Source organism: Poromitra crassiceps, assembly GCF_964638095.1.
Source record: "Poromitra crassiceps genome assembly, chromosome: 13".
In the NCBI taxonomy this organism is placed as follows: Eukaryota; Metazoa; Chordata; class Actinopteri; order Beryciformes; family Melamphaidae; genus Poromitra; species Poromitra crassiceps.
This window is the reverse complement of record NC_139644.1, coordinates 31,166,812-31,238,900: the sequence shown is the minus strand read 5'-3', so window position 1 is coordinate 31,238,900 and position 72,089 is coordinate 31,166,812. Positions and strand designations below refer to the sequence as shown.

The window sequence follows — 72,089 nt, the reverse complement described above, 5'->3', positions numbered from 1 at the left end:
GGGGGTCCCCAGCAAATTGTGAATTTAAACTTCACCATTGTTACATTTACAAGAAGTTAACAATTAGAGAATCTAGAATAACTACTATTTTGGTCATAGTTTCACTGTTATCTGATGATGATGAAATCCCTTGGTGCGTATGCCGAACCTGGAAGAGGGTGTGACTTTGGCACTCTATTCTGGACAAACTCATATCCACTGTAAAGATATTCTCCGATTTGGGGTTGCGAGACAACATCTAATCAAATGGGGCTCAGTGGCCCTATGTGGACTAAATTAGGTTTGAGAATCGCTGCGCTAACACACACACACACACACACACACACACACACACACACACACACACACACACACACACACACACACACACACACACACACACACACCACACACACACACGTACATTCACTTTCTCTGTTTATCTGTGTGTGTGTGTGTGTGTGTGTGTGTGTGTGTGTGTGTGTGTGTGTGTGTGTGTGTGTGTGTGTGTGTGTGTGCACATGTGTGTGCGCACGGTGTGTGTGTGTGTGTGTGTGTGTGTGTGTGTGTGTGTATATGTGTGTGGGGGGTGTGTGTATTTATCATTGGCTGGGATTGTTTCAAGATAAGCAGTTACTGCTTTGCTCACAAGGCTCAAGTTGCTGTGTGTAATATATTTTTGTCAGTCTATCCAATCCAAACAAAAGATAAGAGCAGTATTATTTTGACCTCATCACTCAAAAGTAGATTTTGTGGTGAACAATATTCTCTACAGTAGAACAGTGATTCTCAAGCTTTTTCCAAATCAAGGACCCCTAACTTAGTCCACATTAGGGCCACGGACCCCCATTAGGTGAGATTTTATTTCTTGGACAGGACACAAATCTGAGAATATTTTTTATTGTTACATAAGATTTTGTCTCTATTATTTCATGGCTGTCTGTATTGTATAGGCGCAGAGATAACTATGATCAAAACAGTCATTCCTGTGTTCAATTCATCAATTTGCTGGGGACCCGCTGGAACCCCCTCAAGGACCCCTGGCTGGTGGTCCCTGGACTGCATGTTGAGAAGCACTGCTCTAGAACCTGGTGAAAGACAAACGATGATAAAGAGTAGCTATAGGCTACTCACGGCCACGGGCTGATCCTGTTAGAGAGCATCTGCCGCAGAACCAGGCCGATGGTGGTGAGGACCACCATCGTGGTACACATGGTCCTATCCCACGCCTTACGGATCCCTCGCCTTGGGGCCGCTGCTGGTTAGAGCACTGACAGCTCTCCTCCCATTGAATGCATTGAACGGGAAAGGCAGAGTTTGTGGTGTAGCAATCTCGACTATTCCCGTCTTCCCTCTCCGCTCTCATGACCGCGGAGATTAGCTCAGAGGATTAGCTGGGATCATGGAGGGGTTAGATCTTGCTGGTAGGCCTAGGAGGCAAACAGAGCCTGCTGTGTGTTTCTATTCTGAAAGCAGTGCTCAGCCACCACCATGCAGTTTGTCCACACAGAGTATGGCGAGTCAAGCGAACTTGTACTGTATATTGTTGTTTTTGCAAGGGCAGCATGTTGGCAACAGGACCTGTTCAAACTGGCATTGGCATCTGTGATTTATACTGCTTTTATTGCGTAATGCTGTACTCTGATCCAGCTTTTAGGTCAGCAAACATTTTCACGTCAAGGACCCCTAAACTGACACAAATTAGACAACGGACCCCCATATGATAAGATTTGAGCTTTTGTGATGACCCTCCCACTCTCCTGGCCCAACTGTGTGTATTGTAGCACCATATTGGTAGGAACATGCTTGTGGCATGATGGGAATACTATGAATAGATGCACCAAACCCTCTAACAGCATTCCTGCAGCCCCAATACAATATTTGATGAAAAGAGGCATCCTGGGGTCATTGCTAGAGATGAATGGGGCTATAAATAGTTTCCCAGCAGCTGAGCCACCTTTACTTAGCACTGCTGACAATAGACCCTTCTCACGGGGGCCATTTTGTGTCGAAAAGGCAGGGTAAACACAGGTGCAAGCAAAACACTAATGAGGGTTTCAAACTTCCATGATTGGAATTTGGAACTCCTCATTAGTGTTTTGCTTGCACCTGTGTTTACCCTGCCTTTTCGACACAAAATGGCCCCTGTGAAAAGGGTTTATAAGGAAGCAGTATGCCTGTGGCAAGGGAAAGTTCTGTTAACTTCTAATAAGGAGAAATAGGCAAATCAGATTATGGCATGTGTAAATTGAATACGATTGGGAAGCATAGGATTGAGATAGCAGGATTTTAATATTTTCTATGTCCCCCCCCCCCCTTTAAAATATTGTTTAATACAGATACTGTGTGGAGTATAATGAAAAACATGTATACAATGTTCACAACAAACTGTTAAAAATGTAAAAAAAATAATAAAAAAAATCCTCCGTATTGAATGAATACATGATAATCCTTAGAATTCAGGTCCATGGTGAGGGGATAACGTCGGACTGTTTCAGCTATGGAAACATCAACAAAACATCAGATGAAATGCAGTTTCCAGATGTACACATCCTGTAGAAGGCACAACCATGTGACCTCTTCTCCGGTGTTGGGTTTATAATGTTTGCATCTTCTTTGCGTTTGTCCGTCTCCTTTTATACAGTTTGGTCTTTTACAAGGGAACAAAAAACAAGGAGGAGTGAATACCACAGTTGGCTTTTTGTTTTTTTGTCACGTGAATTGGTCCATCCTCTGTATAATATTTTTTTTTTGCAAAGTCAAACACAGACTGGCTAGCTATCTGCTGAAAGGGCACAGGACAGGTTCTTAGTGTATAGCCTCTGTAAAGATACATTTCTTTCAATAGTCAGCACAGTTTACCCGTCTCCAAGGAGGCCGAGGCCCACAAAGTATCAGTGTGTCTGGATGTCCACCGGGCTCAATGCTTCATGTCCGTTAGACCCAGAGTTCACCCGGTTGAGCTCGACAGCTTCGTCCAGCCCACTTCCTCATAGACGGCTGTGATATTCCAATAGAGTACTGCCAGGAGATTGGTCCACGCCACGCCAACCTCTGGGGTCACGACCTCTGGGAACTCCTCTCCCAGGACTTCCAGTATCACACCACTCAGGATCTGGGCAGGAGAGAGACGAGACACGGAGAGAACAACACAGTAGTCTGGATCTGTTAACTGTTTTAGAGGTTTTACTGGCATTTCTTTGGCAATAACCCAAAATGACGAGTAAAATTTGTTGCATTTTTTCTTTCTTCTTCTAGCTTGTGGAACGAGTGTTTCTTATTTCCTCCCTCACTATGTAGCCGCGCCCACTTGACCCATTGTGCCACAACTTCCTGTCCAAAACGTGGGCTGTTTTACCTGCTCAAACTAGTCTGACATCACGTGGTTAAACCTAGTTTGACTCACATATGAGTCAGACTAGGTTTATGAGTCACAGGAAGTGTAAACACAATCAGAACTTCCGATTGTGTTTACACTTCCTGTTAGTCTCTCAAGCCAGACTGTCTCTTCTACAGTACATAAGGCGAACACCTTACCTTGAAGTACACAGGCTCCACCTTGTGTTTGAGTGCGTGAGCCTTGCCCACCAGCTTCAGCACGGAGGCCATCTTGTCTGCGTTGTCCAGGCTCTCCACCAGGGTGTTGATGGCGTTCATGACCCTGCGCGCGTGCTTCCTGAGCTGGGCGCTCCCCTCCAGCTCCTCCGGCTCCTCCACGTGCCGGAACTGGCTGAAGTACTGCTTGGACGTGGGGAAGTTGACAAACAGCCTGCGGAGGAGGAGAGCAAAGTGGGCGAGGTGAGCGTAAGCAGCGGCGCTAATATCATCGCCCTCCAGCCTCCAGCAGCTCCATCATATAGACCCAGGTGCATTTATTGGGCTGACGAGATATCATAAGTCAACATTAAGCATCCACATGGGGATGTGGCATATTTTCCTTTTTAATGTTTAACTGTTATCTAGATGCTCTATGGGGTGTATCTCTTTTATTTCCCATAGCATTACAGCATATATTTGAAAATATGTAATTTTGCTTTTCAGTGCAGCTCCATATGAATGGAAAGAACATTCAGCCGCTGAGAGATCATTTCAAAATTAGTTTAAAATGCAATGGCCAGTCGACACATTTGTTGTTGTAACCGTGATGATGATGATCAGAATGCACTAACAGATTATTTCCTATTCCTTTGCATGCATTGGCTACTCAAAAAATACAATGGCAAGCATGTGAATCACTCCGCTGGTATTTTTTCACCAGCCACGACAGGTATTGTTTTGAGGTAATGTGTGTGTGTGTATGTGTGTGTGTGTGTGTGTGTGTGTGTGTGTGTGTGTGTGTGTGTGTGTGTGTGTGTGTGTGTGTCATCAGGTCAAAATACCACAATCACGGAAGCGGGTTTGAGTACTTCGCCAGGTGTTTATGTCTGTCTGTCTGTCTGTGGACAGATTGTATCACCGCAATAGCCATGCAAGATGCAGCCACAAAACTTTTGACATCAACGTGAAGGCCAAGTTTGAAAATGGGTGTGATCCAAGCCTCCCTCGACACACGCACATATGCACGCACACACACACACACACACACACACACACACACACACACACACACACACAGAAACACACACACACACACACACACACACACACACACACACACACACACACACACACACACACACACACACACACACACACACACACACACACACAGAAACACACACACACACACACACACACACACACACACACACACACACACACGCACGCACAGGCCCCCCAACTTTACACTCCTGGCCACGGCTCGTGTGATCCCATTGCAAGATGGTCTCTTTGTTATTTTAATATCAAAATATTTCATCATCACACAATTTGTCATGTAAGGAATGATGCAACAGGACAAATAGTACAAATACACAGTTATAAATGTTTCCCATATTTACTCTACAAAAATCATTAAACTTTTGTGCACCCCCTGCAGAAATAAGTCTTGCAGTAAATTCCTTAGAGTTAGGATCAGATAAAATAACCTTTCTGATAAGACATTTCTCTTGAAGGTTAATCTGGTTCTGATAGCGCTGGGAGGAATTCTGTTTGATAACGCTGGGCCCCCCACTGAGTTACTGTAGCTGTAGTTCGCAGTAGGGCATTCACAGACTAGTCGACTAGTAAAACCACTAGTCGACACTGTGCTTAGTAGTCGACTAGTCGTTAAAAAAAAAATATATATATATCTTTAAGAAAGAACATGAGGTATTTACACGACATACATGGACTATCATATCCCAAACAAGACTATTGGACAAACAACCAAACAAAAACAATGCATTCAAAGTAAATACATAGATCTTGCCCTGTTGGCAGATAGGAAATGCATAGCTTTAAATTGGAAAGCATCAATCCCCCAGCTGTAGTTCACTGGTGGAATAAACTCTCAAGCTACCATACGTTGGATAACATTTACTACAAGAGCAAAGGCAGATTCTTAGACATCCCCAAAATATGGCAACCACATACAGAGTTTGACTTTAAGAACTTTTTACCCCAGTGTCATTAGGCTTTTCAGGATAGGAGCTGAATGCATTGTTTTTGTTTGGTTGTTTGTCCAATAGTCTTGTTTGTTCTTGGATTATTGTGTATCTTATGCAGTTTTCTTGTTTTGTTTTGTTGTGTTTTGATGTTCTTTGTGGGGGATATGGGATATGGGATATGATAGTCCATGTATGTTGTGTATATACCTGATGTTCTTTCTTAAAGATTATTATTAAAAAAGAAAAAAAAAAAAAAAAAAAAAAACTAGTCGACTAGTCAACTACCTTTAGGGACGACTAGTCGACTAGTAAAATTCACTAGTCGTGAATGCCCTAGTTTGCAGTGGTTCTCAAATGGGGGTCCGGGGACCCCCAGGGGTCCTTGAGGGGGTTCCAGGGGGTCCCCAGCCAAAAAAAGGGGCATTATTATTTTCGCTATAATTCCATTCATAAGTAACGCAATGACTATTTTGGTCATAGGTTTTATACACTTTGTGTAATAAAACATCTAAAGCATAAATCATTATCAGCATGGGACAAAATCCTATGAAATGGGGGTCCGTGGTCTAATTTTTGTCAGTTTAGGGGTCCTTCATGTGAAAAAAATTGAGAAGCACTGGTTTAGAGGACATTGTTAGCAGACTGCCTGTTTCCAACTCCAAGGCCTTCATCATCAAGTAGGTAGAAGAATAACACTCTTTGCCACTCTGCATTCTTTTGGAAACTGGTCCTTATTGAGCTGGGGACGATCATTAACACCTAGTGTTGTAAGGTGGCAGGAGGGTGACAATTGTGCCTGTTTGTGGTCATCACCATACAGCCCTATGTCTCTCAATGGGTAGAACATGGTACTTGCTCTATGCTTGGTTATTAAGTCAATCACTGTTGCATCCAATGGGCCTCACACCCAGCCTGCCCCTCAGCTCTGCCTGTGCTCTCCCTTGGGAACCTGTTGGTGTTGGCCCAGCTGTCTGACCCTGGGGCAGATCCCATCCGGACCTGGAGCCTTGTTCTGGCGTAGCTTCTCCAACTGCCTCTTGACCTGGCTGCTGGTGCCAGATCGGGTGGTGGGGGGTAGAGGGGGGCTCAGTGGGAGGGGGATGTAGGTGGTATTGTTCTGAAGTCCATAGTGGGGGTTTGGGGAGGAAGGCAGAGTGCGAGCCTGTGATCTTGTCTTGGCCCCCGGGGAGGTGAGAAAGGGAGCCAGCTGTGCGGGCAAGGGGGGTCAGTGTGGCTGTGGGCAGGGGGAGGGGCAGCTGAGGATCCTGTGCTGAACCTGTTGAAGAAGTTGTCCATCTCATCATCATTGGCTCTGTCCAGGCTTCCCTCAGCCTGCTCACCCTTTGCCTTGAAGCCCGTGATCTTTTTCATTCCAGACCACACTTCCCTCACGTTGTCTTGCTGGAGCTTGCTTTCCAGCTTGGTCCTGTACGCCTCCCTGCCCTCCCTCACTGTCTCACTTTCAGCTCTCTCTGTACGCCCCTCAATCATTCCCTGTCCCCCTCCCTGAAGGCTCTCTTCTTTTTGTTCCCGAGCTCCTTCAGGTCACTGGTGATCCAGGGCTTATTATTGGGGAAGCATCGCACTGTCTTGGTGGGGATGGTGTTATCCACACAGAATTGGATGTACTCTGTTACACAGGCAGTGATGGAGTTGATGTCATCTCCATGGGGTTCACGGAGCACCTCCCATTGTGTGGCCTTGAAGCACCCCTGTAGAGCCTCATTTGTCTCTTGTGACCTCTTTAGTCTTATAATCTTGTATATTATTCTTATAGTCTTATAATTTAAATGGAGGGTAGACAGTGCTTTTATTCTGTTAGGTTTGGGTGGAGGGTCTGACGTTCTCGTCTGGAGCGCAGGATTCCTACTCTCACTGCAAAGTAATGAGGAAGCACCATGTTTGATCCTTCCCTCCTGTAATTGCATGACCCGTGGTTGCATATAAATAGCCTCATTAGTATTTTATATGGCCATTGGACACTTAATCCTCCCTTATCTATTCAGAGAAAGTGTCCAATTCCTGGGCCGGTACTGCATGTGATCATGTGATCAGCTGTGTGGTACTGCATGTGCTTAGCTGTTTTGGTTGTTATCTTGTCAGTTGGCTGGGAGGGTTGAAGTTCAACACTGGAGTTCACATGAAGACCGCCTTCACGAGAAGGATAGGATCTGACTCTGGGTCAAAGGGGGGATTTGCCATAGTCCTGCTGCCAGGGATGTATTACCAAACGGGCCTACCGGGCCCAGGCCCCGGGGCCCCGGGGCCCCGGGGCCCCAGAGCTCAGGGGGCCCATAACCCAGAGCCTCTTCACAGGAGCACCGCATATCTTGCCGGGGTGAGATACCTGTGCTGTAAATCCAGTTTTACTGAGACAGGGTCCAAATTAGCACAGCCAGCAGCCAAATGCTGGTAAAAGTGGCTGGTAGATTTGCTTCACTCACCATCCAAAAGAACAATGGTAATCTATTGAGTGGCTGGTCAAATGTGAACATTCACTAGCCATTTGACTGGTGGACAAAACAGTTAATGTTGTTGCCTTTATGGAGATACAGGTGAATGTATTTATTGTTATTGTGCTGTTGGCTTTGTGATGTAAATCCTGTTGAGAGTCAGGTGAATGTATGGCCTTCTGGCCTTAATTCTGTGTTTGTGCGCTGTGAGGGGGGCCCTTCATGTGTCCAGGCCCAGGGGCCCCATCATGTCATAATCCGCCTATGCAGCTGCTGCCTATCGATTGACCCCCATTCCTCAGATTCTTGAGGGTCTTAATGTCATTGTGAAGGAATGTGAATGTAGAAAATAACTGGAAATTCATTGCAGCCCATTTAGTCCTTACATGTTTTATCAAAGCGGAACTTTTTGTCTTTTTGTCTTTTTTGTCTGTCAATCTGCATTCAAATCTTTTGCCTTTTCTTTTTTTAAACAGCGGCTATAGTACAAGTGTCTTTGCCCTGTGGCTGGTGACCTTAACCTCAACCTTGACCTCCTACAGTCCTAAAGCAGGTACCTACATGTATGGCACTAGCAGAAGCCAGTCGAGTTGAGTGCGGTTAATTGGAGGAGGTACCATGCTAGGTGGACGGGCACGCTGCGCCATGCCGTGAAGCTTCAAAGGCCCTTTCACACCGCCGTCTGCTGATTTGCCTATCAAGCTTTTCAACAGAGGATTTGTTCACAGGTTTCAGCATAAATGTTCATATCACAAGAGATACAAGAAGAAGTGAATCCAACAGCTGTACAAATCCTGAATGCTTCCTCAAGTAGCATTCTGTGTTCACCTTAATTAGATGAGGCGGTGCGTCCTGGTAGCACGCGTACTCAGTCCTTTGCGCGTCCGATGCGGGTTCCAATCTGACCCGAGGCCCTTTGCCGCCTGTCATCCCCAGATCCCCTTTCTCTCTCCCCTCCTTTCCTGTCTGCCTACTGTCCTGTCTAAATAAAGGCAAAAATGCCCCAAAAATAATCGTATAAATACATTTGATGAGGTGGATGCTGAAATAAATGATGGGAGATTCTCCAAAACACTATAATTGTGACAGGAAAAGCTCCAATGCAGAGGTTTTCAAAGTGGGAGGCGGGCCTCCCCACGGGGGCTCCAAGCAGTTTCAGGGGAGGCTCAGTGAATGGAAGTGAAAAAATCTTACATTCGTTAATAAAAGGAGATCTCATAGAATAGCAATGTGTGTGATTTGGTTAATGAGATAGTTCAGAGATACAGGGGAATTTAACTGTTTTTCACACTTTACTAGAGTCAGAACAAATAAATGCCTTCAGACAGACCTTTTTATGTATTTGGTGTAGTTTGATGTATGTCAAACTAATAAAGAAAAAAAACATCGCATGGATGCATAATATAATAATATAATATAATATCAGGCTATCTTGGCTCACTCGTCGAGTGTCTATGGGATCAAATAACATAATCATGATCCCATAGGCATCCAGGAATTGAGCGAGGGGGGGCTCCTTTTTCCAAGCTTTATCTGGGGGGAGGCCCACACTCTCAGACTTTGAACCCCCCTGCTCTAATGCCTTTCAAATGGCCCAGAGTCCTGGATGGAGGCGAGGTTTGACTGGTACTGATGGAGACATTCCTGCAGCTGGATTAGCTTATTTAGCCCTCTATATTGTAGGTATGCAAAACATGACCTGCCCTTCAAGGGAGGGAGCACTTTCAGAGCCAAAGATGTCTGGCTGCAGGAAGATGGATTAAAATGCTTATGGTGTTCCTGTGCTGTTGGATAAATAGGAGGCTTATGGTGTTCCTCTGCTGTTGGATAAATAGGAGGCTGGAAAGGGAGGAAAGTGAGAAGATCACTAGATAAGAATGATTGTGTTCGTATGGACAGAGCAGGAACTTATAAACTCAAGAAGATCGTTAAAGTTTATTGCTTTGGTTGCGTTCTGAGATAGGATGATCCCACTCTTGGAGTTCAAAGACTTAGATACATTTTAATAGACATTTTTACAGTTTACTGAGAAAAAGAAAGGTCCTGACTGACATAAATACACAGCCCGGTCGTTTTTGTTGTTGTTTTCTTTTGAATGTTTCTGCAATCCACCGATACGTAGAATATCAACGTTTCTGAACCAAAAATAAGTTATCACGTTTCTAGATATGTGTATATCAACGATAGAGTCTGCTATTGAAATAGCACGGTGGCCACTAAGGGCGTAGACACTTGCCTAACCAGAGAGGCGTGTTCACATCCCGGCGTGTTGAAAGTTAAACTGTGAGTCACATGTATTGTTTTTGTTATTTAAGCCTAACCAAACCAAAAACTATAAGCCTAACCTTAAGCAAAGTAGTTTTTTTAGTCTGTGTGTGTGTGTGTGTGTGTGTGTGTGTGTGTGTGTGTGTGTGTGTGTGTGTGTGTGTGTGTGTGTGTGTGCGCGCGCGCGCGCGTGTGTGTGTGTGTGTGTGTGTGTGTGTGTGTGTGTGTGTGTGTGTGTGTGTGTGTGTGTGTGTGTGTGTGTGTGTGTGTGTGTGTGTGCGCGCGTGTGTGTGTGTGTGTGTGTGAGGCACCTAGCGGGAACTACCACAGAAGTGGTTTTGAGTAGGCTACTTTGTCAGGTGTTTTTGTCTGTCTGCGAACGCAATAGCGTCAAAACTTTGCAAAAGGCACCCATGAAACTTTACAGGTGTATAATTTTTTTTTCTTTTTTTCTGAACAATACACATATAAGACAAACAAACACACTTAGACACAGGAAAAGAAACAAACAACAACAACAACAACAAAAACATACATATATTATCAACATTCAATATTACAATGTGATTACCAGCCGCATAAGGTGCTTAAGTGCTTGTGAGAGACATTGTGCCCGGGATCCCACGCAAGTTGTCCATGAGAAACCAGCCAGGCGAGTCACCCATCACCCCTAACCTTGTCGAGGTAGGCTAGAAACGGCTCCCAAATGGTGGAAAACTTTTTTAGTGAGTTGGTCCTCAGGAACCTAAGTCTTTTTTTTTGCTACAATTGTCCCCTGTGTCAGAGACCGTTGCACAGCCGTGGGGAAGTTCAGAGAGGACTCCGAGCAGCCGAAGATGGCGAGTTCTTCCTCCGGCTGAAGGGTTACTTTGTAGGCCTTATACCTACGAGTCAAATATTTTGGCCCAGAACCCCGTTAGTGAAGGGCAGAACCAGAAGGCTACAGGTGTACACAATTTACGGCCCTGGTCCACATGCGTTTAAGTCGTGGGCATTGCGGCTGGTGTGATCCCATCGCAAGATGGTCTCTAGTTTCAAATTTACGTTGAGATTGTAGGTTTGCAGAAACATAAAATGCTGACGTTTTGTTTCAGATGTAAATTGTTGTGTATTGATGAAATTGTTTGTATACCTGGTTTGCAGACATGTACAATGCAAATGTTTTATTCTGGCGACTGGGTTGGAAAAACATCAGTAGGCCTCGTGGATCTAGCAGGTGCAATGACATCACTGAGGGGCAGGGGCACTGCCAGGGATTTTGGGCCCCATGAAAATATATCACATTGGACCCCACCTCCCCATCACCACAGTCCACGCCAACCCTGCACAACTGATTTAACCATGCACCTCCACATCCCAAAATACCCATTCAAAGATTTAAATAACTCTACCTTTGCAGGCTTGCAACTCTTGTGTTACTTATGCGATATTTACTGACAGTGAGCTGTCAGTTGGAACCCCTAAAAAGAAACCATGCATTCAGGCAGTGTCTCATCATAGACGTGTGGTCAATGGGTTAGCAGGGGAAATCCTCCCGTTCTCCCCAGTCAGCATAGTTAGCATTTAGCTGCTATCCCAGCCCAGGCAAACAGGATCAGAGATTCAAACGCCGCAGTAAACGCACATCTGAACATGTCTACGTACCTGCTTTTGAATCCCCAATCCTGTAGTATAGAGCCGCAGCACCTTCCGCGGCTGGTGAGTCAGCCCATTGAGATATATGGGGGGGTTTCCCGGACTGTTCTACACCAGAAGTAACATTTTGTGGGTGTTCCTACACCGACGACTGTATCTGTTCCTTTTAGCTTATTGTAAATAAAATATGGTAATGATGATAGAATAATATAATTTAATATAGAAAAATGTACCTAATGTTCTAATCATTTTTTTAGGGCTCTTGTCCTAACCTTTCTCCCCATGTGGCACCCCTACTGAGGGGGAAAAGAGACAAAAGGCAAATTTGACCTTCATCATCAGCTATAGACTAATTGAAGTTGCAACGGTGAAGGCGAAAATCATGAACAGACCCAAAATAGGAATTAGGTGTTATGCATGCAGATTTGTGTATCATGTTGCAGACAGTTGCAGATCTCAACAGAACATGCAATCACCAGCTGCATATAAATGAGTACACAAGTGCGATAAATTGTGATAAATATAAAAGTAGGCTAAATCAAATGTTCTCCCCTTTTAAATCTACACAGTATCCCCTTGTCACCTCTGTAGCACATTTCCTGGTCCCTGGGGTCAAAGTCAAGTGAACAAATATGCGTGATAAGCCTGGCTTCCTGACTCATATTCAAAATTCAAACTTAAAGCAGGAAAGGCAAATGAAGGAAAGAAATACCTGATTAGTATGGCCACTCCGACATCGTCACAATTCTGGTAGACTTTGGTCCAGGAGTCCTGGATCATCACTTTCTCCCTGTCAGTCAGCGGGCTGGGGAGCTCCAGGCGGTCCACCTCTCCCTCTCCCTGCACCCGCTCCATCTAGGAATACAGTTGTGCAGATCTGAGCACGTGCAGAAGGCAGGGGTAATAAGAGTACCCCACCCCCCCCCGACCCCACAACCCCCCCCCCACAACCGCCCCCACCCCACAACCCCCCTCTGTACATTCTACCTTTTCTCTATATGCTATATGTTCCACTTCTTTTCCAGTGTGTGAATCTCTGCTCTCGCCACCACTGAATCTCTGCTGAGTGAGAGTGTGAGTGGAGAGAACAGATTGTAAAACACGAGAGAAGCACACAGCGAGTGAGGAGGAGCCTCTACTCTCTCTTTCACACACACTCTCTCTCTTCCTGCCTCTCTCACTCACTCTCAACGCAACTCAATTTTGTAGGCAGTGTATGATGAACAGATGATAAAAAAAACAATTTCTAATAAGATATGATATAAACAATGTGTGAGCATGAATGTAAGATAAAGGTAAAAATAAGATAAAGAAGCAGGGCATTCTGACCTTTTCCAGACTAACCAGGCTAACCTGTAATATGTTATATTGAACTCCTCACAAAGCCCTGATAACATGAATGGAAAAACAATTTGCTGATTGAAAATGAAAGCTCCTGAAGCCCATCGGAAATAGGGCAAGCTTTTATTTGTTTTGGTTTAGTCTGTGCTCTTATCAGCCTGCTTTCCTTCTATTCTACACACATCTAGTTCACACGCCCTTTACATACAGTAGGTCTCATTGCACTTATTCAAACATGGATTTCCCTGCTATTTGTTATGGCAGATGTATCTGAGGAAAATCATATCTCACAATCTCCAGTCCTTTATAAGAAAGTGTGTGTTGTCACAGTTGAAGACTTGACAATGCTCTTGTTCAAGCATTTTATCTCCTCAGGCCCTTTTCTAATTAATGTGTTTGTTAGTGGGTATCATAATCAAGCTAATGCTCTGGGTGATATTCACAGCTTTACTTAGGAGGTGCAATAGGCTACCGATGTTACACATTAACAGAGTCCTTCCAAGTACAGGCTATGAAGTTGGCGATGAAAAACAAATATTATGTTTGTGTTCAAGGTGGACATGCCTCTCTGCTTTGCTTTGGGTGTGGAGGAGTATCTCAATGAGACAAAAACAACCAGAAGAACCATGTAGCCTAGAACAAGCTGGTACAGGAAGTTGAGTCCTTAAATTCTATTGGGAATGTTGGTAGGACAGGGGTGTAGCTAATTTAATTTCTGTCTGTCTCGGTCACTGCCAAGTGCCAAGGAAAAACACTCAGGGCTCGATCATGTGCTATTAAGTGTATCAAAGGCTTATCAATATCAGTATCAATGTGGTCATTGATAATTAGTTAGGCTAGGTTATAGGCCTAGTCAGGGCCGTAGCCAGGGATTTCGGGCCCCATGAAAGGATATCACATCGGGCCCACGGATGCCGCCGTCCGAAGGACGGTGGCGGAAAATTTCGGCCATTTGGGGCCCCTGTCAGTCAAGGGCCCTTGGAATCGTCCACACTGCCCCCCCCCGCCCCCCCTGGCTACGGCCCTGGGCCTAGTCAATGAGACGTATACGTCAATGATTGTAGATCAACACTGCTACTCTGATGGGTTTATGTTTCTACATAAAAAGATAGATAGCTATATAAATCTTATTTTGATATAGGCTACTTACTTTATGAACGTTCTGCTGCACCAATACTGAGGAATTCAGACCACAAGTCCACACATGAGTGATTTATACAATAGCCACTCCACCCAAAACTCACAGAGAATTGCTTCATTATCTTCAATAGCCAAATAATTAATCTCCGCTCATTCGGTATACGGTAGGTAGACTAAAGGAGTAGCCTAATGTTGACATCTAGTGGACAACTGGGGTAATACTGGAAGACGTGTCAGCAAACTGGTCAAAAATGATAGGCTCATTAGGCCACAACTACTAGCCTGGGTAAACCCATCCCCCACGTGACCTGCTCTCAGACCTGTTCTCAGTCACTATATAGTATATAGTATATAGTATATAGTATATAGTATATAGTATATAGTATATATATAGATAGTGACTGGGAACTGAGAGAGCAGGTCACGTGGGGGCTGGGTTTACCTAGGCTACACAACTACTACATCAATGATGTGCATCCCCCCATCATCCTACGAGATTCATTCAGTCAACTATGAGAGTAGTCTAATTCACCCATTATGTTAGGCTTCCTATTTTTTATTAATGTCATAGAGGATAGGCTTCTGTGGTTATACAGTAAGTAGCCTAATGTGGAGAAACTGTAATATTAGTCATACAATTAGAGGGTAATTTGTATATGGATAGTTATCAATCAATTACTATGGACAAAATAGCCTAATCAAATGTATTAGTAAAAGAAAAAAATGTTTGACGCTTGACCTGCCCTTTCTGCCTCCACTCCTGCCTGTTTTGGATGGTTTGCAGTTGTCTCTCTCCACTGTTTGATGCCGCCAGGACCGTTTCTTTGGATCTTCTCTGGTGTCCAGACAGTGCAGGGCAGTTCTTATGTCACCCTGTTATTTTCGCATGATGTTTCTCGCCGAAGAGCCTGGTGACGCGAGGTTACGCATGAGATGTCCAATCCATCTCCACCGTCTCCTCAAGTATAGTTGTTTATTGGAGATGGTGAGGCCAGAAGATAGCCTGTATGCAGGAGTTTTCTAGGCTCTAATGTCTAATGAACTCTAAATCAATACACATGCGTAGCAATGATGAAAGTGAGAAAGCACCTTTTCTGCCAATTACTGGTTAAAGTCAATTAAAAGTAAAACACACTACTTACAAAATGTGTAACCTCGGGCTTCCGTAGGTCTGCGGCTCCGCGCAGCAGTGCGCGCAGACTCAGTTGAGCAGCTGTTACCTTGTACTGTATCGTAGCAGGTGTCCTGCAGCGTTTTTCAACAAACAGTTGGACATAATTGTTGATAGACTTTAAAGGAAAAATACTCCAAAGTTTTGTTTTGTCGTTTGCAGCTAGCGTCACGTCGCACATTGAGGAGTATCCGTATGAATAGCCCACTTAGCAGGGCAGCGTGCGTTAGCTAACGTTAGCTGAAGTGGCTAACAAACGCGACCGTCTTCCTGCAGTTTGCATAGAGCCACCAGGAGTGCCAGGATGAATGTCGCTAAAACTGGTTATCGTGTCTTCTCTGCTAACTCTACAGTAGCCTGCACAGAACTGGCCAAGAAGATAACAGAGTAAAGTGCTTGTTTGTTTGGGTGGGTGGGTGTCTTGGTGTTGTGATTTAGAGTGAGCAACTTACAACTAGGGGGCGAGATATTCAATGACCAACAATACTGTCATTATAGCACGTTGTGACCGTCATGTGAAGGTGAACAGTTGCTGAGGATAATGAATGTTGTGTAAAATGGGATTATCCACTGTTGTGTGACCAGCAATAGCTGACTTTTTCCTGTGACATTGAGCACAGATGGGAATGCCTGGAGCCTCAGCACTTATGTGGCGTATAGTGTGAGACTGTTTCAGTCTGGTAATAACTGACTTACTAAATGTATCATGTTGGTTGGTTTACTTGAGTCACTGCACTTGACATAATCGTAATCAGTACATCTCAACATCTACCCAGTTATTGAAATCACTGCTTTCTTGTATAGCTACTAAATTTCGATATGTTTTTCACAGGCGGCTGGGAGTGGAGTTGGGGAAGTCTGTAGTCTATCAGGAATCTAACAGAGGTGAGGACCATATTTCTTAAGTTTGTATTAGTCCTCTCTGAAAGTGTTCATGTTACCAGGGGAGGCATGTGGATTTGTTGTTAGGCCTATTTCCGCAGGACCCCACAAATTGTATGCTGTCCGAAATGAACGCCAGTGTATTTTTAGCAGGGAAAAACAGCAGTTACAGTAACTTACCCTGACATTAATTGCTGTATTTGAGTTCTCTGGCATTTTAGGGTAATTGTAATCCTGTCCGGATCAATATGGAGTGTTTCCCAAAATTACTAACTTGCTGACTGCCACTAGAATATTTGATAATGTTATTGAAAATTACCATTGTTGTCGAGTGTTGCAAAGATTACTTTGATACATCAAGAACTTCCCTTCTATCAATTTATTAAATAATATGGTATCATACTGTGTTGCTTAGACATTCACACATTGCAGCCTAACATTGCTTGCTAGATTTTATTCTGAAATGTGAATTTTCAAATTTGTATTTTAAGTGTGGTATCTTAACTTGATGCTGCCAGATGGCTTGTTTCGCAGTAACCATCTGGGATCTCATTTAAAAGGGGCAGACACTTTCAAAAAATACCTGGCAGGTGATTGGATGAACCATCTGTCTATCACAGGCTCGCTTCTCTCTGTTATCACACCTAAATCCCGCCAGTAGCTGCCTCTGAATGCTAATTGGTGGTGCAATGAACCACCAGATTGCAGATTTTTTAATCTGGTGGTTCAGATTCAAACCAATAGATTGGAACATGGCAAGATGGATTTGTCATGTGATCACAAATAATCTTGTGATCTCGCGCTAATCCAGCTGCTTTGCAAGGTTCCTATCATATCATTCACACCTTTGAGGAAATATATTTTTGTTTTTGAGCCAAACCTTAAAATCAGTGAACCTCTTTGACATTGTAGCTCTGAATGCATTATCAGTGGCAGTATTTGATAATGAGTGTTGTGGTTGTTGCTTGTGAAAGTGTACAGTTACACATTAAAATCTTAAAGTACACACCGTCGGGCAGTATTGACAAAATGAATTAATAATTTGTTATTTTTCCTCTTCATGACAGAGACGAGAGTGGACGTAAAAGAATCTGTCCGTGGCCAAACTATCTTCATCATCCAAACCATACCAAGGTGAGTAAAGAAAGGTGTGGCGTTTGTACCCTTGACAGGTATTTAACGACCTCAGTATCTGAGCTTTGTGCAAAGTCACCTGCTGCAACAATGTTGGTTCTTTCCTATCATAACTGAAATCCACTTGTTTGGATGTTGTGAGTTTAGCCCAGTTTATATACTGTATTGTCACTAGCTGAAGCTCACACCATCTGTTTACTATTCTTTCTTTCATCCAACCAGAGATGTCAACACAGCCATCATGGAGCTGCTGGTTATGGCCTATGCCCTCAAGACCTCCTGTGCAAAGAACATCATTGGGGTCATTCCTTACTTCCCTTACAGCAAGCAGTGCAAGATGAGAAAGAGGGGCTCAATAGTGTGTAAGCTGTTAGCTTCAATGTTAGCTAAAGCAGGTAAAGACGGCGTGTCTACAAACTCTCATATTGACAGACTCTCATATTGACAGAAACATTATATCAATATTTGACACTGTACTCCACATGTTTATTCTGAGATTAACCGTGTTACTCCTCTGTCTTTTGCTCCAAAGGATTAACACACATCATCACCATGGACTTGCATCAGAAGGAGATCCAGGGCTTCTTCAGTTTTCCAGTGGACAACTTGCGTGCCTCACCTTTCTTGCTCCAGTACATCCAAGAAGAGGTGATAACCCCATTCTATTGGCTACCGTATGTGTTGAAGGACACATACAGACATTCACACTCCACCACGCACAGTGTCGATCAGTCAGTCATTCTGATGCAACTATTTAAATGTGTCTTTCTTTATCCTGCTAGATTCCTGATTACAGAAATGCCATCATTGTGGCAAAGTCCCCTTCAGCAGCTAAGAGGTAACTGATATGAAAACACAGATTTTTGTCCTCGGCTTCCACGAACGTGGTTATGACAAAACAATCTGAGCTGTAATTATTCGTGTGGGGAAATTGGGTCTTTGGCAGAAAATAGATACAGCAAGCAATAAGACGTCGGAAGAAGCATGTATGCAATATGCATTAAAAATATGAGTGCAATGTGTGGATTGCAGCTTTATCGAGGTGGGCAAAATAGCAGCAGTAGAACTTATGGAGGCAGAAGAAAATAATTGATACAAACACAAATGCATTATACAGCAGAAAAACAACGCCGTATATAACTGAGAAGGATGTGAGAAAATGAAGAAAACAAATGGTGTGTATGTGCATCATATCCACATAGACCGCTTGCGTATTTTCAAGGGCGGAGCCAAACTGGTGGCAGGAAGTGATAGCTATCGTTTCAGCTGTCATAGGAATATGGAAGATCTGGATGCCTTCTCCACATATTTTAATGGTTTGCCAGCAAAAGGCAGGCTAGCTTAGAAAAAATAAGCTAGCTCTTAGCAATGGGGTGAGGGCTTCCCGACCCATACTCACTGTTGGGATGGTCTAGGATTCAGCTAAATGGCCAAAGTTGCAGTGGCCGGACATTTTCATAATAGTGGGGAAAGCACAGCATACATACTGCACAAGACATATTTTTCCCTTATTCTCGCCAGTTTCACTCCTAGTTGCAGAGTATTGAAAGCAAGAGTCAAAACTCTTTGACAACAGCGGGCGCTGCCACCATTTTGGCCTGAAAAAACACCTGGCCAATGAGAAAACGGCACAGAACCATGGCAGCTAATCAGAGGTGTCTCCTTCAGGCCAAAATGGCCGCTTTGCTGTGCACTGATGTTGCAATGAAACAACCTATTACATTAGCCTTTGGTTCTTTTCAATGTAAGTTCTTTGCAACTTGTTTCCTCTGATTCTCGGCCACCACATAACTGCAGTGACATAACCCGTGACGTCCACTCCAAATTGGTCTATTAATAGCACTATAGAAGGGCATATATATGTACATGAAGTGTCTGGGCATGTAGACGTTCATTTAAAAAAAAATATTATGAGAATGATGAGGCTTCTTTTTGTTCCTAGAGCCCAGTCCTATGCGGAGCGGTTGCGTCTGGGTCTGGCTGTGATGCACGGCGAGGCCCAGTGTTCAGAGTCCGACATGGCTGATGGAAGACACTCTCCGCCCTGCGTACGCAACACCAGCGGGCACCCAGGACTGGAACTTCCTAGTAAGACCACCTGTACATCCCTTTAGGCCTTTGTACATGTTCCTGCAGGGTTTCTCTCTGTAGACCTCTGTACATGTTCCTGCAGGGTTTCTCTCTGTAGACCTCTGTACATGTTCTTTCAGGGTTTCTCTTCTGTACAGATTGAAAGGGCTAGTGGACCATTAATCAGGGCTCCCACGGTCATGGAAAATCTGGAAACGTCATGGAATTTTAAAAACCTTGTTTTCCAGGCCTGGAAATGTCATGGAATTAATAAAAGCCTTGAGAGTTTTGGAAAAGTCATGGAATTCACCTCTTTATATTGGATTTGAGTGATTCAGTAGTTTTTCATGTAAGGTGACCCACTCCAAATCAGTGCCAGAAATTATTACCACACTGGACAAATGGACACACACCTGATTATATTGGATTTTAGAGATTCTTGTATTTTATATTAATATTTTTTATTATGGGAAATTCAAGTTTTATTTCAATAGCTTCCATGTACGGTAATGTAATGCAGTGACTCTACAGCACTAAAATCAAATATACGTACAGTAAGGAGGTGTGTCCTGTTGAGTGTAGTAATAATTTCTGGTATTGATTCAGAATCACCACCTCACATTACATGGAAATTCTATTATGGATCCTTGAAAAGCCATGGAAAAGTTTTGAAATTGTATCCATGAAAATGTGTGGGAACACTGATTAATGCTTGGTAATACCTGTACTGATAACATACTGTTTATATGTTGGCTATTAGTTCAGTGTGATTCCCTTTCATATAGCATACCATGATCAAATTCAACAAAGAAATCTTTTATTTTGTAATCATTACAATTCGTTTTAACCCTTAACCACCTCATAACCTAATAATTAACCTAATACAGCTGTGATGTTTGCGTGATATTTGCGCTAACCTGTTCAAGCTGGTTATTCTGCTGTTTGTCACTTACAACACCAAACATTTTTCAAGAACATGATTTTGTGTAACTGGCTGCACGTTTTAATTCCACAGATAAATGACCTCTTGTTAATGCCGTATCCTTAGGGTGGAGATATATACTTGCTTTTAACGTTCACGTGCACATGATGTATGCTGCGTCTGTTTGGAGCGTTCGCGTAGCGTTGATTTGGATAGGATGTGCACGACCAACACTCCAAAAGGACGCAGGATACGCACACGAATGCATAGCCAACCGCAAGTATATCTCAGGCCTTAGTCCAAGCTGCAACTCCTAAACTTACAAAGAGCAAAGTATGGAAAAAAATAGAATTGTGTTCCTCGCCTGCATCTCTTTATTTTTTTAGAGACAAATAGTAATGTGACTTTGGCATATGGATTTCCATTCCTAGTAAGGCCAATTTATCGGTTTAGTCTGGAACAGGATCTGATGCTTGTCATTGGCAGATGACTCCGAAGTAAATTGCATCCAGTGTTCACTTTCCCCCCCTTATCATTTGTTAATATGAATATTCCTATTCTTACTTGCGTTGCTACCCTTGACTTAAAAAATCCTTTTGAAACAACGATAACTCGACACTTATTTGTAACAGTCTCACAAATGGCTTCAGCTATAATAATAAAGGTATCTCTTCTTCTAAATTTTAACGAGTATCCCCAGTCGTTGATGTGATGCTGGTTGATTACTTCCGTTTATCCCGGCAAGAGGATTTTCCAAGTCTCGGCGTCATGTCTTTTGTCATGTCAAGTCTTTGTGCATTTGTGTTAACGTGATGTTTATTTGTTGGTAATAGCAGGCAAACAACAAGCTCCGTTCCCAGGCATAGAGCTCCCAAGTACGACCGTAAACTTAATTGACCTCTGAATATGAAATGATTCCTCTTCAGATGGTTCTTTAATGCGTGCATGTCTTGATCTGGGGTTTTTTGACGCCTCTTGTGAAAGTATCGTCTGGATCCTGACAAATCTACCAAAGACATTGTTGCAGCCTAGTCCTGTTGCCTTGTTAAATCAGTAACACACTAATCCTGTGTAGCCAAATCAACTATGTTCAATTCTAGATGGTAGGGTTGAAATAAGCAGCCCCCACTATAACTGTAGCATGCAAAGACTCCAGACAGCTAGTTCTACAAGATGGCCAAAAACCCTCTGAGTTTTCATTTATTTACTTGTTTAAATCAAACTAGAACTATCCCATACATGTTTGTTTTTTTCAATCCATAATCATTTTCAGCAATCAACACATCATGCACCAATATTGAATGTGCTCTTAAAAAAAACCTGATTAACATTTGGTCTTCATAATTGCATGTATTGATAACAATTCAGCATGCTTTTGAAACCCGATGTCTAATGATGGGAAGAGGCAACACTTGAATTAGACTGCTCATATTCTTGGTATGAGCTGGATGGTTGGTAGGTTTCTGTGTTGACACACTGCCAAACGGTAGAGTAGTTCTGCTTGTATTTGCTACCTTTACTCACTGATAAGATGCTTTGCTAATAAAAAAAACAACCCCAGCTGTAATATGTATTGCAATATTACACCTTTATCCCTATGCTTGAGGTTCTGGGCACGTAATGCACACCTGTTGTTGAAATTTGCCAATGAACACCTTTCGGGCTCTAAATGAATTTCAAGTTATCTGACCAAACATGTTTCAGGTAGCAATTAACAAAACAACCAGTGAGGACATCATCATTTTAAGAAATGTGTATGATGCTAACAACGTGGCTTTGACTATTTTCGGCATATGGTGATAAAAGTCTAAATGTGAGTTTCCGGACGCCGTGGGACTCAACCTATTCAGCAGTGTTCTGCAAGGCATGCTCCTCCTCCTCCTCTACTCTGCTCTCTACCTATTTCCTTCTCAATCGGCTTGGCTGGCTGATTGTTGACCAGCTGACTTGTGTTCTTAGTTAATCCCCCCTAGAGTGACTACGTTTATATGCACACCAAAACCTATAATGCCACTAGGCTTTGAAATGGGTAATATAATTCAAATGTAAGTCCTGATCCACTTTTGATGCTCAATTTAAAAACGTGGATAATAGGATGATTTCAGATGCACTAACGGGAAGGTTGTGTTGACGTACATATACCATATTTAATAAGTCTGTCACACAAGGTGCAACACTATTGCCTTTTGTGCGACATCTAGTTTTCGCACTTGGACAACTGACAAACTCACCTGAACAGAAAGGTCACGGGAGCAATATGACTCACTAGAGTGTCTCTCGGGAGCAGTGTGAATGCTGCTGCTTGTAGGGGGTGGGGGTTCTGAAAAGTTGGCATCGATGCATCTCCATGGATTAACATGAGATTTAATCCGATTTTTGTGTGCATGTAAAAGTAGTCACTGACAACTGTAATGTTCAACTGGAGACCGACCTAGAACCTTGGCAAGTGTGTGTGAAGAAAGAAAGCCTCATCAGTGCTTGTCAGCCACCTCTCTTGATGGGCGTGGCTGGTGCATATTGATTCATATGCAGACTGCTGTCATACGCCTGCCTCAGGCCCGGCCACAGATTGTGTTGTCATGGCAATGATGCATTGTCCTCTGATTGGGTATCCTGGGCAGAAAACTCATTTAATTTTGCATGGCATGTGCTGTAATACGTTTGGCATTTCAGTTTAGGTGGGGTAGAATGGGGGGGATATTATAAACAATGGCACCTCTGGGTTTTGATTGCCATTTTATTGTTTTACCCAACGCTGTGTTAAAAATCTCTACAAATGATTGACTTCATTTCGGGTGCAGATTTGCCAAAAGCGTGTACATTTTTCAACCCATCTTACCCAATCTACTCTATCTACTGATCTTTGATTCGTTGAAATGGATTGTACATGATTCCCTCTGCAAGTACTCTCACAGGTAACGGCTTCTGTTTTCCTTCCCAGTAATGATGGCCAAGGAGAAACCTCCCATCACTGTAGTAGGAGACGTGGGGGGAAGGATTGCTATCATTGTGGTAAGACACTGCCCGGCACGGAGAGCTGTGTGCTTTTTATAGCTTACCTTATTAAAGCTGGGAATATGCTTGACGTTTGGCCCGGCCGCACGGAAGAGAGACACGGAATCCTGACGAGGACACGGGTGGAGCTTTTATACTCTGTGAACTGGAGTCTTGAAAACTCCACTTTGTCCCCCCAGCCTTGCCCACGTAGTTACAAAATTCGGGGTGTGCACGGCCAGGCGAAAAGCGTCCGAACAGGAGCCTTTCGGAGGGGCGTGTCTGCTGATTTGACGTCACTTGCAGTCCTCGCCGATGCGGGAAGCATAATTCCAGCTTAACTCAGCCATCATTTTCAGCTGCTCTACCTTTGCTTAATAAGCCCCCTTTTATAGTTCTCTTATTCAGCTCATTTCCACTCTCATTTTTCATTATAAGTACTAAATTAATGAATCTATTACCAATGTAAATGTCACATAAGTTGTGATACGGAAAACCCAGATGATGACTTATTATGTGATTGTCACAATTCCAACACCATAGCTCAAAAATGACACCAACATCAACCAGAGTTCAAATGCCAAAAGTTAATTTATTGCACAAAACATAATTCCAACATAGAAAAACCCAACGGCTCACAGAGTCCAATCTAACGGAACAAAATGATGGGGATCAAGCAAAACAGGATCTATTTTCCCTAAAGACAAAGGAGAACGAAGAAAAACTAAGCAAAAGATCCACCAAGAGGGCTCAGGAGGTAGAGCGGGTCGTCCACTAATCGCTTTGGATAAAAGAGGTCGGTGGTTCGATTCCCGGCTCCTCCAGTCTGCATGTTGAAGTGTCCTTGGGCAAGACACTGAACCCCAAATTGCTCCCGTTGGTGTGCCAGCACCCTGCGTGGTAACCTGCCGCCATCGGTGTGTGAATGGGTGAATGTACCTACTGACTGTAAAAGCGCTTTGGATAAAAGCGCTATATAAATGCAGGCCATTTACCAAGACACTCAAACAGAGAAAAGGGTGACTTACTTTTACTGTTGGTAGCCCTGATTAGAGACACCTTGAGAAATGTGTTTGTAATTGTTGCCTACACCTTTGTTGTGTGTTTTTCTTGTGTCTTTCCCCAGGATGACATTATAGATGATGTGGAGGACTTTGTCGCGGCTGCAGAGATCCTGAAAGAGAGAGGAGCCTATAAGATTTACATCATGGCCACACACGGCTTACTGTCTGGTGACGCCCCACGCCTCATCGAGGAGTCTGCCATCGACGAGGTGAAGACTGCTCATAGCAGCTGTTTTCAGTCCTGTGTCATGGAGGCCCAAGCCTATGCAGGGGTTCATTCATTAAGCTTGTTTTATGGTCGCCGTGCCGAGCCAGGCGCGGGGGAGGAGCGAGGGCCGCGAGCGTCAAATGACGTCAATGTGTTGGCCGCGCACCCCGCAGCCGCCCAGCGCGTACCTGAAGATTTTTCTAGCAGCGCGACACTCCGATTTTTCCTATTTGATGTTTTATTACAGAAAGTGTATGGAAGCATGACCCAATAGTCATACATTCTGTCATTTTGTGGATGGAATTGTATTGAAAATAAATTATTACCCTTTTGCTGGGGACCTCCTGGAAGCACCTCAAGGACCCCTGGCGGCCCTCGGTCCCCACTTTGAGAACCACTGCTCGATGACACATGATTGAAAACCACTGGCCTTCTCCCTGTCATACATTTCATCTGATCATTTCCCCCACACTACCTTCTAGTCAACTTCCATGAGGAAGCTAAAGTCACAAGGGAAAGAAACACGTCTAGGGTTTTTGCAAATCTAAAGGAAATATTTTAAACGCAGACAAATGTCATTAGCTCTCATCTATTCATTCTCATCATAGTGGGGAAGTCGGCACTTCCCTCCGCATGGAAACCTGTACAGTCGTATTGTTACAGGATGAAATCAGCTGCGACTCTCCTGTAACGATCTTTGGACTAGAACAAGGAAAGGAACGTTAGATGCCACAATTACATGCTTGGTTTCAGTTTTCAGTTCCTCCAAAGTATTCAGTGTAACAAAAACAATAGTCACAGTTTAGTTTAAACATTTGATATTATATTTACACTGGTATACTATATTATTCTCTGGCGATATTGACTTTTCTATGATTCCCTAGCTCAAGCCTTCATGGGGCACTTTGATACTATTTGTTGCCAGTTCAGATGTATTGCTCACAGGTGCACACTACATAAGTTGAGGCCCAATTTAGCTGTTCCAGACAAGTTGCTGATATCTGAGATGAAATCCCTATGTCGAGTCAGTGGGCGTGGCAGTGTCAATGAAGCTCGTTAAATATGAGTGGGTCAGAGATTCCACCTGACCCAATCTTTGAGCTATCTCAGGCATCCAGACATTTTCCAACATGTTTATATTTTGTCGGTACAAAATCTGCACTGCTCTTGTAGTCCGAGATATGTAAAGACAAGTTTTCTGATTCATGAGCACCAATAGCCATTGAGAGCTCACGAGAAAACTAGGCAGAGGAGTTGGAAACTACAAAACAACACATCCTTTATAATTGACCTCCAACTCCAAATGTAGCATCTTGCCTTCCTATTTAATTTGTTTGTTTATTTATTGTCACAAATGAGTAAGTGGTGTGAGCTACTCTTCTTGTCAAGCTCAATTTGAGCACAATTGAAAAGACGGTTGGCTTAGTTGGCTTTTGTTTTGACAAGTCATTGGTGTATCGGTCACTCATGTTCAAATCCAAGTGTAGAATTTGTTAATGTGTGACGTGCCAGACAAGAAAGCGCTGGATTTAATCGGAGCGGTACGTGGGTCTTTGTGTATTTTGCGCCCGGTATTAGTTTAAACGGATCTCATCCTGACTGCTTTCTTTGTGTGTGTGGTGCCCTCAGGTGGTGGTGACCAACACAGTGCCCCACGAAGTGCAGAAGCTACAGTGTCCCAAGATCAAGACCGTGGACGTCAGCATGATTCTGGCCGAGGCCATCCGCCGCATCCACAACGGAGAGTCCATGGCCTACCTGTTCCGCAACATCACCGTGGACGACTAGACAAACGCAGAGTAGCGGGAAAGAGTGAGGAGAGTCACGTCAGGTAGCGAGGGATTTTGGGGGCAGGTGTGTTTCTCTGTTTCGTCTCTCCTTCCTATCCACAACATGCTAATGTCATGTTCCATTCTGTCTGTCAGGATTAGTATATGATTTAGTTCACCTGAAGGAGAGAATGAAACCACGAGAATTATTTTTTTTAACATCTTAGTCATCTCAGCATTGTTATTAAATGATTATGAAATAGCTAAGCTGTTCCACTCATAGCTCTGATGCCCTTTTTTTTTTAGCATCCTGCACTGATATTCGAGGCATTGGTTCCTTCCTCATCTTGTTGCTCACACTGGTTTTCCAACTTGAACAAAACATATACTGTATGTAAAAACACTTATTTTGACATCTAGTGAACTTCATCACTAACTGATCCTTCAGTTGTAAAAGAGAAGGAGAGGATTTCTCCAAAAGCAGCACGTCTTGCTTTACCTCCGTTTTCACCCAAACTCCTGCTGGCCCTCAATGCCAAAGCTGCTTAGCACTGTGACTACTTTGCATTTCAACGGGGTTTGTTCGTTACCAACCACAATACTTGGTCAAGATTGGGTGAGAGCCTGCTTATGGACCCATTTCACAGCAACCCTTTTGAGGTGGTAAAAGCAGGAAGTAAAGCAGCTGTACGCTAATACCATTAATTATGCTTCCATTCTGTTGAGGTGTTCCAGTGACAGGTGCCCTCATTCATGCTAATGATTACACCTGGGTTATTTCCTGCTTTACCACCTCAAAAGGTTGCTGTGAAATGAGCCTATTTGCACCCAAGCAGTTATTATGTATGTAAATTATGCACCATTCACCACAATGGTCTTATTTGTGAGGTCACATGAAGATGCTATGGCCAGAAATCATGTGACATTAACATGTGATGATTATTTGTGGTAAATTCTCCATCTGAGAAAATGAATGGGTTGTGCTTGTGTGCTTGTGTTTTTAATGTTAATATATTGCATCTCTGTGGCCATTGACTGAAAATGCTAAGTAATAATGCTGTGCTCGTTTTAACTGGTTGAGGTGAAATCTTATCTGACAGGCTGAGGTTAGCTGTTATGTGGCAGGCTATCTGACAGCCAATGCAGATTGAATATGACTGACATATTTAGCTTAATTGAATTGAATATGATTGACACATTTAGCTTAATGTTGTACTACAAATAGCTGAGGTGCCTCCCCGAAACATCTTGTATCATTAGAACGTGCACCTGTGCACCATTTCTCTGCACCCTTTTGAGTAAAATTCAAAGTGATGCTCAAGGGAACTGCAGTAGTGTATTCCTAGGTTATTTGAGCCTTATGCTCAGGGAAATATACTTAATAAATCATTGCACAATTATTTGCAAGAGATGTGTGTCTGTTTCACTGGCACAATGCCTCGCTTTCCATACAGCAGTATTGTACGTCTATGCTTTCTACCGTTCTTTTGTTTGATAGATATTGGATTCCTCATGATGTGCTGATTGATGGCTGTCTGACAGCTAGATGCAGACGCTGGTGTTCTGTTGGCACAAAGGAGGCGGTTATCTGTATTAAATGCTGTTGCTATGCCAACTTGAATCCATGTTTCTGATTAGCATATTGACTTCATGTTATGTCTCCTCTGTGTTCACTCCCCCCCTGGCTTGTCTGTGATGGTAGAAGGCTTATTATTTGGACGTCGACATCGTTTGGCGGGCTCTGCAGCGTTTGGTTATGTGACTGAAAATAAAACATTTTGCTTTAGCCTAGTTGTTAGTAGTAGTAGTAGTAGTTGTTTTTTAGTTTTGGTGAATGAGCATAAGTGTCCAAGCTTTTAGTCCACATTAAATGTAGGCTGTGTTAATTACAGAATTGTGAAATACGAATTAACTACTAATTACTCTTAGTGGGAATAGTAATTATTCATAGCAATGTTATTTTTGCTGACTTGGGTTTTTATTAGAAGTTATAATTTACATAGCCTCCTCACCTTATAGCCGATGTTGGAGTGCATGAAGTTGATGAAAGGAACACATCCCCTCCTAGAGGAAATACTTTGATTGAATTAGGGGTGGACAATAAATCAATGTGAGCAGTTGACCTGGGTGGATCGATCTCTTCTAAAAATTAGTAATAACAACATGATTGAACAATCATATGATCGAGAGAGACCGAGAGAAGGGGAGAATGTGGGGGAGGAGAGAGCAGGGAATGGGAGGAGGTGGGGAGGGGGAAGAGGAGAGAGCAGAACAGATAGAATATACTGTGGCAGTGCGATATGGTCATGAATAGTCGCAAGGGACAGTAAAATTTAGCAATCAAGTTATGTATTTTACTTACCAGGCGAAAAGAGCCACTGAATAAACAAACAAATTGACATTTCTCACCCAGCTCCAGGGCATACAGCAGCTACTCAATCCACCTGGCCATCCCGCTGCAGTGGCCGAGGTAGCAGCGGCACACTGGAACCAGCAGCAGAGCAGCCAGGCCAAACGAGCAGCAGCTCAGACAATCTGACTATAGCCATTAACCGGAACTAACTAGCACACAAGAAATCTAGCTAATTACAGCCTAGTCTGCCCTGTCCTACTCTACTCTAGTTTAATCTTAGCCTGAACACTAACACTCCAGCTCAGAGGTTTCCAAAGTTGGAGGTCATTATAGCCTCAGGATTGCCTCAGTGACTAACTGAGGAGGAACCTTGTGAGGGCCGATGCACCGTAGGGGCCCAACTATGGACCCCAATTGGGGACGCCCCTCCGGGATAGGCCGAGATGTAATGGATGCTGGGCTAAACATTTTACAGAGTTTCAGATACAGAAGACATACATCCATAAGACATCCATTCATAATTCTACTAATAAAAGCAGAATGACCAATTTCATACATGCGTACAATGTAAATAACTAGGGATGCACCGATATTTTGGCCGATAACTGATATTTTAAGATTTACCGATATAATAGTATACCGTAAATAAAAAAAACACATGTAAACTGTGGATTTGAAAAAGTAATGTGTTTATTTCCAAAACATTTGGAAAAGCCCAAAAACTATAAATTCACTGCATTGTTTCCTCTCGATATGGAAATGTTGGCCTATACGATAACCAATATTAACATTGCTCTTATTTTGTTCATGGACCGATACCGATATTCATGGTCCGATATATAAAAATGACTAACATGATCGGGCGCTACCGAGATGATTGCTGATATATGGTGCACCGCCTGTATTCCTCTGTTTTCCAGTGTGCTTAAAAGCATTGTGATGATAAACACTTCAGGTACTGTAGAGCGACAGTCACAGACCCTGTACTTGGTCCAAACTTCTCAGGTATCTATTCAACACTGAGGAGCTTTGACCAAGTCCAGGGGCAGAGACAAGCATAGAAACACAAACCATTTATAGTATCAAACACTTTTGCATTATGAAAACTAGGCTTTCAGTCTTAGAAACAAAAGACATAGAGGAAAACATTGATTTCTTAACATCAGTCTGTCTACATTATCCACGCAGGTAACTGTGAGCATTACAATTGTTAAAAAGACTTTCATTATCTGATGCCTAGCTGAAATACAAAATTGCCAAACAGCATGCCTCAAGTTACAAAGCGCTCATAAGACCTGTGTTGACGGCAAACTGGACGAAGATGGAGGTTTGCACCTGACCTTTACAAAAAGGGGGTCTCCCTTCCCTCCCTGCCTGTGTCCATGTGCCGAAGAGGATGAGTTTGTGCTTGTCGGAGTCACTGCTGCCCTGCTGAAGACAGCCGCGAGTTTAAACAGGACACAAAGAGGAACCAGAAAGCTGATAATCAGAGGTCACTTCCTTGTCTGACTGAGGGGAAACAATGCACCTTGTCAGTGAGCGCGACTGGAAAGGGGAAGCAGATCTTTCTCTCTCTCTGTGTCTGTGTGTGTGTGCGCGTGTGCGTGCGTGCTCGTAGCAGATGTACAGCAGGCCTACTTTGGTTTCAGTGGTCGGGAACTTTGTCAGCCATTCAGACATTCATATTGTACATAAAACACCACAACTGTCCAAAATGGATGAACTGATCCACTACTAGACCAACCAATCCAATTCCAACCAAACACTGCATCGGGGCCCCGTTTTTCAAAACTTGGATCAGTCATTATATAGATGTAAAGTCAAATGGGACTGATTTTGGTCATTTTGAGACAGGTTTTCAAAAACATGATCAAATAGGAGTCCTACCTGGGACCATTCTGATCCTCAGGATTACAGATCTTCAGTCTATATATAGACCTCTATCTGATTTGTGCCATCGATCGATCCTCATCTCTGGCTTTGAGCTTTGAAAAACATATCGATAACATTTAAAGGGACAGGACACCCTCAGGTCTCTGGAGTACCCACATTCCAGATCCCAGTCTGCATTTAAGCACTTTTGAAATAGCCAATGGGCCTTATTCAGAGCCGCCATTTCGTGTCTAAAAGGCAGACTAAACACAGGTGCAACCAACTCATTAATTAGGGCCCCAGCACTGGAACACCTAAATGGACTGGAAGTTGGAAACCCTCATTAATATTTTGGTGCACCTGTGTTACTTCCTGCCTTTTAGACACAAAATCGCGGACTAAAGGACTATTGTCAGACAGAATCCAATTACGGTACTGCGATCCTGTCAGAAAAGCTTTGAGAAACTGGGGTCATTTTCTGATTGCATCCTCTCTGGTAGCCTGATATCAGACTGAATTTTCAACTTGTTACATAACTCGGTGGAGTGGGCTGATTGGAAGCTCTGGACCGACCCAGGCAACCTCTCTGGGAGAAGTTGTGCTAATCAGACAAAATGTCAACCGGCAGACTCTTGGCCCTCCATGGCACATGATTGGCTGTCTCTGCGCTCGACAGAGAAAGAAGTCAGTGTGCAGACACATCATCAGACACACTCTTTTGATAGTGCTCGACACAGGGTGAGGGCTAAATGTGAGCGGTTGACATAACCCTGTTGTATAACTAACTTGTGGAGGCAGAGGTTAATGTTTATTTAGAGGGGGAGATCTCAATTACAATTTCAGAATAAATTGTTATAGGTAAATATACATGACACCTATACATTACCTCATCTGTAATAACCATCATTGGTGAAACAGATTGATGTGGTGTTTGGTTAAAAAATTCAGAAATGACAAACTATATATATATAGATATAGATATATGTTTCGGACCTAATTTCAATCATGAAGGCTGCCATATTCATGTTACCTGATCAGGCCGTAACATCAGTCAAGCCCAAGCATGACATCAGTCAAGCTGTCGTTTCAACACACCCACCTCCCCAGTCCACCACCAATGAGTCTTGACTCCTGAAGAATCCCCTACGGGGGGGGGGGGGGTTCTCTATCCTAGCCCATACAGATGCCCTCCTCTCGCCTCAAGAGGAGCGCCACCTTACAATGGAGTCATACGCCAAAGTACTTGCCATGCATGCCATTTGCTAAATAAAGTCTCTTGTTATACCTTAGTCTCTCATGATTGAAATACACACACACACATCATGATTGAAATACACACACATCTCTCTCTCTATATGTGTGTGTGTATATATATATATGTCTGTGTGTGTGTGTGTGTGTGTGTATATATATATATATATATACACACACACACACACACACACACACACAGATATACATGTAGATATAGATATATACGTATATTCTGGTGGATTTATTGGTTCTCTTGCATCTCAATTCTGTTGAAGCTCCTCAAATGCTGTTTGAAAAATCTTCCTTCCTCATCTTCACTTGCAGTGAGTATTCATCAAGCACTACATGTTGCAGCATACAGGTATCTACTACATGTTGCAGCATACAGGTATCTACTGCGTTATTGGAAAGTAGTGCATGTGACCACTAGAGGACAATGCAAGACAGAGCACAACAGCATAGAAGCTTCAATTGATGAGATATTTACACTGTAGAAGTCCATGTTCTATAGTAATCCAATCATGCAGTATGTGTGCTTTTTAAATGTGGACAAGTCAACCAAATGACCAAGAAATGTGCTTCTTCTTGAATTAATAACTATGTTTGAGATCAGACAAGGACTGTCCTTGACTAAAGGAACTGAAATCAACTTGGAGGCGAAATATTGTTTATAGAATTTTATCAAAAGTAGTATAATATGTCATTTATTTTATGAATATGCCAGCGATGTACTTAAAATGTTAAATAAATAACACATCATGCACTATTCTTTGAATAATCTGTAACACCGACTAATGAACTAAAAAGTCTTCCTAAATCCCTATCAGCTGAATAGTTGCTCAGGTTGCAAAGAAGTCATACAGGTGACTATGTATTCCTTTTTAGAGGACAGTTTTAACCGAAGCAATGAGTGTATGCATTTTAACATGGGCGCCACCACTAACTAACTAACACTAACCGCTGTACACGTGAACACAGCAGATAATTGATAATTGATCACTGCCTCATCATGTGTAAGATTACTTTGGCTTAATCAATTTCATATATTTCCCTGTCTTGACAGATAATCACGGCAGAACTAAGGCAGCTTTTCATCAAAATCCTTCAATCTAATAGTGAAAATACATCATGTGAGAAGGCTTTTTAAAGTATCGTGTTATTCTGCCAGCCAGTATGTTACTGTAGCTTTATCTCAGGTTGTAGTGGTAGTCAGACAGGGAGAGAAAGAGACTTTAGTATAAGGACTTAATGTCCCACATCAGTGCAGGAGACATGTCCACCCTGACACCGTAATGACTGGGAAACATAAATCAATACATGGTGTCCCTGGTGACTGAGCGCTGTGTCCTGGATTTGAACCCAGCTTGGGGACACATTATCCCTCCTTTCTCTCCCATCCCTCCTGTCACCCTACTGTCACCTATTGAATAATGCAACAACAAAAAAGCTCTTCAAAATATGGAAATTCATGTCATGTGTGCAGAGTGGGTGATTAGTAAGATAATCGTTCTCTTGCGTTGTTGTTTACTGAGTTTCTCCAGTCGACTTCAGTGGAAGAAATGAGGTGAACTGATTCTTAGGAAGAGTTATTTTATTTATCTTGTAAACCAAACATGACTTGATCTTTACACTTCTATGGCAACTATCTTGTAAGTCCTCCAAATGCTCAAAGAATGGTACAGAAATATACAGCTTTAAAAGACACAAAAGAGAGAGAGAAAAGGCAATGAGTCAAGCAAAGAAACCGAAATGCAAGTGCAAAATAATTATTGACATGAAAACTCAAAATGCATAATGAGTATTGCAAAGCGACAGTTGACAGTTGCAGTAGGAGTTGCACTAGAGTTCAGAACATCATGTTCTCTGTGTGTCTCAAATCTAAATATCTTCCACAATTACAATTCTTTCAGTGACATATTGTTCACTTGATTCATAAAAACACCATATACTCATTAACAGTCTTTTGCACAAACACCCATGAGGGCAAGTATCTTCACAGTTATTGCACTTTTTTTTTTCCAACACCAAAGCCATACAGTCACGTCACATATGAGTGAAAACAGAAAACACAATGCTGCTTATACACTTTGTCACAATTGTTTAGAGTCCCCCCCCCAGTTACACATAATGACATTCACATCACGCAGACAGTGTCCTTGCACTATTTTCGTTCTCTCAGTGTCCAACACAGTTGTTCAACAGTCTTCTTCTTTAATTTGCTCATGGTGACATTCATCTTCATCAGGAGGTGCACGTGCACCATCTTCATCACAGCATCTGTGGGAATGCCGCGATGAGGTTAGTTACAATGCTGACACTGAATGAGGCTGATGACAAATTGAAGCCATCAATTCTAGCCCACTTCATGTTTCATTACAAGCAGTGGTCAGTTTTTATCATGAATATATTTAACACTGGATCTGGATCTGTCCCTGTCCAAGCCAAGTCAGCATCCTCTACCCAACAAAGAACCTTCTCAGTCTCTTTTGGGTAATCTTCTCTCTTCATCACGGTCTCTTTTTCGTGTCTGAGCCCTCGCAGCAGTGCGGCAGGTTTAGGAGATGAGGCAGCTGTTGGCCTTGTTCATGGGGGGTCGGCTGCTGCTGTCCTTGGGGAAGGTCTCCCTGCGTCTTCGCAGCGCCGGGCTGAGCCGGCTGGGCAGGTTGGCCTGCTGGAGCAGCTCTCGGAACACCTCCATCACATTGGCGTTGTCTTTGGCCGAGGCCTCCAGGAAGATGTTGTTCCAGTCCTGCTCCACCGTGGAGAGCACGTCCTCGCTGGACACCTGCCGCTCGCCCCGCCGGTCGATCTTGTTGCCCACCACCACGATGGGCGTGTACTTGTCCTCTTTGATCTCCAGGATCTCCTGTCGCAGGCTCTTGACGGCCTCCAGGGACGCGGGGTCATCCACGGCATAGACCAGCGCGAAGGCGTCGCTGTTCTGGATGGAGAGTTTGCGCATGGCGGGGAAGGAGTAGCTGCCGCTGGTGTCCATGATGTGGATGGTGACTTTGACGCCCCCCACCTCGTACTCCTTGCTGTGGAGCTCCTCCACCGTGCGCCGGTGCTTGGGCTCGAAGGTGTCCTGCAGGAAGCGTCGGATCAGGGCTGTCTTCCCAACTCCGGCTGCTCCCAGGAACACCAGACGCACAGACGTCTTCTCCTTCACCTCTACAGACATGTTGGGTTTTTGTCTTCTTATTCTCTCTTCTGTCCCTTCTCTTCTCCTTCACCAGACTCTTATCAGTGGATCCTGGTTTGAAAATTGTTGAATGTAAAATGAGTAGTTTGAGAAGCAGTTTTGATGGCAGTGATGGAGTTGAAAGTGGTGGTGTTGAAGTGGAGCACAGGGATGGTAGCAGATGCATGTGAGAGTGTCTGTCAGGCTGCACTCTGTATTTATGGTCTCTCCATCGCAGATACTACATGCCCCCTTCTGCTCTCAGCCAATCAGGACAGTGCAGGATCTCCCTGGGTGAACTTATGGCAGCCAATCGGAGAAACCGATCTCACAGAAGAGAGAAAAAAAGTGACAGAAATGATTGTACTGAAGGCTCTTGGTGTAGAATGCAGATTCCATTTCCAGCAGAGAATTGTTGCTCCTTGACTGCCTGCAAATAGGATCAACTATTCAATCACTATTTAAGATGGCATTATTAGTGTTCATATAATGCCGACTATGGAATGAGTTAATTTTCTATCTTAACACTGTACACTTCATTCATACTGTTCTCTTTTTTTTTGCATTAAGTGTTGTTGGAGAACTGTTGGAATATTTGTCTTACTTTAATCTCACTGGTGTTTCATATTTTAGGATGGATGGATGGATATAAATTATAGTGTTACAGCAGCAATTCACAGACAGAGAGAGAACCTATAAAAACACAATGAGGTAGGTAAAAAACAACACACACACACACACACACACACACACACACACACACACACACACACACACACACACACACACACACACACATACAGCTATAAAGTACAAAAAGTACTATACTAGGTAAAAGTAAATAGAATAAAAAGTCAATTTTTTTAACTGAAGGCAAGATGTTGCTGTTACTGTGCAAATTAAATGTAAAATGTGAATCAGGAAGTCAGGAACACAGAATTACAAAATTCACTCGCTGCCGAGAACAATCAAAACCAGCGGTCAATTAATGAAATGTGCGTTACAGTATGTTTTAATATTGACTCTCGGACCATCTGGGGACAACACAGAAAGCTTTACTCATACAAGCCAACAGACACATCATGTTTTTGAATGTGAGAAGAAGCTGCAGTTCAGCTCTGGCAGCCTGCAGCCTGCATGAAGGTGCCTCTCTGTTTACTCAAAAACATCATTTTGTAAAAAAAAAAAGACATTTGCCGCACAAACATAATCTATCATAAGCTTTACTGTTTGATGGAGCGGCGAGCGCTACCCAATACTCCTTCATTGTGTCTTCTTTGTTCTGTCATCTGGAGGTCAGCAGTGTCTAAAGCAGCTCTTCTCAGACCCAAAGGAGAAAGCTAACCTTTCCCCTTCAAACCCTCCATGTGGCTCCCAACAGCTTTGTTTGGTTTGCATGAAATAACGTCTCTGTTTCGTGGCCATCATGTAAAGGTCAATACAGTTAAAGCAGCCCTCCCTGGGCCGCTTCGTCAAGATAAATGTGCCAATATTCTCCTCTTGTCATCTGATCTGTGGAAGACTGTGCTGTTGAATATATATTAACACCTCCCACAACGGGATATTCAGTGGAACCATATGAAAGCAGAAACGTGGAGGCTTACAGTACAGTGCTGTGTGTAAAAGGGAAAAATGCGAGATCTAATTCTGTAGTTAAAAGTTAGGAAACTTCCTCTGAGATGTCTTTGGCATGTGAATTCATTATTTCTTTTTAACAAATATGCTTTTTGTATGACGATTATTTCAAGTCTTCGTGACGTCAGAATAGATTTAATTATGGGCAGACATTTCTCATGCCAGCCCAGTCACCGGATTAAAATGCCAGAATTGTACATTTTTAGAATACATTTTTTGTTACAAATGTCCATATGTAACATATGGACATTTCTGAACAAAAATACAATGCATTTTTACAATTCTAGATACGTGAATAATTAACGTTATACGCTGCAACCTCCAGACTCTATGACGTAATGGTAGGGAGTAGTAGGCATAGGCGGATTGTGACATGACGGGCCCCTGGGCCTGGATGCATATAGTAAAAGGGCCCCCCTCACTGCACACATACGCACAATGAAGGCCAGAATAGAAGGCCTGCATCTCAACAGGGTTTAAAGCGCAGACACCTGAACACTCAAAGCCAACAGCACAATAACAAGAAATAAATTCACCTGTATCTCAACACATTTTTGGTAATTTTAGGGGCAAGGCCATCTGGCCTTCGGCATCGCACATTTATTTAGGGCACAAGACCACATGACAGGGCACAAAGGCAATTGCTCTATTGACATCATAAAGAGCGATTTTTCTGAAATGCGAGTTAAAATGATTCAATGACACATCCTTTGCATAGGGCAGGCTACATTAAACTGAGACCACTAATGCTTTTAAAGCAACTGAAAGTAGCAGGCTGGTAGCAGCGCACTCACAGCCAGAGGGCGGGGCAAGTAAGGCCATGTCCTCATTGGTCTCCGTGTAACCACCATGGTTGGGGCCCTAAGGGATTATTTGGTCCCAGGCCCCGCCCGGCAAGATATGCCGTGACCCTGTTAAGAGGCTCTGGGTTATGGGCCCCTTGAGCTCTTGGCCCATATGGTAATATGGTAATACATCCCTGCAGTGGTGTAGTGGTCCCTGGAGAAGTGGGTAGACTGTAATTTACTGTAATCTTTTGGAAAGGATCTGTCTATATAGTCATTATTGGTGTCTACAAAAACAACAACATTTTGATTGAATGATAGGCTACAATGTAACAATGAGATCAATTAGGCTACCATAACCTGAACATTACTGAATTTAGTTCATTGATACAAAAATTTCAAACAGAAAGCAGGCTAAATTGTGCCCCCCCCCCCCCCCCCAAATGTGTGCTGTTTCTCTCTTGACATACAGTAACAGGTTTTATTGCTAAAATCAACTCAAAGAGAGAAGCGTAAATAAACAGGCCGATTAGTTTAGTTGTTTACTTTACTTAAGCCCAACCTTTGTTTTACTTACCTAAACCCAACCAAGATGTTAATACTTGCCTAAACTTAACAGCCGAGGCTCCCGCGACTCGGTAACAGTAGGTGTTTCGCGCCCAGCTCGGGAAGTAACCAGGAAGAGCCGGCGTCTGTGCTGCTGGAGGACCGAAATGTCCATATTTAACATGTTCGTGGAAGGAAAATGTAAAATATGAACATTTCCATGGATTCTATAAGCGTACAATGCTGAGATTTGATCCTGGTGATTGGCTTGCTCAGGCAGGGACTTTGCATTCAGGACAGAGTGGTCACAGAGGGACGTGTCACATCATCAGGGATGTTCTGAAACAGTGCTCACATGTCAGGGACCGAGGACCATGGGGGGAAATGTTCTTTCATCTCTGCCTTTTATAATACAATAACTCACATGGGAAAATGTTTTAATTTGCTCACATTCAGATCTCTCTCGCATGCTCGCTGTGTGCAGACCTGTTGCTATGATGGCCCTGAATCCATTATCTGGGCTGAAAGGGCTTTGACTTGCACCTTATTAGTGGAGCCATTACTTTCTCTGAGCAGAGCTGTTCACGCTCCAGAATGGAAACGGGCAGTAATGGGGTCCATGGGCTAGTTAGGAAAATTGCGAGCAGTCACGTTTCATGTCACGGTTTTATTGGCCTGACACACTGTATATGTGATTTAAAATAAAGTGTACTTTGACCGTATTCTAGAGTTACTATCTCAAACGTTGTACTTACACTTTTGGTGCATTATTTGAGGATTGATTTTCAGAAAGTCTTGATGTTCAGCACCCTGGTCCCTCTTGGCCAGTTTATAGCGACAAATAGAGCTCAACAGTCACATGACACCTCCGTTCCGGGAGAGTATTTCCCCGTTCATATTCTGCAATGAGATTGGGATTAGCCATAATGTCATAACCACCCACGGTAGACTTACCACGGGGCGAGCGAGTTGTGAAATGATATGTTCCTGTAGAAGCCACAAATCTGTATGATATCATTCTTCTTTGTTTTTTATTTATTTTTTAATTCAATGTCTTGGACTACTACACTACCCACAATTCTAAAGTGTAATATTGACGTCTTTGATCGGTGGAACTCGCTGTATGATCATCTGTGATTGGTGGAGCACGCTGGGTCACTGCACGAGTGAAATATCTCTGGCTAGGCTACTACAAACGTAGGCTACAGTTTGCTGCTATAACGGGCTCAAACCGCCACTTAGTTTTCATTGTGAGTTAGAAAATGGTCGGGGGGGCACTCTGCACCCTATCGTGGGCCGCATTTCGCCCCCGGGCTGCAAGTTGAGTATCCCTGTGATAGCAGATAAACAGATAAACAAGTTGAGTATCCCTGTGATAGCAGATAAACAGATAAACAAGTTGAGTATCCCTGTGATAGCAGATAAACAGGAAGGGGGAGGAGAGAGAGGGAAGGACCTGTGATAGCAGATAAACAGGAAGGGGGAGGAGAGAGAGGGAAGGACATGCGGAAAAGGGCCACGGGTTGGGTTTGAACCCGGGCCGGCCGTGGGAAGGACTAAACCTGTATGGTATGCATTTTACGAAATGAGCCCCCTAATTTAAATTCTTTTTCATTACGGCTCACAAAACCGTAACAGATTTTCTTTCTGTGTTGATATCAAAAGTCACCTAAAATCTTGGCAAGAATTGAAGACATAATTGAGGAGTTTAGATGGGCTTCCTGTTAACTGCAGCATGGCATTCATTTGACATTTGAATACACACAAACTCATGTGTAGCCTACTATATTCCAGGTATATGATTCAACCAACATCCACACACTACTTGTAGATAGCTACTAGTAATGGTAAGTGGAGATGGGTAGGGATGGGAATACTCTGTGCTTAGAAGAACACGCATCTCTGCATCTGCTCCATCAGAACAGAAAGTGTGTCAAGGCATTGTCACATAAAGCCATTGACAGACGTGTGTCTTTTCTATTGCAGTGTTGCATCATAGACGACGTTTCTGTGGTATGAAACAGTTGAACCACTTTATTGTACCTTTCCTGCTGTGCTGTTTGCTGTGTTTCATAAGCTCAGCCAGTGATTCAGAGATGTGAGCTCAGAGCTCTGGACTCTCTGACCCCTGGTCTGGAACTGTCTCTTTGATCCTCTCCTTTGTAGAAAACTAATCTGAAACTATAGCGCTCAAGGCCCCCAAGCAATTCAACTCTATCTACCAACTTTTTCAGTTTATTAACGAAAGTAGCCAGACAGTGTCAGCATGGGAGTGCAGTGCCTTTACTTTCCCCCTCATGACCCTCCTGATGGAGGTGTCATATCATGGCTGGCTGTGGCCATGGGAGGAACAAGCTGTTCAGAACACAAGAAGAAGAGGGATGGACTCTCACAGGTGTTTGCACACAGGTGATCAATATTGCTTTCTGCGCCTTGGTCACCAGTGACTTGCAACCTTATGAAAGAATAGTACTGACGGGGAAGGGAATATTTGCTCAGTATGGTACAATGTACATGGTGTGATGCTCAGTATTGTACAATGTACATGGTGTGATGCTCAGTATTGTACAATGTACATGGTGTGATGTTCAGTATGGTACAATGTGCATGGTGTGATGTTCAGTATGGTACAATGTACATGGTGTGATGCTCAGTATGGTACAATGTACATGGTGTGATGCTCAGTATGGTACAATGTACATGGTGTGATGCTCAGTATGGTACAATGTACATGGTGTGATGTTCAGTAGGGTACAATGTACATGGTGTGATGTTCAGTATTGTACAATGTACATGGTGTGATGTTCAGTATTGTACAATGTACATGGTGTGACGTTCAGTAGGGTACAATGTACATGGTGGGATGTTCAGTAGGGTACAATGTACATGGTGGGATGTATAGTACAATGTACATGGTGTGATGTTCAGTATTGTACAATGTACATGGTGTGATGTTCAGTATGGTACAATGTACATGGTGTGATGTTCAGTATTGTACAATGTACATGGTGGGATGTATAGTACAATGTACATGGTGTGGTGTTCAGTATTGTACAATGTACATGGTGTGATGTTCAGTATTGTACAATGTACATGGTGTGATGTTCAGTATGGTACAATGTACATGGTGTGATGTTCAGTATTGTACAATGTACATGGTGTGATGTTCAGTATTGTACAATGTACATGGTGTGATGCTCAGTATGGTACAATGTACATGGTGTGATGTTCAGTTGCAGTATGTCTGTGTTTTGTTCAGCACCCACATGGCTAGCTGCACAGTACTATGAAAAGCATCAGGAGGATAGAGGAAGGATCTAGTTTCAGGAGGTGGTACCTGATGGCATTTACTTAGCTTACACAACAATGTTTGATAAGCCAATATCAACACCAATATTTATAGGTGGCGATAATAACATACAGTAGCAGGATAAGAGATTGTGTGTGTGTGTGTGTGTGTGTGTGTGTGTGTGTGTGTGTGTGTGTGTGTGTGTGTGTGTGTGTGTGTGTGTGTGTGTGTGTGTGTGTGTGTGTGTGTGTGTGTGTGTGTGTGTGTGTGTGTGTGTGTGTGTGTGTGTGTGTGTGTGTGTGTGTGTGTGTGTGTGTGTGTGTGCGCTCAGCAGCGTGTGTTTTGGTATCATATGAGCAGCCTGGCCCATCAGTCAAACACTTGTGTCATGTCTCACTGTGTGCGTTGAGCTGACAGAGGAGACAGACAGTTTTGCCTTGTGTATCTGGTAACTTGCCCCTGTGTCGCTTATATTGACTGATGTGAAAAGGCCCTTGATTCGAGTGGAATTTGAAGAGTGATTTACAGTGTAAAACCATTAGGTAATCTTTTCTGATGGCATACATTAAGGAGTTTAAAATTCTTCATTAATGAGGTGAAATAGGAAAGTCTCTTTGGTTCCAAATCACAATAGCATCCAAACAGAAACGGTCATGTTTAAGAGGATCTTACTCTACTGTTGAGAGTCATCTAAGATTCAATTATACTTTAAAGACAAAGACCAATGCTGAATCTCATTCTGTTTTCACTCGATCTGTAGTCCTGCCAGTCTGTCTAATAGGATCCCAAAGGAACGGCTTCTAAAAGAGAGAGAAATACAGAGAGCATTTGGTTGTATTTTGGTACTTTTAGTATTGAACTTGAAACTTTTTTGACTGGCACAAATAATGAAACACAAATGTAGCATAAGTGTATAGCTACAGAGTCTGACCCAGACAGCCTGTGGTAACACGCTGTAAAGTCACAGCCCGGCTAAGTGGGCAGTTGAAGGAGTCGGTGCACTCCAGTGGAGAGAGTGATGATACATCCCAGTCAATTAAACGGCTCCAGTAGGTTATTGATCCCATTATAGTTTTGTGTGTAAGAACACACACGTCTGTAAGTCAGAGATCCGGGCGAGAGACACTGATCTAATGCGGGCGAGAGACACTGATCTAATGCGGGCGAGAGACACAACTAGGTCAAACGCTGCAGTCTGCTCCTTCGTCCCTGCCAGCCGGGGGGACAATGTGACACATTGGTAATGGCCGTGGCAAAAAAATTATCTCAAAGCGCTGCGGCGAGATTATTCCCCATTCATCTTGCAGCCGTTACGAATCGTTCAGACTGAAATATTATAACTCCCACCACCAACCCGCCTCCTCACCACTGATCCACCCTGGTGGGTTTTGTAGAAGGGCTCAGGTTCAAATGGGGTTTGTTTGGGTCATTTCAGGATGCTGGTCTCGGCCACACAGCAGAAATATAACTTGAAACAGCCTGGTAATGCTCACCTGCCTCCCTCCCTATAAATACATATACAAAGAGGAAAAACAATCTGTCTGTATTTTTAAACATTCTGTCATCCTATCTATCCGGTGGCCTGTCACCATCAGTGTATGGATGTGTGTGTGAATGGGTTGATGTACCTACTCATTGTAAAGCGCTTTGGATAAAAGCGCTATATAAATGCAGGCCATTTACCTATAATAATAATAATAATAATAATAATGATAATAATGATACAGAAATTTACAATTTATTGTTTGATTGTGTATTCAGCTGCAGAAGATATACATACACTGTGTAAAGCCCCTGAAGTATCTCAATTGCAAGTTCTCGTAAATTGAAATAGAAAACAAATGTTCTTAATCAAACACCGTCAGTTACAGATGTCACTACATTTATGTAAGTCAACAAACAGCAAGGAGCAGACATTTTTTAAATGCCCACTGAGTACTACTAACACCAGCCTGCTAATTTCTCATGGCTTCTCTTAATCTGTCCTTCCATTCAGTGGCGTTGTGACTTAACAGAGGTGCACATCAGCACATGCATGTTGCTCACATGTGTGTTTGAAACCTCCTCCCTCCTAAGTTTGGTTACAGATCCTCTGACATCTCGACCTTTGCCTTTAGAGTAGAACAGCCTGTCCTGGCTAATGACAGGTGTGCTGAGGAGGGGGGGCAGGAACAAGAGGAGCCAGGCTGCGGCCATTGCTCTCAGTACACCTCATTACAGTATAAGAGGTGCTCTCTCCACCTCGTGTTTGAGGCTACATTAGTGTGAGTTTAAAGGCCCCACCTGTCTATAGCTCATTCCAAAATGAGATATTCACGATGGTGTATGTGTGTGTGTGTGTGTGTGGGGGGGGGGGGGGGGGGGGGGGGGGCTTTGGTGTTGGAGGTGGCGATGACGACTTGTTCTTACAGTATAATTTCTTATGTGAAAGTAGTACTTGTTTTGGAAAAAGCTTTATGAGCTATTTTAAACCCACTGCCTAACAAATACTAACATTTTGTTTGGACAAAAGTCAGTAGGTTGGACACACCTAAAGGGAATCTAAGGCTTATGCTTAAATTCTTGAAATGTGTTAGACAAATATAAATAGTGAAGTTGATGCCTATATATGAATTTCTTTACAAATCCTCTGCCTTTCCATTGAGGCAAAGTGCGGCTCCTTTAAAGAATCTAAAAGATAGTTTTGATTTGTTCAACACCTTTGCATTCACTACATAATTCCATCTGTTATTTCAAAATTATTTCATTTTATTCTAAAATGTGAAAAATAGTAAGAAGAAAGAAACAAGTTTCTTTGTCGAGTTGGTAGTCTGAACCTTATGTCATACAGCCATTGTGTCTGTTTGACATAATGGGTGTGTTAGCGGCTAGCACACCCAGGCTAGACTAGCCTATTAGGACAGTGATACTCAACCTGCGGCCCGGGGGCCAGATGTGGCCCGCAATAGGGTGCTGAGTGGCCCCCCCGACCATTTTCTAATTCACAATGAAAACTAAGGTTAAATATAGTTTGACTGAGCTCCAGCTAAATTGTCAAATATGGCTTACACCCCAAAAACCTACAATCCGCTACAGACAAATTACTATGTTTGTTTATTAACTGGCCCCCAGGCAAACCAAGTTGAGTATCCCTGCTATAGGATCTTGGGATTGTGTCTCAGTTGCCCTGTTCATTAATCTCCTCATGTGGACAGATGCTCAGCCAGGTGCTCATGTTCTGTCTGAGCCTGTTCCATCTGGTCCCCAGTCATTACCGTCATGTACCGCCACAGGTCTCCATTTCACACCATTAAGGTTACTGAACCTGCAATCTGGGAACCCATCGCAGTAAAAACAATATATATAAATATAAATATATATATATATAAATATATATGTACAAACATATATATATACAGTATATATATATATATATATATATATATATATATATATATATATATATATATATATATATATATATATATATATACATATATATATATATATATATATATATATAATTGTGATGTACAGGTGGTTTTCCTGCTTGGCATCTCTGCCTGCCGCACCTCCTCCAGTGCACTTACTATATAGTCGAAAGTCTGTCTCGAGAGATTACTCAACCTGTGATAATGCCATCTCCAATGTGACTGGTTTAATTCGGTGCCATACTGGAAATAATCCATGGATGTAAAAACAGATATTCAGGAGAGACGTTCCCACATCCTCACAGACTCCATCATAGACTTAATGTGCTCATCTCTCCTCGTTAGCTCAAGGGTAAGAGTCCCCAAGCCTTCTTTTAGTTGTTGTCCAAAGCTGATATAGGCTGCATGTCAACAGGAAGCGTTTAATTATATTAATTATTATTATTATATTTATTATTATCAAACATGTTTGAAATTCTAAGCCGACTCTGGACACAGTCGTGTAGTGTAACAACTCCAATGCGTATGATCCCCCTTCAATAGCCATTGAAAAACTATTCAGCTGACCAAGAAGCAGTCAACTAGCTAGTTATTCTTCAATACATTTATATTTCTGATACCAAGGCACATGGAAATTAAATACAGGGAAGACTCAATTACATTACGACATCAACAACAACACCGTCTACTACCCATATAATCCATTTTCATTCATATTTTGAGGTGAGGGACCCCTCTTGCCTAAATGTAAAAAGATGTAGCCCCCTTCCCGACAAGCTAACATAACGTTGGTACCAATGGATGTCTTAGGACTTAACTTAGGTCATCTAGTTTCATGTGATAGTTGACTTCATTCTTTAAAACCGAGCCCACTACAGCCTCTGAAAGGCAGTAATGTGAGAAATGATCATTCGGGAGCACAGATTACAGGTTCAAAATCCCACAGAAATCGGGAGTTTTGTCAGGTATGTGTTGCGCCTCGAGCCTTCTGATTGCCGCAGTCTTCATATTGACCAGAAATAATGGTCAATTTCATCATTATGGTTAGAATGACAAAGATGATTCTCAGCCGACACCAGACTGAAAAGATCAAAGATGATTCTCAGCCGACACCAGACTGAAAAGATCATGGACCCTCAGGTCAAGAAGCCAATTGGAGAAAATAATGATGACTTTGGAGTAGTTTAATATGATTCACAGTGAATATAAGCCTGTTGATTCCAGAGAAAATGGTATAACCCTTCACCTTAGTTATACCCTTCCTTGTGGGGCACAGACTTGTGTGCTGGACTGCAAAAACCCTTCAGGGTGAAAGGGAATGTAACCAAATCACTCAAAATGTGAAAATACCAGCAAAACTCATTTTCAACATACTATGGCTCATTACCAACAATGTGAAGAGTTATCCCAGGCCACCACACATTGATTAAATTAGCATGTCATTAGCATAGAACATAATGCATTAGCATGTCATTAGCATAGAACATAATGCTGGGAGGGAAGAGATAGATCTCTGAAGCTGGGAGTAACAGATTGCCTGCCCCCTCCATTTTCTTGTCTGCTGTCTATTCTGCTGGTTCTCAGGCACTCACAACTAAACTGTCTCATCAAATGTGTGTGTGTGTGTGTGTGTGTGTGTGTGTGTGTGCGTGTGCGTGTGCGTGTGCGTGTGCGTGTGCGTGTGCGTGTGCGTGTGCGTGTGCGTGTGCGTGCGTGCGTGTCCGTGAGTGTGTGCACGCACTAAAGAAGAGGTGGCATTATTGGTTTCCTAAGAACTGAGATGTGCTGCTTTGTGTCTGGATAACTTTCTGATGATTTTCATGGTTTGTTTTGTTTTTTGTTTTGAGGGGAAAAACACATCAATACCCCTTTCTTTGATAGCACCCTGTTCTTTCCGCTGAAATGCATTTAGAGGTTGACAATAGCCTACTGTTGAAAATGAGAATCCTCGCACTTTGTGTACATGTCTACTTCTGCGACAGTGGAACAGCTCACTTGTACCTGCTGCTGTGATGACGAGTGAGAACCTTTAGACCACAGATCATAGAGATACTGAACTCTACTGCCTCATCAGTATGAAGATCTGTCTGTCCTTCTCAGGTGGAATGGCTTAGGTACTGTATAGTTCCTGCACTTTCAGAGGTCAATCTCTTCCTGAGAGAAAGATCAAAATGCCATCCCCACCTACGCCTAGCAGCCCTACAGCAGTCAGGCCAGCTACAGGTAAAACAAGGACATTTGAGCAGAAGAAAAAGGGGTTTGTATTTTTTGTATTCCAATGCTGATAGAATAGAAGATTTTCCTATTCCCTACCGTGATTGATTGTGCATAAACCTGTTCCCCCAATGACCAGAACTAGTTACATATTCTTTAGTTTTAACAGATGATGCCGAGACTTTGAGCCATGTTTTATCTCCTCATGTTTGACCTTGGATAGAGATGCATGTTAATGAGAGAGTGTACAGTACAAGTATAAGCACTTGATATGCAAGGATGGTCCGAACCATGAATCAAATATCAGAATCACAATCAGCTTTATTGGCCAGTATGTACACATACATACTAGGAATTTGACTCCGGTTATAAGTACTCTCAATATATTCACACACAGAAAGAGGTATTCACGGTTGAAACAAGCAAGGCACAGGTACATTCAAACATTTACAACATTTTTGCATTAACTACTATGCAGTAAGTGTGGTGTAAAGTGTCTATTTTAAATACATACAGTATATATGAAAGAATGTATATGTACAGTATTATGTATAAATAAGCCACATGGGATCATAAAGAAAGGCTTATACAGATATATTCCCAGATATTGCGCTATTTCCTGTTCAATGTGAACATGGCTTTGAGTCAGATATTGCAGTTATTTCCCAGTAAACGTACATCAAATCATGTGTGTGTGCGCGCACAGTTATTGTGTGTGTGTGTGTGTGTGTGTGTGTGTGTGTGTGTGTGTGTGTGTGTGTGTGTGTGTAAACAAGCGGCTGGTTTAAGTGTTAATCAGAGTGATGGCTTGTGGGTAGAAACTGCTTTTGTGTCTGGTAGTTCTGGCGTACAGTGCTCTCTAGCGCCTGCCAGAGGGGAGGAGTTCAAACAGGTACAGGCTGAGATGGGTCAGTGATAATCTTTCCTGCCATTTTCTTGACTCTGGAAGAGTACAAGTCTTGGATGGAGGGCAGGTTGGCACAGATGATTTTCTCTGCGGTCCTGACTGTTTGTTGTAGACTGTGCCTGTCCTGTTTGGTGGCAGACCCAAACCAGACAGTTCTTTCAAGGCCGGTGTGAAAGCGGCTACAGTGATGGAGTTGCAGATGACAGAATGGATGATGGCAGTGTTGAACTGTCTGTATATCAGCAGCTCCTGGGGCATTTTGCATTTCCTGAGCTGGCATAGGAAGTACATTCTCTGCTGTCTTGCCTATGTTGGCCTCCCTCCCACTTTAGGTCCTGGGACACAGACACAGTGCTGTTGGATATGGTGGGAGGGCAGTACTGTATGAACTGGACAGGTCAACTTTGCTGTCTTCCCAAAGACAAGTTTCCATGGAGGGTCAATTTGGCATACTAGGTGTGTGGGCCCAGGTCTGCTTATCATGACCCAGATAGTCAGCCTGCCCATAAGGTACCAAGGCTTTCAAAGACTCAGCCTTCAGCAGTATCTGAAGGTGTTTCACGTAGACACACACATACCCAGCCATCAGCAGTATGGATATGGGACAATCTGGAGGTGTTTGTAGACACACACAGGAGCCACCTGACTTCGATCAGCTCTGTCAGAGAAATTACAATGAGCTGAGGGAATTATTGCTCATGCTGCAAATACAAGAAGACAATTCTCTGATGAGGGTTCCTAGGTTGGTTTTGCCTGAAGGGATATGCAGGCCACAAAAGGACTGTTACACTCCAAGGCACTCCAAGGTCAGTGGTTTGCATCACTATGCATTATTGACAGTTGACATTTTGCCTTAGTGTGGAGTTTTGAAGCCACTAGGGAGCTCGCGTGCTTCCTAGGCTCGCCCGTCCTGCAGCTCGCCGAGCTAGCCCTGCAGCTCGCATTCGCACAGCTCGGCTGCTGTGTGGCCAATGAGACCAGCATCACTGATGATGTCAGATTTATGACATCACTGATGATGTCACAATGGGATTTATGACATCACTGATGATGTCTCAGTTGGATTTATGACACAGTGGGACAATCACAGTGGGACAGAGAAACAAACAGACAGACAGACAGACAGACAGACAGACAGAGCCCTAGCTCCCATTTATATACTGATGATGATGATGATAGGCCAGTGGTTTCTCAATGTGGTGTCCAGGGACCACGAGGGGTCCTTGAGACGGTTGCAAGGGGTCCCCAGCAAATTGATGAATTGTTGCCTATTTTCAAATGTATTTGAAAGGCCTTGTTTTGTTTGGCTCTTTCAAGACACTATACTATACATTGTGTTGGCACCACTGACCTATATTAGTGGGAGTTTCAGCAGTTTTAATTGCATTGGCACAACCAGCAAGGGTTCACAATGCTGAGGAAGGCTTGCGCCGAAACGTCCATTGTCTGAAACTGCTGCTTGAAGGTATTAAAAAAACCCAAAAGGATTTATTTTGAGTGCTGGCTTTTTTGTCCTTCTGTTTATTGTTTGCGCCTTGCACCGTAGCTTTGGAAACTTTTTTGAGAGTGCTCACCAGTCGTGACTTTCAGTCACTGACTCTTTGGACAACCAGCAAGGGTAAAATGTAACATTTAGTTATAGAAATGTATAGAATTAGTAATGCTGACTGACAGCTAGAGGGTGCAAGTTAAATGCATCTTATGCTGTTTGTGCTGAAATGTCAGTGTTATGTGGCGGGTAGGTAGGTAGCGAGCTTCTCTCTCACCTCACTTGTCCATGACATCATGGTTACCTCCCAACTGCTGATCATTACCATGGAGACTCTAGACAGCACAGTTTTCATCCAATTTATCTACTTAGACGACATAGATTTCTCCCTCTCTCTCTCTAGCGCGCTCTCTCCATGTCTCATCTTCTAGTGATTTCTTGGTTACAGGCAGGGTATATATTTACGCACCAGGCTTTCAGATTTGATGTAAGGTTGATGCTGCACCTCCAGATCCATCCATTTATTAAACCATCCATTTACAACTTGTGTAACAAGGCATATGGCATATGGGAAACATTGAGTAATAACGCTCGGAGGACCTCCAGAGAATCACTCTGAATAGAGAGTTTGTTTTCCATCTCTAGGCATATGTACAGTATATATAGTGCCTCTTGCTAGATAAACATCTGCGAGCAAAATCCTCTCATCTACTGCTAAGAAAACCCCCGGCTTTGTCTTGTGTCTCTGAAGACCTTCCTCATGATGAACTCATTCTTCAACCAGCGTATAGCTGGAGGCATGCAACAACCTTGGTGTGTGATGTGTATCAGGATGACCTAATGGCACTGCCACCTTTCAACTTTTAGATTGAAAGTCACTATTGGGGTCGTTCACTTAATACAAAGCTTTTGGAGTCCATGAACACTTTTTTTCAGGGTGATAAGACAAAAAAAAATAATGCTGGAGAAGTGTTGGCTAAAGTCAAAAGTAAAAACAAAACAAAACTTATACTGCAAATAGGCTACATTGCTTCATTTGCACGTGTAATGAGCTCTTGCGCTTGAATAAGAGATTAGTATTTTATTTTGCACCCGCAGGTTCCAACCTCGGCACCTTCACAATCTGTGCTCCTTCAGTCTGGTCTGAAAAGGATAAAAGAGGAACTACATAAATAATAACTACATAAATAATGACGTCTTTAGGCTATAGGCGTAACAGGCAATGCTGTAACAGCTATGAGTGGAGTAAAAGCCTCAACCAGTATTGTACATTTTTGAGAAATTTGTAACATGTTCTAATTTCTTTACACCATAGGGAGCAAATTCTTTACAATTCTACTGGAGAGCATAAAATACAATATATTTGCGTATGCTGTAGCTGCAATGATTAGTCAATTAATTGATTAGTCAATCAATGGAAAATTAAGCGTCAGCTATTTTGTATAATCCATTAATCGTTCAGACTAATTTTAAAGAAAAAAAATACTAAAATTTAATTTGAATATTTTCTGGTGACTTTAGTCTTCTATGACAGTGAACTGATTATCTTTGGGTTGTGGACTGTTGGTCAGGACAAAAGATGACATTGGGCTATGGGGACCATTTTGTCACATTTTATAGACCAAATGACTAATCGATTAGTCGAGAAAGTAGTTGACAGATTAATCGATAATGAAAACATGTTTTAGTTGCAGCCCTAGTATGTTATAGATCCTCCATCACCACCAAGTGGACTGGAGTACATGTGGGGGTGCGCCTCCATTCCACCGAAACACTGCAGCTTCCAAAGCACGAGACGCTGGAGTGGACGCCTCAGTGTTTGTATACAGTGATGATTTTGTTGAATCAGCGATGACGCATGTCTCTACTCTGCAGTCAATGAGTTCAACCACGCTCAGCTCTCACCTGATGTTCCAGTGCAGGGCCTCATGTGAGGGGCCTGCCAGCTGTAGACTGCAAACACTAAAGGCGTGGACACCCACAGTCTCTCTGACTTTCTCTCTCTCTCTCACTCACACGTGCGCACACACACACACACACACACGCACACGCACACGCACACGCACACACACACAAGCACACGCACACGCACACGCACACACACACACACACACACACACACACACACACACACACTACAAACACTACACACACACACACCTTGCACTCAATCTCTGCAGTGGAAGTGTAGAAACCCTCGAGTGTGGTGGACATCATCGAGGAGGCATAGTGGTTGGTTTCTCTGTTTGGGTTAAGGCACATGAGCCCGGGTTTTGTTTAACTGTCTAATGCGGCGAGATAATGGATAGTCATGTGACCGGTGATGGCTACCAATTGGCCGAGAATCAGGACGTCCACTACACATTTCTTTGTTGAATTAAACAGCCTTTAACATATGGGCTACACCTGCCTCAGCCTCATTCTATGGACACATCTAGTTTTTATCTGCTGAGAAAATTCTGATGGCTTTTCTTCTGTTTTCCCCTCAAGGTCACATGGGGCAAAGCAGCCCCTTTTCTTCTTGTGACATTGTAGCACAGAGAGTGGCAGTCTTCCATCATTTAGAAAGTCCTGAAGTGTTTGGAAAAGAGTTTAGGCCTATAATGTCCTCCATACTGACATCAGGTCCAGAACAACATGAACGAGCAGCAAGTTACCAATTCATTATCAGCTTCATTAATTGGCTTTTGAGGAGGAGCAGTAGATGCTCCAGAGAAGGTCGACCAGGTGTGATCATGTGATGTGTTCACTCCGTGCATTGTTTCAACGACATCCTCTCAAGAAAAAGGTCTGAACCGTCAGCCCATATTGTCACACTGTATGAAAAGTTGGCTCTCCACTTTTGCTTGCTCTTTGCTTTCTCTCTCTCCCCCTCTCACACACACACACACACACACACACACACACACACACACACACACTCTCTCTCTCTCTCTCTCTCTCTCTCTCTCTCTCTCTCTCTCTCTCTCTCTCTCTCTCTCTCTCTTGTAATGGCAGAAAAACTGCACTAACTGAAAGTGTTGTCGTTTTGGATCAATAAAGCAGTCGCTCGTTGTAAATATAAACATTGGAGGATTTATTGCATGAAATAGTCCATCTGTGCACTGATAGTGAAAATGTCCTGACCAGAAGAGCACCTAACTCTCCTCAGCTCGTTGTTTTATAACCAGAGATAGCCTCCACCCTCGGGACCTGTGTGAGTTTCGATGAAGTCAGAGGACCTCAGTTCTCTAGGGATTTCAGCCTTCGCCCAGTTCACAGATGGCCAGAAGAAGACAATCATATCTGCTCTACTCCCACACGAGCACACGGCTGTGAGAGAGGACAGCAGAAATGAGCTGACTCATCTCAATGATGTTCCTGGAACATTAGCAGGTCTCAGAGGGGAAAGGGCTATCACTGAACATAAACACAGTCAATAATGAGTCAATCAATCAATCAATCAATACATTTCACTCACAATCCACATGGACACATTCTGATCTATACAGACAGGCAAACAGCCTATCTGTTGTTCTAGCCCTGCCTAGGGGAATCTCCCCTCGGTTCACAATCAAAATATGCTGTGTGCTGTAAAGATGTTTGAACTGTCAAAATAATCCTTACTGTGCTCATGAACCCTGCAACTATGAGTTCTTCTCTATCAACAAGTTTGTTATCAAAATAATGATTCATCTGGGTAAGGATAGATGAATGACTGTGTTTGTTAAAGTTTTAACAGGAAGATGTTTGATCTAACACTCTGACTTACTATGATTGTTTATTGATGTTTTTTGAATTAGTCATTTGATATGGTTTTGAAAATAATTTTCTACAAGCTAAGGTTAAAGTCTTATAAAGTTTCCTATGACAATATTTGTTAAAATATTAAAGCAGCTACGAGCAACTTTTTCGATTGTTATTAAACAGTATAATTACAATATTGATGCATCACATCTTACCTATAATAGTAGCTGAGACCAAAGCCGTGTGTATCTGAGATTGCTTCCTTAGGTGATTATTAAGTCTATGTCTGTCTAAACTCGCGTCAACAGGGGGCTCTCTAGAGAGACCGGACCGGGTAACCCGGAAGTGAAACGCGGAAGTGAAACCCGGAAGTGAAACGCAGCTGCCTGCCTTCACCCGTTCGCGCTGCCTAGCAACATAGCATAAACAATGTGAACGCCATGCATACTCTCGGGAACATCTCTCGTTATATTCTAACAGGTTTTTGGAAGTTATTTTGTGGTTATGGCTGAAGTGGCTGCTGCAAACCGTTTCATTTCACTTCCTGATCTGCCCTGGCTACAGACAGACTAACACTGGCCGATTCACTCAGGGTTCAAGCGAGACTACTCTGCGTTGGTCTCGTCGACTATTAGAGGTAAGATGTGATGCATTGATATTAAATTTATACTGTTTAATAACAATCGAAAAAGTTGCTCGTAGCTGCTTTAAGCGTTCTTATCAATAATTGTCTTTAATATTGATAATAATGATTGATTTTTATCAGAAGGGAGCTGTTGAGTGAAATTGATTGATTGATTGATTGACTCATTATTGACTGTGTTTAGTGTTCAGTGATGAGTGCGCTACACTCTCTTACACCTCCCCAAGGGAGTGGGGCCGCTTGTGCTTTGTTCAGTGCAGTAGCAGCGGGTCTCCTTATCGCGTCTTTGGCATAAGCTGGAGGGGTTACACCAGTGGTTCTCAAATGGGGGTCCGGGGACATCCAGGGGTCCTTGAGGGGGTTCCAGGGGGTCCCCAGCCAATTTATTTAGGCTATAATTCAATTCACAAGTAACACAATGACTATTTTGGTCATGGGTTTTATACACTATGTAATAAAACATCTAAAAGCATGAATCTTATCATATGGGGGACCATGGGACAAAATCCTATCAAATGGGGGTCCATGGTCTAATTTCTGTCAGTTTAGGGGTCCTTCATGTGAAAAGATTTGAGAACCACTGGGTTACACAGTCATAAGCACGCTGTTCATTTTGGTAGGGACAATAGGAATGAGTTATTAGACACCTCTCTTTAGGCAAAGCTCCTACAGGCCATCACTGAACACTAAACACAGTCAATAATGAGTCAATCAATCAATCAATCAATACATTTCACTCACACTCTCTCTCTTTCTCTTCCTCTCTCTATCACTCCACCTTATAGTCCTGTCAGTGCCACTGCTCTGTGTCTCTGGCTGTGGCTGTGTGTGGGAGCCAGACGCATGACATTGTCTCATCTCTTTCCAGTCTCCAGAGTGTTGCATTTGGGTGAGCGCGTCTGACAACCGGCCCACACAGACACATTTCTTTAGTGACTATGGCCATTCCGTCAGTTGGTTCAAACTGCTCTTCTAAAGGTAGGGCCTGGGGGATGACAGTCAGAGTATCAGACGTGTAGCAAACAAGCTGGCAAGCCAGAGAGGCTATGCAATGCATGATGACTAGCACGTCAGCACTGAATCTCAAATGATTGACTTATTATTACGACAGATAGTCATGTAAATGCCTGTCAATCATTTCACTGCAGGCATATGCATAATTCATAATGTGCTCATGAAGAAGTCTGAGCTTTAAAAGCAGCTTTGCCGGCTGATATTTTCTGAGCCTGCATGTTTTTATTCCATTTGTTTTATTTGTCTTTGCGAAACCAAGGCGCCACTAATAAATAAGCTTAGAGCTGCCTCAACGGAACCTGAGATGAAATATGGTGGTGACAAAAGGAATTGCAGCAGTGCGAGTGACACCATGCTGTTGATTTTCAGCACAGATGTGTCTGCATCTCTGTGTGACTTCATTTACATTTGCTTCCACTTAGTGCAATGATTAGTTGCTGTTTGCTCAAGCTTTGTCTCGTCAGTACGGATGGGGGGGGGGGGGGGGGGGGTGATACTTCATGAGGTTTTCTAGCTGTATTTAAAGAAGAACTATAATTAGAAATATCGTGGGACAAAATAAATATTGTGCAATGAATTTAAATATATAGCTTTATACATACATTTTCTATTCTACATATTTGGCAGATGTGCAGATACTGAGTTTAAGTTATACCAATTTCCTTTCTTCGGTAGCCTTCTATAGAGTGACTGTCATAACTGAAAGGTGTCAAGTGTGCTGCCCTGTGACCTATGACAACACTGAACTAATTGCTACATAATGTAACCGCTGACGTGACCTCTGCACTAAAGTAACATTTCTCGTTTGTAATCTGATTACTTACTGTGGCTATTAAAGTGAGTCTTACAGGGATATTTTTTTAACGCCAACCCCCCCCCCCCCCCCAACACACACACACAAGCAATTATTAGCCTTATTGTCCACAATCCGTCTTGCTGCTGTATGGTTGTATAAGCCCCGCACATTCTATAAAGTGAAGTGTGCTCTGAGTTTCACTTGAGCACTGTCTCATTATTCGAGGCTTCTGCTTCTTGTCACGGACGTTTGCTTTTCACATCATTGGCAGACTTGTGGCATTATAGCAGAGCGAGCTGCTAAGTGGAAGCATCGGTGCGTCTGGGCCGTGGACCTAGATGTAAGCGTGGCGCTAATGGCGCACAGCATCCACAGAGATGGAGGGATACGGGGGGGGAAGAAGCGGAGAAGGAGGAGCTCGACCAACACCAGTTACATAAAGTAATTGGAAGCTTTATATAACTGTTCAAGTTTTGATGTTACATTTTTCTTGGTTACCATCCTTTGGCAGAGCGGCAATACGCGAGCGCGTGCACACGCACGCACGCATGCACACGCACGCACGCACGCACACACACACACACACACACACACACACACGTGTGTGTATACATATATATATATATATATATATATATAATGTATTATTTGTCTCAAAGTTTTGTTTCAACAAGTTAATTTACAATGAAATCATACTAGGAAGAACTGAACACAAATGCAAATCCTTCAACACAAACAACTGATATATACGCCCACATTCCGTCTGCTCGATCACACCACCTCATGGCTCAGTTGGTCAGGTTAGCTACACACCACAGTCAGCTTATGGCCTACTGGAGATGATGCTGTCTGCTGGCAAGAAGATCTCAGGCTGGTTTCCCTGATCTACTGTGTGTAATGGGAGAATAAATGGAGGGACGGATGACAGCTCAATTGCAGGATGGAGAGAAGGATAATTATTCTCACAATCCAATTTCCTCGTGTGAGATTGGTTTATAAGGGGAGTAGGAAGAGTTTTAAACTCATGTCTGGGTTCATCCAGATTCCTCAGTATTCACTAAACATAAATGTTGTTACGTGAAATTACATTAGATTAAAATGTGTTAGAATTGATAGACAATTTACGTTCTAAATCTAAAATAAATTCTGAAAATAATAAAAACTTTATTAGAACTTTTATTAAAAACTTCCAATGTGCCGAATGCGGAAATAAAACAGAGTGGACTAAACCACTCTGGCACATATAGCGGGGGGGATGTTTGTCAACAGCCAATCAGAATGGTCAGGGGGAGAACGGAGAACCCCCCTATTAAAGTGGGCTGCTCCTGAGCCAAAGTTACGTCCACTTCTGGTTTAGGCATACGCACCAAGAGATTTCATCCGCCATTTATTTTCCCATAGACATTTCGTAAAATGCTTATAAAAATAGTTTTACTTGGTCAAACCAAGCGATTCAACTATATTTGTATGTATGAGCGGCGGCCGGTTACGTACTAGAATAAAAATAAAATAAAAGATAAAATAAAATAAAATAAAAATAAAAACAATCCAGCGCCATGCCAGCCGCCGCACGACGCAGCTGTTCTGGACATGTTCAGAATCTCCCTATGGCCAGTCCGCCCCTGTTCGCCTGTTGTTGTTGGTTGGACTAGCTGGTCCCTAACATCTACCATGTGACTGGAGTACATAATGCTAGCAGGTATCCACAGCAAGCACGTGTAAGGCTGGCTCATATTTCCAGACTTGATATTTAGGGTGCTCTTCACATTGTACAGTCCATGTTGGTCCTGTTCCGTCTGTGTGGTGGCTGAGTCTGTTAGGTTGGAGCTTCCCTGCTCCCAGTGGATCGTCCCTTCAGGGTAAACTCCATGGAACTGACACCAAACATGAGACTGATTGCTGGAGGAGTCAACAGTTCCAGACGCAGCCGTTCTGGACATGTTCAGAATCTCCCTATGGCCAGTCCACCCCTGTTCGCCTGTTGTTGTTGGTTGGACTAGCTGGTCCCTAACATCTACCATGTGACTGGAGTACATCATGCTAGCAGGTATCCACAGCAAGCACGTGTAAGGCTGGCTCATATTTCCAGACTTGATATTTAGGGTGCTCTTCACATTGTACAGTCCATGTTGGTCCTGTTCCGTCTGTGTGGTGGCTGAGTCTGTTAGGTTGGAGCTTCCCTGCTCCCAGTGGATCGTCCCTTCAGGGTAAACTCCATGGAACTGACACCAAACATGAGACTGATTGCTGGAGGAGTCAACAGTTCCACGGCATTCTGTAAAGAGGGAGTGTTTTACAATGATGACTGTCAAGAAAAGTGCTATCAGACATTTTCACTGATTTTATATTAACTGCATGTTTTATTATGTTCAGTTTCCTGATTCTGTAGGTGTGCAATGTAAGTTTACAAAAAAGGAATCATATTTTCTTTTGTCTCTAAAATATGAGGAAACAATCTGCTAACTGCCCACTGGCAGATTTTTTCTGTGATGAAGATAAAACCAAGGTGAGTCAACTCACCTTCGAGTGTCACAATGGTTTTCTTGGTGTCTACTCCGGAACTGGAGACCAGTTTGCAGAAGTACTCTCCCTGGTTGGTTGGCATCATGTTGGGGAGCATCAGAGTGAGCCTGTGCTTGTTGTTAAGAGGTTCTGCTTTGCTTTCACACACATCTTCGTGGTCAAGTTTGCCGTTTTTAAGTTGACACAGTTTTGATCGTGCAGTCATCCACGAAAATTTCTTGATCTCGAATGCGCTTGATGAGCTGGCATCACATTCCAGGGTCACGTTCTTACCACACTGTGCCGCTACCTGAGGGCTGGTCTCCAGCTTCACGTCTCTGGTTGCTCTGGAGAGTCGGATGACTGTATTGAGAGAGAGCGAGAGAGAGAGAGAGGCCATACAGTCTGATGAATGAATCCTCTAAGTGTAAATCATTTCTTTTAGAGCAACATTCAGCACACACCCATCTTCTCATGAATCTGTTTTCATGTCTGTTCTAGCCTACTGTTTGCATATTTCTTCTCTTACAGAGGGCAAGACACAACTTGAGTTCCTCCCTCCTGAATAACTTTTTTAAATCCACATTTTGATGAGCTTCAATCTTAGCAACACACAAAAAGTCAAACAAAAAACAAAGAAGAATTTCTGGCAAACTTTTAAAGCACGCCAAACATTTCAGTACACTGTACAATAAGGGTCATTCATTACAGTAAGCTAAGCATTAACTAATGCTTACTAAGCATTAATTAATGCTTATTAAACATTAACTAACCTTAGTCGTAACTCTAACCCTCACCCTAACCATTAACTAGCCATAAACTATTAAATATGAATAAATGAATACCTTAGTTAACATGAATACCATTAGTAAATGATTACAGACACATTAGTTCATTAGAAGCATTAACTAACCCTTAATTAATGACCCTCATTGTAAAATGTTACCAACATTTCTTTTCATACGGCTGAAGAAAAACACTCACCGTCACTGCCGACGACTGAAGTGAACCAAACGATGGAAACCCAGTATGTCCTTGTGAAGCTCAATCCCTTAAACTTTAAATCAATATTTTTCAGATTAGATGAACCAAATCAAATCAAAACAGAGAAGTGAATGAACACGACATGAAGCATAACAAGTTTGTTTATACTTACCATGATGTTCCTCTGAATAGACTATCTGCTAAATGTGCTTATTTCATCCAGTCAAGGCCTTCTCCAATAGAATCAATATCAGAGAAAGTTAAGCTCCGTGTATGTCTGCTTCCTTCCACGTGTGTGAGACAAAGAGGGGTTGTGTGTGGGACAGAGAGTGCGCTGACCCTTCTTCATCATTTTGAATACATATAGCGAGGGGTGACCAAAGGTTGTAGGCTCAAGATATTCTGCGGTGACCTATAAGGTCTGAATAGATCTGCAATGATTCAATCAATCTGCCCAGATAAAGTGTGCTGAATCCACTCATGATTGATTGATTTATTGATCAATCGGTCCATTTAGCTATTTCTAAAATGTTGGCCATTTGAAGCCAGATTTAGAGGAATATCTAATTTTAAATTAACATTAGGATCAGACTGTTGTGATGTCAGTATTCAGTTTTAACCATCAATATTTTGCTCCTTTTGTCATGTAAGGGTAAATACTGTATATTTATTTCGAGATTTTGATAAATTATTTGTGCTTTTATGGTTATTAGCTTAGTCACTCACTTCTACACTAGCTTCTACACTGCTGGCATTTTTCTTGAAATATAGCTAAATCTTGCTTCACCCAAAATGTTAACATAAAAAGACTATATCCACAATGCTAATTATTTGAAAGAACTGCATCTTGACCTGGAGACATCAAATGGAATTCAATGTTTTGCTAACAGCTCACTGCCATAACAGCTCTGGCTAACATTACAATGCTAAATTTAGCTGCATGGTAGGCAGGGCCGGCGCCAGGATGAAATGACTGAGGGGGCGGTTATAACTGGGGAGGGGGCTGATTTTTTTATTTTTTTTAATATATATTTTTATATCGTAAAACATAGGTTATATACCCGCTATGCCTATTTCTGGACTTTTTAACCATAATAACCTCTGAAAAGTGCAATAACAACACAAGAAAGACCACTATTCAAAATCAAATAAAACATTTATTTCACAGCAGCAGATTAAGGCATTAATAGAGCTGAGCTTTGCATAACGTGAAATGCGGGACCTGTCTGGAGCACTCTGAACATATATGTCTATATGAAAAGTCATAGAATAAACAATTGCTACAAAAATCGACAAAATAATAGCCAGTCAGTACCAGGTTCATTAAATTAAAGAAATAAAGTGATCAGATGCGTTGTCTCCATCTTTCTGCTCATGGCATGCTGTGTGCTTGGGTGCAGCTGATTTCTCTCTCTCTCTCTGTGTGTGTGTGTGTGTGTGTGTGTGTGTGTGTGTGTGTGTTTTAATCACATCATGATCACTACAACATGCAGTGAGGTTCAAATTTAATAGATAGCTACATCTCTGACACCTTGTGACAACCAAAGCACAGCAAATAGCGCTTCCCTGCCAATTCGGAAACAACAGAGCTATGTTGATAGGGGGTAGCCTACATCAACTTAACTGATCAAAAAGATCAAAAAGACTGCAGAAACAGCAGCCGAAACATGTCAGGTACAAACATTGCCTAACTGGCCTTTATAGATTAACTATTCTATAATTTTTTTATTTTATTTTATTTTTTAAGTGAGGGGGCAAAGCCCCCTTTCGCCCCCTCGTGGCGCCGGGCCCGATGGTAGGTACAAGTAGCCAATTAACCTGCTATGAAAACTATGCCTAGAATAACTAACAGCATTTCACGTTTGAAAAGATGCTCTACTACTAATGACCACCATGAATTTTGCATTTATTTATTTATTTATTTATTTGTTTGTTTATTTGTTTATTTATTTATAAAAAAAATCCAATGGGCATGATGCTTCCGGCAGGGGCGTCATGCAAGCCAAAATTCCACTGACCTAAGGGGGCGACATTCGGAGGCGACCAAAGGTCTGAATAGATCTGCAATGATTCAATCAATTTGCCCAGATAAAGTGTGCTGAATCCTCTCATGGTTGAAGGATTTATCTATCAATCTGTCCATTTAGCTGTTTAACCACAGACTGAGGAGAAAGGTCACAGTCGAGCTCAGCAGGACCTCCAGAGAAACTAGAAGCTTCAGTATAAAGATGATGCTGCTTATTCAGAACCTTCTCAAACATGCAGTTGATGTTTGCATGGCGACCGTCTTTAAGGGCATAGAGAGGCAAAGTGGAACGTCACTTCCTGATTCAGCACTGTACCAGAGATTTTCATCCGCCATTTCTTTTCCCATAGACATTTCGTAAAATGCTTATAAAATAGTTGTACTTCGTCGAACCAAACGGTTCAGCTAACACTATAATCGGGAGAGACCATAGTATAGAGCATTTCACTCGGACCTAAACTTATAAAAACATTGAAAAAATATTTTCTTTAATTCCACATTTTCCACAACGTTTTGGTCCGAGTTAAATGTTATGCGATCTCTCCTGTTTCTAAATATATCTGTACCATTTGGTTTGAACCAGTAAATCTATTTTTATATGCATTTTACGAAATGTGTATGGGAAAATAAATGGAGGATGAAAATCTCTGGTACATTGCTGAAGCAGGAAGTAGGTGGTCACTTTGCCTCTCTATTGAGTTTAAGCGACCGTTTGCATGAATGCTGAAAGAAATACAATGACATCTTAATAATCAATAACCATGAGACCACCTGATGTAGCTTCATTCAAGGTCAATATCCTTCATCATACTGTAGCTTCATCTTATGCCTTTTCTCATAGTGTTGTTTCAACAACAAATGTGAATTTACAATGTAAATCATACTAGGAAGAACTGAACACAAATGCAAATCCTTCAACACAAACAACTGGTATATATATATATATATTACGCCCACATTCCGTCTGCTCGATCACTCCGCCTCATGGCTCAGTTGGTCAGGTTAGCTACACACCACAGTCAGCTTATGGCCTACTGGAGATGATGCTGTCAGCTGACAAGAAGATCTCAGGCTGGTTTCCCTGATCTACTGTGTGTAATGAGAGAATAAATGGAGGGACGGATGACAGCTCAAATGAAGGATGGAGAGAAGGATAATTATTCTCACAATGCAATTTCCTCGTGTGAGATTGGTTTATAAAGCGGAGTAGGAAGAGCTTTAAACTCATGTCTGGGTTCCTCCAGATTCTGCAGTATTCACTATCATATCATCCAACACGACTTTACTAGTCATGATGCTTTGTGCTTCATTGTGAGAACAATCCTGAACAATCCCATCCATGAAACAGTCACTGTCAGCACATCTCTTTCCAACATCAGTCTTCTTTTCCACTCTTAATGTCTGGACTGTGTGGTTTTCTGCAGTGAGCCTCAGTTCTCAACCTTTTTTTAGCAGTAGTATCCCTGATTTCTAAATCCAAGTACCCCGTTAACCTGATACAACATTTTGTTTCAAGGCGTGAATTCTATCCACTGACCTAACTAATTTGATCACACGACGGCCCTCATTTCCCATCATGCCTGTTGAATGGAGAAGTAAAAATTTGATTTTTTTATTTATTAGTATAGGTCTGGTTCATGTTTTAAATCTTATTATCTAAAAAATCTTTTCAAAACCTCCAATATTTTCAGGATTTATTGTTACATTTTTCCATTTCCCCCTCTCTCTCTCAACTAAGTACCCCCTGGGCCCTGTAGTACCTCCATGTACCCCTAGTGTCGCCCAAGCTCTCTACATGGATGCTGCCCACGCCCACATGTATGTTTCACATGGCCGAGCTGTGAGACAAGCACACAGTGAAACTAACCCGGGTGAAGTCGGCCTCCTGACAACAATTTTGTGCAGGTTTGAAGTGTACTGCTGCTGTAGATTGTTTGTTCTTCTGTCCTTTGAACGAACATGTGTGATATTGATTTTGTCTTCACTGGCAACATGATGAAGTGAAAATCGAAAGGTGAAAAGCAATAGGCTGCTAACGAAAGTAGGACAAGACATTTTCATAAAAGCAATTTATAGGGAAATTAGGTGAGATGCTTGTCTTTCTGTTGTACTGCTGTGTTTTGATTGGCCCTATACCAGTTCCATGAATGTCTCTGCTTGAAACAAACAAACAAAATCCCCAGTCACTCAGGGAACCGTCTGTGTGAATTTGGTTATGTGACTGAAAATGAAAGCAAATGCAACTGAGCAGATTCATAACGCCCACAGGAGGAATCTGATTGCTCCTCTATAGAGTGCTTTTCAAAGCCCTATTATTAACCACTATGGGTGGTCTTTTACTATAGGTCTATGGAGATGTGAGTGAAAGAGATTCTTCACAACATGGTGCAGTTGTTCTCCAGCTCCTCAGACGGCAGCTCAAACTCATTGTGACCACTTATTGATTAACCCATCCCAACGACCTGTAACCTGTAAGACCAGTGACACCGGTCACTGGTGTTAAAGGTCACACACACACACACACACACACACACACACACACACACACACACACACACACACACACACACACACACACACACACACACACACACACACACACACACACACACACACACACACACACACACACTGTCCTTACACTCATGTTCACTGAACAGATCCATAATCTGCTCTCTTGTCTCTATTGATCTCCGATGTGTTTAATTTTCTTGCGGCTGCTGGAGCAAAGGAGTGCAGACTTTTCTGTGACTGATCTCTTGTGGCTCGTCTCTCTGCAGCCAGCGTCTCCTCAGCTCTCTGCAGCCAGCGTCTCCTCAGCTCTCTGCAGCCAGCGTCTCCTCGTCTCTCTGCAGCCAGCGTCTCCTCTGCTCTCTGCAGCCAGTGTCTCCTCAGCTCTCTGCAGCCAGCGTCTCCTCGTCTCTCTGCAGCCAGCATCTCCTCAGCTCTCTGCAGCCAGCGTCTCCTCGTCTCTCTGCAGCCAGCGTCTCCTCGTCTCTCTGCAGCCAGCGTCTCCTCGTCTCTCTGCAGCCAGCGTCTCCTCAGCTCTCTGCAGCCAGCGTCTCCTCATCTCTCTGCAGCCAACGTCTCCTCGTCTCTCTGCAGCCAGCGTCTCCTCTGCTCTCTGCAGCCAGCGTCTCCTCGTCTCTCTGCAGCCAGCGTCTCCTGTGCTCTCTGCAGCCAGCGTCTCCTCGTCTCTCTGCAGCCAGCGTCTCCTCTGCTCTCTGCAGCCAGCGTCTCCTCAGCTCTCTGCAGCCAGCGTCTCCTCGTCTCTCTGCAGCCAGCATCTCCTCAGCTCTCTGCAGCCAGCGTCTCCTCGTCTCTCTGCAGCCAGCGTCTCCTCGTCTCTCTGCAGCCAGCGTCTCCTCAGCTCTCTGCAGCCAGCGTCTCCTCGTCTCTCTGCAGCCAACGTCTCCTCGTCTCTCTGCAGCCAGCGTCTCCTCTGCTCTCTGCAGCCAGCGTCTCCTCGTCTCTCTGCAGCCAGCGTCTCCTCGTCTCTCTGCAGCCAGCGTCTCCTCGTCTCTCTGCAGCCAGCGTCTCCTCTGCTCTCTGCAGCCAGCGTCTCCTCAGCTCTCTGCAGCCAGCGTCTCCTCGTCTCTCTGCAGCCAGCGTCTCCTCGGGCCGCGTTCGTTATCTGGCCTCTTAACTGCCTTTTTTGCTGCAGTAGTTTGGTTTTCCAACCCCAATGCCCCAGGCAGGAACGGAGCACTTTTGTCTGCCTAATACTCTGGAAGCATCAGAAGAAGAGAAACATGAAGTTAGCGAAGCCATATTTGCTCCCATAACTCCAAACAGGGTGTCACAAGTGACAACATAATAGGCCTACCATACATTCACACATTTCAATCATGAGAGGCCAGTTGGTAAGATTTAACAAGTGGCTTTATTTAGTAAAGGGCAAGCATGGCAACTACTTTGGCGTATGACCCCATTGTAAGGTGGCGCTCCTCTTGAGGTGAGAGGAGGGCATCTGTATAATTTCATTTAAAGGTGTATTTCCAGTTTTAAATGATTGTGTCTTGTGATTCCAGCTAAACGTTTCCATTTAATACCTTCTTCATAGCCAGCATTAGCATGATGGAAGCTGCCTGTTGGAACATAATTATGCAGCACATATTCTTGCTTGGTTGATCATCTACGAGCATCTCTCAGTGGGGACTAATAGGTAAAGCTTTCAGGCTTACATCACATCCTCTCAAACAGCTGATAATGTATACAGCATTCAGAATTCATTTCTAAAACATGTATGAGCATGATTACATAACAGACTTTAAAAGAAAACTCCTTAGACAAATGCAGTGTTAACTTTATTATGTCTCTATATTGACAAGATTAGCATTATCATCAAGATTCAAGATTCAAGATTTTTATTGTCACTCCATGGTACAAGTATCACGTGTGAAATTATTGTGATGTGGACTCCGTTTACAACATAGTACAAATATAACAGGGCATATGAGTGCAAAAACAACAAGAGACACAACAAGCAATAAGGCAGTATAGTGATAAGACAAGTCAGAGACAGTGGCATATTCAGACACATTTCCATTTGTAATGTCTTTATGACTGTGTCATAACAGGTCATGAGCCTGACAGGTCATGAGTGAACAGGAAGTGTAAACTCAGAGTTGTTCCACTATCCCATTTTTGAAAGACATTTGTTTATGATTTTAAGACCAGCAAAATCACTCCACCCAGTGTTCTTATTCAAAATGTATAGAAATAATGCAAAACTATATTGAGTCAAATCAAATAGGCAAGATGAGCAGCAGTTATGGGGTAAAGAGGGTTAACAGGTGTAGGCTAGCGGAATGTGATAGATAATGAAATACATGTCCTCTGCTGGAGAGATGAATACTCTAGGATGGAAACACTACCTCCTTGTGGTTAACTGGAGGAACTTGGAATCTGACTTTGAACAAATCACAAGTTCCAGTGTGTATTCAGTCAATAGATTAAAATATGAAATCTAAATAGAACAATACTGAATGAACAAAAGCAATTTCAGTCTTTCTGTTTTTAAAGCATTACATTCAAGAAATGTATATTCAAAGTGAAAATTATACAATGGGACAGTAGTATCAGTCTCTGTGTATTATCATTAGTTCTGGATGATAATGCTGGAATAGTGCAGTGCATCAAACTTTCCCACTTAATGGCAGTATTGTACAACAATTCCAAGTAGCAGTTGGAATTTAAATGATTGGAAACAAAAATTCCAGTATACCAAATCCAAATAATTCTGTGTTTCATTGTTAATTTCTCACATGTTATATTAGAACTTTTCTTCATGCCTGGTATCTGGGTGGTTTGTGGAGTTCCTTTTACATGATGAAATTTGCCATGAGGGTTCCCACCAGGATACAGATCCACTGCAGTCTGACGCTGTTTCCTGATGATGGGTCGCCTATTCTTGTTGTTGTTGTTGGTGGTGGTGGTTGGAGGTGGACTAGCTGGTCCCTAACATCTACCATGTGACTGGAGTCCTTCATGCTAGCAGGTATCCACAGCGAGCAGGTGTAAGGCTGGCTCATATCTCCAGACTCGATATTTAGGGTGCTCTTCACATTGTACAGTCCATGTTGGTCCTGTTCCGTCTGTGTGGTGGCTGAGTCTGTTAGGTTGGAGCTTCCCTGCTTCCAGTGGATCGTCCCGACGGGGTAAACTCCATGGAACTGACACCAAACATGAGACTGATTGCTGGAGGAGTCAACAGTTCCAAGGCATTCTGTAAAGAGAGACTTTTTTAGAATGACGACTGTCAAGAAAAGTGCTATCAGACATTGCACACACTGGTTTTATATGTTCAGATTCCTGACTGTATTTTAGGTGTGAGATGTAAGTTTACTGAAAAAAATTGTAAAATCATATTTTGTTTGTCCCTCCAAAACATGTGGAAATAACCTGCAAGCTGCCTCACGTGTTGGAGTGTCACAACGGTTTTTCTGGTGTTTATTTCCCGAAACGGAAACCATTCCGAAACCAAGGTGAGTCAACTCACCTTCGAGTGTCACAATGGTTTTCTTGGTCTCTACTCCGAAACTGGAGCGCAGTTTGCAGAAGTACTCTCCCTGGTTGGTTGGCATCATGTTGGGGAGCATCAGAGTGAGCCTGTGCTTCTTGTTCTGAGGCTCTGCTTTGCTTTCACACACATCTTTGCGGTCAAGTTTGCCATTGTCAACTTGACACAGTTTTGATTGTGCAGTCATCCAGGAAAATGACTTAATATCGAATGCGCTCGTAGAGCTGGCATCACATTCCAGGGTCACGTTCTCACCACACTGTGCTGCTACCTGAGGGGTGGTCTCCAGCTTCAGCTCTCTGGTTACATTGGAGAGATGGATGACTGTATTGAGAGAGAGAGAGAGAGAGAGAGAGAGAGAGAGAGAGAGAGGCCATACAGTCTGATGAACTAATTTATTTTGTTGAGCAACATTCAGCAAACACCCATCTTCTCATGAATCTGTTTTCATGTCTGTTCTAGCCTACTGTTTGCATATTTCTTCTCACAGAGGGCAAGACACAACTTGAGTTCCTCCCCTGAATAACTTTTTAAAATCCACATGTTGATGAGCTTCATCCTTTCTTAAAGAATATCAACACGCAAATCATCCTCGAAAAAACTAAACTAAACACAAAGAAGAATTTCTGACAAACACGTCAAACATTTCAGTAATACTCTACAATAAGGGTCATTAATTAACACTTAGGTACAGTAATGCTTAATGCAGTGGCTCTCAAAATGGGGTCCAGGGACCCCCAGGCGTCCTTGAGGGGGTTCCAGGGGGTCCCCAGCAAAAATCATTTCATTTCATTTAATTTAATTTCGTATCATTTATTGTCACTCTAATTCCATCAATACATAACACAATGACAATGTATGACTACTTTGGTCATTAGTTTCATACACTTTCTGTAATAAAACATCTAAAAGCAAAGATATTATCAGATGGGGACCCTGAGACAAAATCGTATCAAATAGGGGTCCGTGTTGTAATTTGTGCCAATTTATCGGTCCTTGATGTGAAAAAGTTTGAGAACCACTGGCTTAATCAGCATTAGCTAATGCTTACCAAGCATTAAGCATTAACTATTGTTTTTTTTTGTTTTTTTTAATACTTTATTAAAAAATTTTTATAGAACAATATACGAACAAGACAAACAGGATCAGACAGGAAAAGAAAGGAAAAAAAACATACCTACATCATTAACATTCAACAATACAACGTGCTATCAGCCACATAAGGTGCTTATGTGTTTATCCACCTTATTTTTGGCGGCCATGATGCACCATGGGTGCTGCTTCCTTCTGCTGTCCTCTTCCCCGTTACGTCTAGCTTGACACAACACAGCCCGTCTAATGTACCCGTCTGTAAACGGTGCAGCTGAGCTGATAAATGCCGACTTGTTCAACAAGCAACAGGTTAGCGGATGTGATAGATAACATCATTAGGCTACATTCCCAGAACGAGTGTTATTTTGTGACGAGCAAACTTTTAACGTCGGAGTTCGACAAGGAAATGCGATGCGAGGAAGCACGCGCTGCAGTCATGGGCTGCAGTGCAGCGTCAAGCCAGCGTAAACACAGCTGCTCACGTTCTAGACCGGATATTGCTCCCAGAATTATTTTACAGCGGGAGCCTCACAAAAATAAGGTGGATAAAAGATATCGTGTACCTGGGATCCCGCCTACATGGGATAGGAACCGGGCGAGCCATCCATCATCCCCAACCCCAGTAGCATTAACTATTGTTTATTAAACATTAACTAGCCCTTAGTTAATGTTTAGTAACTCTAACCCGCACCCTACCATTAACTAACCATAAATATTGTAGCGCGGGGTAAGGTGGAGTATTATGGGATAGCTAGTAGGGTGTATGTCTAACTGTATCTGTCTGTTATGATGTTCTGTGCATGTGGGGTTTGGGGTTTTGGAGTGGCAAGTGAAGGGATCATAGGGCCAGTGGGTGGAGACTAGGGGAGGAAGTGGGAATGGTGGGGAGAGCTGTGTGGAGCTGGAAGAGAGCAGACGTGCTGGGGAGAGCTAGGCTAGGTAGGAGAAGCTAGCGAGGTGTTGTCGGGCCTGCCTTCATGTGTGTCTGTCCGCTCGTTAAATAAAGAGTTTGATAAGCCAAAGGATCTGCCTCGGTGTGCGCCTCATTCCGCCACATTGGTGTCAGAAGTGGGATCGTTTTGGCTTAAAAATCAGGCTCGACTTAGCGTTAGCAGTTAGCCGTTTCTAGCTAGCTGCCATGGACGACCACAGCGGAATGGCACGTGACGGAGCACGCCGGGAGTTGACGATACCTCCGGAGCACAGCTGGTGGTCTGCCAACTTGGGGAAGATGGAAGCCCGGTTGTTGAAAGAGGTCAGACGGCTGTTGGAGGCTACGCCTGCCTGGGCGGAGAAGTTGATGCAGCTAATAAAAGAGGCCACTCTGCACGGTGAGCAGCGGCCGGAGCCAGCACGGAGACTGTGTTGGACATGTGGGAGACCGGGCCATCTAGCGAGGTGGTGTCGCAGCGGTCCCGGGGGAAAGACCAGGTACGCGACGCGACGGTACTGGGGAAGACCGGGAGCCTGCTGGTTATGTGGAAAGATGGGACACCTGGCCAGGGAGTGTCCAGAGGCTGTCGGAGATCGGGGGACAGCGGGAGAAGAGAGACGTGCAGGCGGCGGGCAGGTGAGACTCTGCTGGACTTGCCGGTCACCGGAGCACTTGGCCAGGGACTGCACTGAGAGTGTGGAGGCCGGAGGTGAGACCCAGGCTGGAGAGAGTGTGAGCCGCCGGGGAGAAGAGAACGTTGTGACGGATAGGAGAACGGTGCTGCAGGGGAACAACCAGAGGGAAGAGCCGGTTCTTCAGGTCGGGACGATTGTGTTTCCTGAGGTACCAGCGGTGCAAATGTCGGAAGAGCCGGCCCAGTCAAACTGCTCCACACCCCCCACTGGTGCTGTGCGGAGGCCCGGGGTGGAGAGTGAGATGGCGTCCATTTGTGTTCCCACCACTGACCTGAGCTCGCCGCCCCCTGGTGGAGGGCGAAAGGACAAGCGTCTACAGGTGGAGGATGAGAACGTGACTATGGGGGATGTCGATGTGGAGGAGTGGATACGCAGACAGGCGGAGGACGCTAGCGTTGGACCGGTGCACAAGTGGGTGGCGTTCGGACGCCGGCCTTCCGTGGAGGAGGTTGGCATGTGTTCAAGTACCACGAAGGGACTGTGGGAGTTGTTTCCGGACCTGAGGGTGTGGGGGTCGGGGATTCTGGGGTTGGAAGGGCGCGGGAATGGAGGCAGCGTCGTGGTTGTGCCCAGCTGCCTGCGGGGGTTGGCGCTACGGGGGGCGCACAGGGGCCGCAGCGGTCAGGGGCATCGCGGGCCTGAAGAGACACTCAGCCGCCTTTGTCGACATTTCTACTGGGTGCAGATGGAGGAAGAGGTAGAGGACTACTGCCTTTGCTGTGTTGAGTGCGGTGCGGGGAGGGGGGACAAAACGGTTGAGTGGGGAAGGGTAGGACCACCTGTGCCATGGTAACATCAGAAACGGAGATGGGCTAGATGCACGTGGGACTTGGAGATGTGATGTGCAGGGGGGGAATAAAAGGGAATAAAAAGGGGAAATGTTCTGTTTAAAATGTAAAATGTTGAATGGCTTATAGTGTTGATGTAGGGTTGTTTTGGGGTGTAATTTGGGGGCAAATGGTTTAAAAAGGGAGGGGCAGTGTAGCGCGGGGTAAGGTGGAGTATTATGGGATAGCTAGTAGGGTGTATGTCTAACTGTATCTGTCTGTTATGATGTTCTGTGCATGTGGGGTTTGGGGTTTTGGAGTGGCAAGTGAAGGGAGCATAGGGCCAGTGGGTGGAGACTAGGGGAGGAAGTGGGAATGGTGGGGAGAGCTGTGTGGAGCTGGAAGAGAGCAGACGTGCTGGGGAGAGCTAGGCTAGGTAGGAGAAGCTAGCGAGGTGTTGTCGGGCGTGCCTTCATGTGTGTCTGTCCGCTCGTTAAATAAAGAGTTTGATAAGCCAAAGGATCTGCCTCGGTGTGCGCCTCATTCCGCCACAATATGAATACATTAATACATGAACACCATTAGTAAATGATTACGGCGGCTGTGGCTCAGGAGGTAGAGCGGGTCGTCCACTAACCAGAAGGTCGCTGGTTCGATCCCCGGCTCCTCCAGTCCATATGTTGAAGTGTCCTTGGGCAATACTGAACCACAAATTGCTCCCGATGGCTGTGCCAAGCACCCTGCGTGGCAGCCAAGCCCCCAGGAATAGCGCTGGGCTGTGAAGCCATTTGAACATGGTGGCGAAGCTCTGTATTGCAAGTCACATGACACCATGCAGCCCAGAAAAGAAAATTCACATCCACTTGCATGGGGACCCCGGCAGCTGTTAAACCCAGGGGAATTTTTTCCGGGTGTCACTCAAAGTATAAAACGACTCTTTTAATTATCAAATAATTTTTTATGGGCATTTTTTCTTCAGAAGCCACTAAGAGCCGTATACGGGTGTATTTTCTTCATCTACATCTACATCCATGGGTGGGAGACGTCATGGAATGGCACACATGCGCACTTCGCCTTGGGCCGCATGGTCAGGAAGTAAAACCAGGAAGAAAAACCCCCCATGATGGCTTCATGCGCCAGTGAGCAGCCCCCGTCCGAATGCATGGGTGGGCGTGGCTCGTCCCCTATCCAGTTCTTTATAGTGGCAGCTGCCTTCCTTCGATGTGTGAATGGGTGAATGTAGGTAAAGCGCTTTGGATAAAAACGCTATATAAATGCAGTCCATTTACCATTTACATGCACATTAGTTAATTAGTTAATTAACCCTTAATGAATGACCCTTATTTTAAAATGTTACCAACATTTTTTTGTCATACGGCTGAAGAAAAACACTCACCG

The 72,089-nt window shown here is 43.3% G+C and overlaps 3 protein-coding genes and 1 pseudogene across 6 annotated transcripts in view; 1 reads left to right on the top strand and 3 right to left on the bottom strand.

The window, feature by feature from the left end:
- Positions 1–2,295: 2,295 nt before the first annotated feature.
- Positions 2,296–12,949, bottom strand: LOC310787174 (cytoglobin-1-like). Its single transcript, XM_083648540.1, has 4 exons — positions 12,848–12,949; positions 12,573–12,715; positions 3,517–3,748; positions 2,296–3,094 (listed from the first exon to the last, which is right to left on the bottom strand). The coding sequence occupies exons 2-4, from the start codon at positions 12,713–12,715 to the stop codon at positions 2,930–2,932; spliced, it is 540 nt and encodes a 179-aa protein (XP_083504666.1). The 5' UTR covers positions 12,848–12,949; the 3' UTR covers positions 2,296–2,929.
- A 2,613-nt stretch (positions 12,950–15,562) lies between these two features.
- LOC310788260 (phosphoribosyl pyrophosphate synthase-associated protein 1) lies at positions 15,563–28,214 on the top strand. 3 transcript variants are annotated; one of them, XM_083649803.1, is made up of 12 exons: positions 15,563–15,899; positions 16,345–16,397; positions 17,462–17,528; positions 17,751–17,923; positions 18,061–18,176; positions 18,311–18,366; positions 19,471–19,616; positions 21,354–21,395; positions 23,462–23,532; positions 24,641–24,787; positions 26,416–26,617; positions 26,862–28,214. In XM_083649803.1, the coding sequence occupies exons 1-11, from the start codon at positions 15,817–15,819 to the stop codon at positions 26,572–26,574; spliced, it is 1,113 nt and encodes a 370-aa protein (XP_083505929.1). In that variant the 5' UTR covers positions 15,563–15,816; the 3' UTR covers positions 26,575–26,617; positions 26,862–28,214. The 3 variants fall into 3 exon arrangements, with proteins under 3 accessions (XP_083505929.1, XP_083505928.1, XP_083505930.1); XM_083649802.1 differs by having other exon boundaries at positions 26,416–28,213; XM_083649804.1 differs by lacking the exon at positions 21,354–21,395 and having other exon boundaries at positions 26,416–28,214.
- A 6,374-nt stretch (positions 28,215–34,588) lies between these two features.
- Positions 34,589–35,215, bottom strand: LOC310787935 (GTP-binding protein Rhes pseudogene; annotated as a pseudogene). Its single transcript has one exon. The product of its transcript is annotated as a GTP-binding protein Rhes pseudogene (transcript).
- Positions 35,216–65,091: 29,876 nt separating this feature from the next.
- Positions 65,092–72,089, bottom strand: part of LOC310787572 (uncharacterized protein) — a 7,320-nt gene continuing 322 nt past the window's right edge. The window contains exons 2-4 of the mRNA XM_083649037.1: positions 72,088–72,089; positions 67,183–67,527; positions 65,092–66,909 (exon numbers count right to left, since the gene is read on the bottom strand). The exon at positions 72,088–72,089 is cut by the window's right edge and continues 71 nt beyond it. Coding sequence (XP_083505163.1) covers positions 66,506–66,909; positions 67,183–67,527; positions 72,088–72,089 — 751 coding nt within the window. The 3' untranslated portion in view covers positions 65,092–66,505. The remainder of the gene's footprint in view (positions 66,910–67,182; positions 67,528–72,087) is intronic.

Bases quoted from the DNA above. Each gene is read 5' to 3' on its own strand.
- LOC310788260 (XM_083649803.1), top strand. From the start codon at position 15,817: ATGAATGTCGCTAAAACTGGTTATCGTGTCTTCTCTGCTAACTCTACA. The intron at 15,900-16,344 runs GTAAAGTGCTTG...TGTTTTTCACAG, and splicing joins CTGGCCAAGAAGATAACAGA to GCGGCTGGGAGTGGAGTTGG. The intron at 17,924-18,060 runs GTAAAGACGGCG...TTTGCTCCAAAG, and splicing joins TTCAATGTTAGCTAAAGCAG to GATTAACACACATCATCACC.
- LOC310787174 (XM_083648540.1), bottom strand. From the start codon at position 12,715: ATGGAGCGGGTGCAGGGAGAGGGAGAGGTGGACCGCCTGGAGCTCCCC. The intron at 3,749-12,572 runs GTATTTCTTTCC...CCTCCTCCGCAG, and splicing joins GGAGTGGCCATACTAATCAG to GCTGTTTGTCAACTTCCCCA. The intron at 3,095-3,516 runs GTAAGGTGTTCG...TCTCCTGCCCAG, and splicing joins TGGAGCCTGTGTACTTCAAG to ATCCTGAGTGGTGTGATACT.